The sequence below is a fragment of the Theropithecus gelada genome, chromosome 19 (genome assembly GCF_003255815.1).
Source record: "Theropithecus gelada isolate Dixy chromosome 19, Tgel_1.0, whole genome shotgun sequence".
Lineage (NCBI taxonomy): Eukaryota > Metazoa > Chordata > Mammalia > Primates > Cercopithecidae > Theropithecus > Theropithecus gelada.
The window spans coordinates 11,977,537-12,048,375 of record NC_037687.1 but is presented as its reverse complement, the minus strand read 5'-3'; the positions used below and the strand labels follow the sequence as shown (position 1 = coordinate 12,048,375).

The 70,839-nt window shown below is 44.9% G+C and overlaps 2 protein-coding genes across 9 annotated transcripts; both read left to right on the top strand.

Annotated features, from left to right (window-relative positions):
* The first annotated feature begins 4,775 nt into the window (after positions 1-4,775).
* ZNF563 (zinc finger protein 563) lies at positions 4,776-16,205 on the top strand. Of its 2 annotated transcripts, XM_025368906.1 has the most exons (5): positions 4,875-4,891; positions 9,713-9,772; positions 12,005-12,131; positions 13,377-13,437; positions 14,873-16,205. In XM_025368906.1, the coding sequence occupies exons 1-5, from the start codon at positions 4,889-4,891 to the stop codon at positions 16,110-16,112; spliced, it is 1,491 nt and encodes a 496-aa protein (XP_025224691.1). In that variant the 5' UTR covers positions 4,875-4,888; the 3' UTR covers positions 16,113-16,205. The 2 variants fall into 2 exon arrangements, with proteins under 2 accessions (XP_025224692.1, XP_025224691.1); XM_025368907.1 differs by lacking the exon at positions 9,713-9,772 and having other exon boundaries at positions 4,776-4,891.
* Positions 16,206-37,919: 21,714 nt separating this feature from the next.
* On the top strand, positions 37,920-66,820 carry ZNF44 (zinc finger protein 44). 7 transcript variants are annotated; one of them, XM_025369174.1, is made up of 6 exons: positions 37,920-38,128; positions 39,446-39,588; positions 42,155-42,185; positions 62,562-62,688; positions 63,623-63,683; positions 64,582-66,468. In XM_025369174.1, the coding sequence occupies exons 2-6, from the start codon at positions 39,518-39,520 to the stop codon at positions 66,236-66,238; spliced, it is 1,947 nt and encodes a 648-aa protein (XP_025224959.1). In that variant the 5' UTR covers positions 37,920-38,128; positions 39,446-39,517; the 3' UTR covers positions 66,239-66,468. The 7 variants fall into 7 exon arrangements, with proteins under 7 accessions (XP_025224959.1, XP_025224958.1, XP_025224961.1 ...); XM_025369173.1 differs by lacking the exon at positions 42,155-42,185 and having other exon boundaries at positions 64,582-66,820; XM_025369176.1 differs by lacking the exon at positions 39,446-39,588.
* The last annotated feature ends 4,019 nt before the right edge of the window (positions 66,821-70,839 follow it).

Genomic DNA, 70,839 nt, shown 5'->3' with positions numbered 1-70,839 from the left:
AGGGGTTTGTTTTCTTTCCTTTCTTTCTTTTTTAGACAGTGTCTCACTCTGTTGCCCAAGCTGGAGTGCAGCGGTGTGATCATAGCTAACTCTAGCCTTGACCTCCTAGACTCAAGTGATCCTCCTGCCTCAGCCTCCTCAATAGCTAGGACTACAGGTGTATGCCACCATGCTCAGCTAATTTTTATTTATTTATTTTTTGGTAGACATAGTGGTTTTACTCTGTTCCCCAGGCTGGTCTTGAACTTCTAGCTTTGGCCTCTCCAAGGGCAGAGCTAACAGGCATAAACCACTGCACCTGGCTTTGCCTTGAGTTTTTACACTAATATATTATTTCATGTCTCACATTAAATGTCACCTTCTCAGGGTTCTTCATACCACCTCAGTGACTCTTACATGTTTTTATTTGTAGAATTTTTTTCCTTGCACTTTTTAGATTCAGGGAGATCCAATTAAGGTTGACAGAATTTTTTGATTTCTTAACTGTTGAAAAATTAAATAATATAAATGAAACCAAATTGAATGGTGTTATGTTTACTTTTATCATCTGCATTGCTGTATATGAAAGTACCCTGGAAAACCATTTTTAAAAGCCTTTTTCCAGAAAGGAAAATAAAATGGCCAGACAGCATGGCTCACACCTATAATCCCAGCAGTTTGGGAGGCCAAGGTGGGTGGATCATCTGAGTCTAAGAGTTTAGACCAGCCTGGCCAACATGGTGAAACCCTATCTTTACAAAAAAAATACAAAAATTAGCCGGGCATGGTGGGACATGCCTGCAGCCTCTTGGAAGGCTGAGGTAGGAGGATCGCTTGAGCCCAGGAGGTTGAGGCTGCAGTGAGCCATGATGGCATTACTGCATTCCAGTGCAGGTGACAGAGCGAGAGCCTGTCTCAAAAAACAAAAAACAAACAAACAAAGCTAACTTGTGGTAAGGGGTGACATTAATATTCACACATCCTTTCCCTGGTGCAGATTTCTCAGGGTTGTGCTGAGACCTCCAGTATTTACAGCAGGTAATGGTCACTTAGAATATTGTCTGTACCCTCACTAAGCAGGTAGTGACACAGGTTAAGAAGAACAGAAGCAAATAAAATGGATGTGTGCTCACCCAAGACATTATCTGGGAAGACTGTTTCAAATGAATAAATGAAATTCTGGGCATGAGAACAACAGTTGAATTCAACCTGGGCCAGTTTGCTTAAAAGGAAAAAGTATTTATATAATGCTTAGGATTTAGATACAGATATGACTGAGTGGGTCAATGGTGTGGGCTGGGGTTGAGAGGGGGTTTCAAATGGATAAATGGGACATGTCCATCTCCAGGCACAGAGCACATGATGTCAGCCCTGAACTGTGAAGGTCAGGGAGTGACTAAAGCCAAGGAGAGGGGAGAGCTCACATTTAATTAGTCATTTTACACAACAGTTTGTTAAGGTAAAAATAATAGTTTGTTAGCATGTTTGTTTCTCAAAGGAATATTTACCAGTTGGTTTTGTTTGTTTGTTTGTTTTTGAGATGGAGTCTCGCTCTGTTGCCCAAGCTGGAGTGCAATGGTGCGATCTCAGGTCACCGCAACCTCTGCCTCCTTGGTTCAAGCAATTCTCCTGCCTCAGCCTCCTGAGTAGCTGGGATTACAGGCACACACCACCATGCCCGGCTAATTTTTAGTATTTTTAGTAGAGACAGGGTTTCACTGTGTTGGTCAGGCTGGTCTTGAACTCGTGACCTTGTGATCTGCCTGCCTCGGCCTCCCAAAGTATTGGGATCGCAGGCGTGAGCCACCACACCGGGCCTTGTTTTGTTTTAGAGGAAAGAGGATCTCCCCATGTTGCCCAGGTGGCCAATTCCTGGGCTCAAGCAATCCTCCTGCCTCCCAAAGTTCAGGGATTACAGGCCCAAGGCACCATGCCCAGTGTATTTACCAGTTTCCAAATCCCTATTAAATATCTTATATATATTTTTTTCCTCTACTTTATATATAAACACAGGAAGAAACGCAAGACTCTGCGAATTTTTTATTCAAACAATGGAATTGAGGGTCTTTGTCTCAGTTAACTCATCAGTGCTGGTGAGAAGCAAGTGAAGACTCTTACAGAGGCCATGGGGAACGTTCCCTTTTGCCCCGTGATGTTTTGCTGAATTAATTGGAGAGAAGGCAGATTAATTGGAGGAAAAACATACAAATTTTATTTAACGTATATATCTGGGAAGCTTCAGAATAAAGACCCAGAGATACAAAGGAACTTGTTCATTTTTATGCTTAGGCTTAACAACGTACGGATAGCCATGTAGAAATGTGATTAGACCGAAAGAGTATGATCCAATGCTAACAGTCTGAGTGGGGCAACCCATCAAGGCCTGTGTGTCTAGATTGTTCTTGGCCTTTCTGAACACACTTTCCTTCCTTCTGGGTATGAGGCAGGACCCACTCTGAAATGGAAGGTCTTATGACCTACAGCAAGCTTGTCCAACCCATGGCGCAGGACGGCTTTGGATGCAGCCCAACACAAATTCATGATCTTTCTTAAAACATTAGGATTTTTTTTTTTTTTTGCTACTTTTTAAAAAACTCATCAGCTGTTGTTAGTGTTAGTGTATTTTATATGTGGCCTAAGACGATTCTTCTTCCAATGTGGAACCCCCAGGGCCACCCCAACCTACAATTAATTTGTTGGACAGTTAATTTGCTTATGGCCAGTTTTTACACAGAAAGGACAATGGAAAGTTAGAGTAGTATGTTTTGATTTTATGCCTGGATTTAGGGGAAAAGGATTCTGGATTCTATGACCCACTTTGGAGAAGAGAGATTCTCGTTTCTATTGCCTTGGTTAGAAAAGTAGGACTAAGAGTTCCAAGAATGGGACTGTTTTTTCTCTGCCCTCTGCGGAGAAAAAACTTTTGCTTCTGAGGCTTCTTCCAAGGTCTTCTTTTTGGGGTATTGTTTTCTAAGCCTCAACCACCTAGATTGGGCAGCAGAGTTTGAACCAGTGACTCTACGCTGAACCCATTCTGAAGGTTGCAAAGGGAGGCAAATAGAGCCCCCTTTGGCGCTTCCTCCGCAGCCTGTGCTCGCCTGCACGTAGGCCGAAGCTGCGCATAGAATCAGAACTTAACATTTATATGTAGGCCGGACATGGTGGCTCACGCCTGTAATCCCAGCACTTTGGGAGGCGGAGGCGGGCGGATCAGGAGGTCAGGAGATCCAGACCATCCTGGCTAACACGGTGAAACCCCGTCTCTACTAAAAATACAAAAAATTAGCTGGGCGTGGTGGTGGGCGCCTGTAGTCCCAGCTACTCGGGAGGTTGAGGCAGGAGAATGGCGTGAACCCGGGAGGCGGAGCTTGCAGTGAGCGGAGATCGTGCCACTGCACTCCAGCCTGGGCGACTGAGACTCTGTCTCAAAAAAAAAAAAAAAAAAAAAAAAAAAAAAAAAAAAAAATTATATGTTAGGAAAATCTGGGTAAAGGGTTGATTACTTTGACAGTTTATGTAGGTCAGTGCCTTAAACTAACTTTTTTTTTTTTTTTTTTTTTGAGACCAGGTCTCACTCTGTAACCCAGGCTGGAATGCCATGGCTGCAATCTCGGCTCACTGCAACCTCCGCCTCCCAGGTTCAAGTGATTCTCCTGCCTCAGCCTCCCCAGTAGCTGGGATTACAGGTGCCCGCCACCACGCCCAGCTAATTTTTGTATTTTTAGTAGAGATGGGGTTGCACCATGTTGGCCAGGCTGGTCTCCAACTCCTGACCTCAGGTGATCCACCCGCCTCGGCCTCCCAAAGTGTTGGATTACAGGCGTGAGCCACCACGCTGGGCCCTTAAACTAACTTTACATGAAACTTTCCTGCTGGTGAAAATGCACGTCTTGACAGAGGGAGTATTTCCACACTCTGCAGAGGGCACAGGGAAGTATGTTGAGCTCCCAGAGTCAAATCCTTCAGTGTCCCAGTCTTATCACCAGGTTTTGGTTCACTCTGGGGTTCCATTTCAACAGTCAAGAGGCTGGCTGCCAAGTCTGGGAATATTTTTAGCCTCCTGAATGGGACGTTTGCTTGTGAAGTATGAGGGCAGCAGGCTGCTTATCTGCCCTAGTTCAAGTTATTGCTTTTTTTTTTCTGTTTTGATTCATTTTTGTTTCGATTCATTCATTCATTTATTGCTGCCGTATGATTTCAGTTCTTCCACACATTTGATACCGTTCTTGACCTGTTTTTATTTCCTTGGCTGAAAATGAGTAGATTGAGATGCAAGGTGAGAGAGGAAGGCTTGACCTTGCTGCCAAGAGTCTCATCCTCAAATCCTGACGCCTGGTGGACATCAGGCCCCGCCTCCTGCTGCCGTGTGGCCTGTGTGGCCTTGGGCTTCCCTCTGCTCTAAGGCCAGGGGAATGGCTCCACCGGACCGTGAGTCTGGGATTCCCTGCAAAACACTTGTGACTCCTCCAGGAGGAAAAGGCAGTACGGGCCCGCTGAGTACGGGCAGGTAATTCTGCATAAATGCAAATGTTCCCTGGAAGGGATCAGGACACAGCTCTGGGAGGAAGCCTGCCCTGTCAAGGGCTGTGCCTGGAACTCGTTCATCCTGCTCTACTCAGCACTGCGTGATCGCTTCTTCTGTCACTCAGTGCCCAAGGGGCTGGACCTGGAGCCCTATCCAATCAGAGCCATGGGGCGAGGTCGTAGGAATTGTCAATCAGGCGCGCGGCTGGGAAGAGGGTGCGAGGTTCAAAGAACCCGCGGCGTCTTCTCCACGCCCCTGCGCTCAGCTCTAGCTTCGGTCACTGAGAGACGCCCTGGAAAGTCTGTGGCGGCCTCTGTCACACTGGGACCCCCACAGGCAGCGGGAAGCAGAGGGACGACCCTGGAACATCCCGGAAGCCGGGAAATGGTGCGTGTGCGTGGTCAAGTGTCCTCAAAGTGGGGAAAGGCTGGTTAGAACCGTCCAGAACCCGCTGCGGCGAAACCCGGGCCTCCGCCGCCGTCAGCTCCGGGGTCTGGGACCCGAGTTCCCCTGGCGCAGCTCTGCTCTGCAGGGTGAGGCTGGGCCGGCAGCCGGGACCCCGGGCGTCCTGTCCGGTTCCTGCGCGGCGACTGCGGTCCCAACCTCGGAGCCGAGCCCTCTCTGGGCAGCTCCGCGCCCGCAGCCCCGCGTCTCCCCAAGATTCGGGGAGGGTCATGGAAGGGTCATGGGGGGAATCCCCACTCGTATGTGGGGTTTGTGCATGGGAGGAGCTGTGATCTGTGGGATCCTCAGTCTGTTTTCTTCCCAAAGAGGACCGGTTTCCCTCTGAGTCTTCAAAGGTTTGGGAAGGCAGCTGTCTAATGCCTTATCTTGTCCCCTCACCCTAACTCCTGGGGCTGGCAGTAAATCCCTAGATTTCCAGATTTCGCCCTGCATTTCAAAAAGCTGATTTCTCTCTGTCACAGGGGAACGACTGCTATCTGGGCCGGTAACGCTGGGGTAAAATAATTTTTACCGAGACAGTTGTAGGTAGAGTTATTAGCGAAAGTAGGAAAATCCGTTGCAAGGGAGGCCATGGGAAGCCTGCAGGAGAGAAACCGAGGCTTGTGGGCGATTTTATAGAATGGAACTTGGACTGATTGATGGTGCCAAGGCAGGAGGGAGCTTAACTCGCATTCCTCTGTCAGCCCCGGTGTTTGATAAATTGAGGCGTTTGATGGTGAGCAGGAAGTCTGTGAATTAAGTGCGTTATCTGGGCAAGAAGGCCATGTCTTGGGCCATATGTCTTGGGCCATAAAGAAAGTTAGACATGTACAGGAGTTCCAGACCAGCCTGGCCAAGATGGCGAAACCCCTTCTCTAGTGAAAATACAAAAATTAGCCACACATGGTGGCACATGCCTGTAATCCCAGCTACTCGAGAGACTGAGGCAGGAGAATCGCTTGAACCCATGAGGCGGCGGTTGCAGTGAACTGAGATCGCGCCACTGCACTCCAGTCTGGGTGACAGAGGGAGACTCCGTCTAAAAAAAAAAAAAAAGAAAAAAAGAAAAGAAACAAAGTTAGACCTGTAACTTACCTGCATTCTCTTTTGTTTAAATTCTCTGGACATGAAGATAGGCAGATTTATAGCTTATTTGCTTTATCTTTCTGCTTTCCCCTGTTCCCCTGTTCCCCTTAGCCTTTCCCTAATTAAGACTTTAATTTTAATTTAACAGCCTTTTCCCCTGTTCCCCTTAACCTTTTCCCTAATTAAGACTCCACACTGTCCTCAGTTCACAGCAACATAATGAACTCTTTGTCCCCCAGGCTGTATTTCAAACAAATGCAGTATTTTAACTGTCATTTTTTTCCCCCAGGTAGCAATATATGACTCTTTTTTAGAAGATACGATTTTTGTTTGTGAATATTTCATATGTGAGAATGCAGAGAATAACCACCTGTCAGTTTAACCACTCCGTTTAACCACTCCGCTGTAAAAACGAACAAGAAAAATGTCTGCGCCTCTCCTCCTTTTATCTTCCCTGGGCACAGGCACATTATCTGAATGTGTCTGGGTTGAGGTTCCCCTTTGGAAACCACCGGCTGATGAGTCCTGAGCCCACACTATCTTCTCCTGGTGCTGGCTTTGATAACTGCCCGGGACTGGCACCAAGTAGATACAGCAGCCTTGTCTTGGAGGGTAGTGAATATCAGCCCCTGGGTCACTCCTCCCAGAGGACAACCTGAGATGCAGGGCTGGGGCCTCCCAGGGGAAGAGCTGGATGCCCTGTGGTGGGAGGATTCCCCTGGTATCCTGTTGTAAAAAGTTAAGCCCTGGGATACTCAATTTTCTCACCCCAAGCCCAGTTTTCTTCTTAGAGACATGGCTGGTCAGACACTCAGTTGCTGGTATTGAGGGGGTAAAATAGAAATCGTTCCCATCCTTTGAATTCTTTTAGACTAGTGAAGCAAGAAAAACTATCCGAAAGGTCAAGGATAACTTACCCCAGTGAGGTGGTGCAAGAGCCTGAAAGTACACAGTGCGGTGTCTGGTGGTTGGGGGTGGGGAGTAGTCCCTGAGCACTTCAGTTAGCAGCTTGGGGGTGGGGGATGTCCGAGGTGACAGGAGGACCTGACCTAACCCTTGAATGAGACTTGTCTGTGTTCCAGTCAGCACTGCCCCTCCCTGGGGTTGTCAACCTTGAAAAGATTTGTTCACTCATTTCTGTTCAGTTTTTTCTTAACTGTAAAATGCATTCTATCATTAGAGATTGATAGAGAAGATAAGATGTTCCTAAAGGGACAAGAGAGAGTTGGATTTCAGAAAACAAATTATATACATCTAGTCCTATATGCCTTTAAAAAATTCTTGTTTACTTTTCTGTCATACTACACAGAGCCTGTGTAGTAAGTTTCCCAGGTCTGTTTTGTTGTTGTTGTTGTTGTTTAGTTTTTTTTTTTTTTTTTTTTTTGAGACGGAGTCTCACTCTGTAGCCCAGACTAGAGTGCAGTGGCCGGATCTCAGCTCACTGCAAGCTCCGCCTCCCGGGTTCACGCCATTCTCCGGCCTCAGCCTCCCGAATAGCTGGGACTACAGGCGCCCGCCACCTCGCCCGGCTAGTTTTTTGTATTTCTTAGTAGAGACGGGGTTTCACCGTGTTAGCCAGGATGGTCTCGATCTCCTGACCTAGTGATCCACCCGTCTCGGCCTCCCAAAGTGCTGGGATTACAGGCTTGAGCTACCGCGCCCGGCCAGTTGTTTAGTTTTTTAATTGGGTTATCTCAAATAGAATTTCAGGGCTTAGCAGAGAAAATGCTACCAGGAAAAATAAATTGGAAAAAACTTTCTTTCATGATGACTACAGAAAAATGAATACTGTCTCAAGGCTCTTAAAATACTTTTTCTGGTATGAGAAAGGTAGAACCACATTCAAAATGGAAGCTGAGGTAATAGAGTGAATAAAAATTCATGAAAACAAGCAGATCTGTAATTAGTTGATTATTGTATATGGAGGTGTTAGGCAGAAGATTGATTATTCTCCTGGAGATAAGAATTTGTCCCTGTTCTTTGGGTTGAAGTGGCTGTCATTTGTATCACTGCCTGACAATACCTGCTGTGCCATAGTTTCTCATACGTTAAATAGATGCTCGTGTTCCAGAATTTGCCGTTTTCCGCTGGGCTTTGTACCCATCACTTTGCTAACACCATACTCTCCTGATTACTGTAGACTTTAAAACCTTGATGTGTGGTAGAGAAAGGGCTTCCCTGTCTTAATTACATAGGGTTGCTCTACTAGATTGCCATAAACTGCATGCCTTAAACAACATTCGTTCATTTCTCAAACGGGTAGAGGCTGGGAATCCAAATTCAAGTAGGTCAGATCTCTGGTTAGGGCCCGCTTCCAGGTTTAAAGATGGCAGTCTTCCCCTTATGTCCTTACATAGTGGAGATATGTCTGTAATGTCTATTTTTGGTACTAGGGCAATGTTGGCCTTATAACATCAATTAGAAAGTTTTTTTTTTTTTTTTTTTTTTGAGACGGAGTCTCGCTCTGTCGCCCAGGCTAGAGTGCAGTGGCCGGATCTCAGCTCACTGCAAGCTCCGCCTCCCGGGTTCCCGCCATTCTCCGGCCTCAGCCTCCGGAGTAGCTGGGACTACAGGCGCCCGCCACCTCGCCCGGCTAGTTTTTTGTATTTCTTAATAGAGATGGGGTTTCACCGTGTTACCCAGGATGGTCTCGATCTCCTGACCTCGTGATCCGCCCGTCTCGGCCTCCCAAAGTGCACTTTGGGAGGCCGAGGTGGGTGGATCACCTGAGGTCAGCAGTTCAAGACCAGCCTGGCCAACATGGTGAAACCCTGCTTCTGTTTTCTGGAAGACATTGTAGAGAATTGGTATCATTTCTTCCATAAGTATTTGCCATAAATCATCAGTGAAACCATCCTTGCCTGTTCCTTTTTCTTGGGATATTTATCATTTATTGATTCAATTTCTTCAATAGATGTAGGCCTATTCATATTACTTGGTGTTACTTTTATGAGTTTTGGTAGACTGTGTCTTTTATGAAATTGGTCCATTCCATGTAATTTATCAAATATGTGGCCATTCAGTTGTTTCTAATATTCTTTCATGGTGCTCTTAATGTCCATAGGATTAGTAGTGAAGGCCTCTCTTTTTTCTGTGTTAACTTTGCTGTGGGCTTATCAATTTTACAGATCTTTTCAGAGAATCATCTGTTGGTTTGTTGATGTTTTGTTTTGTTTTGTTTTGTTTTTTTGAAATGAAGTCTTACTCTGTCTCCCAGGCTGGAGTGCAGTGACGTCATCTCGGCTCACTGCAAGCTCCACTTCCTGGGTTCAAGCGTTTCTCCTGCCTCAGCTACTGGGTTACAGGCATGTGCCACCAAGCGTGGCTAATTTTTATATTTTTAGAGGACGGGGTTTCACTGTGTTGGCCAGACTGGTCTCAAACTCCTGACCTCATGATCTGCTCGCCTTGGCCTTCCAAAGTGCTGGGATTACAGGCGTGAGCCGCCGTGCCTGGCCTTGATGTGTGCCTTAATTACAACCTGTTGTCCCAAGTAGTTGCAGGCTATTTGTGTATTTTGCACCGTTTTTCAGCATTTCTTATGTTTGACCCTAACTGGATTCCATTGTAGATGAAATAGAAAAGAGAGCCTTGTTTCACACCTTCTGATCATCCCCAGAATGATTGGAAAATACAAAGACAATAATTTGTGAATAACATCTGATCTGCTTTCTCTAGAATAGTGACCAGAGTGCCACACTGGGATCTCAGGCTGCTGTCTTCAAGACTGGCACAGAGGTGGGGAGTGATTGGGCCAAGGACAAATAAAAACTCCACAAGGGTTTTCTACCATTTTTTCACTTTTATTTATCTATTTGTTTATCTCTTTGTTAATGATATGGGGTGCTGAATATTGTAGTTTCAAAATCCTTTATCTGTTTTTGAAAAACGTCACTTTGTTGGTCAGAGGGTTTTTTGTTTGTTTGTTTGTTTGTTTTTGAGACGGAGTTTCGCTCTTGTCAACCAGGCTGGAGTGTAATGGCGCAGTCTTGGCTCACTGCAACCGCCACCTCCTGGGTTCAAACAATTCTCCTGCCTCAGCCTCCCAAATAACTGGGATTAGAGGCATGCGCCACCACACCTGGCTAATTTTGTATTTTTAGTAGAGATGGGGTTTCTCCATGTTGGTCAGGCTGGTCTTGAACTCCTGACCTCAGGTGATCCACCTACCTCGGCCACCCAAAGTGCTGGGATTACAGGTGTGAGCCACCGCGCCCAGCCAGTGAGAAGGTTTGTTTGTTTGTTTGTTTGTTTGTTTTATCATTTTTAGATGTTTGTGACTTCTATTAGATTTGGTAATATAATTTTATTTATTTATTTTGAGACAGAATCTCACTATATTGCCATTGCTGGAATGCAGTGACTCAGTAATGGTTCACTACAGTCTTCATGTCCTGGGCTCAGGTGATCCTCCCACCTCAGCCTCCCCATTAACTGGGACTACAGGCATACCACCATGCCTGGCTAATATTTTTTGTATTTTTTTTGCAGAGACAGGGTTTCGCCCTGTTGCCCAGGCTGGTCTCAAACTCCTGGGCTCAAATGGTGCATCTGCCCTGGCCTCTCAAAGTGCTGAGATTACAGGCATGAGCCATGGTGCCCAGCTGGTAGTGTAGTTTTTAGTTATTTAGGTCTGTTTTAGTTATTTAGGGAATCTTATAAATATTCATGAGAGATAACATTGAGTTCTTTTCTAATAATACAGTCTCCCATTGCCCTTCTTTCCTTCTCCTTTGACATTACCCAATAAGATGTTCAAAATTTTTCCACTGGGATGGTGAAATATCTTTTATTATTTGTCATGCTTAACTACATTTGATCTAGAGGAAACCAGTTACCAGCTTCCAGATTTTCTGTTAGTATAATCCCAGAGGATGTGCCAAATCCTCCAACTAACAAGTTGCAAAAAAACGTGAAATTTTATCTACCAGGCTCTCTCATTAGAGACCCAGTGCCTATAGTGTTTTTTGCTGGCTGGTTTAGTCTGTTTTTTGTTGCTTAAGAATAATCTGAATCTGGATAATTTATAAGGAACAATATTTCTTTTTTACTGTTGTGGAGGCTGGGAAGTCCAGGGTTAAGCCTGGGCATCTGGTGAAAACCTTCTTGCTGGTGGGGACTCTGCAGAGTTCCTAGATGGCACAAAGCATTACATGGCAACGGCTGAAGTGCCTAACTCGGGTCTCTTCCATCTTATAAGGACACCAGTCCCCTTCCTGAGGTAATTTATTTATTCATTAAGCCATTGATCCATGAATAGATTAACTTATTCATGAGGTCTGAACCTTCAAGACTCAATCACCTTTTCAATCCCCACCTTTTATTACTCCCACTTTGAGGATTAACTTTCAACATGTGTTTTGGAGGGGACAACCATTCAAACTTAGCAGTGGCTGATCACATACACTCCCTCTGCTGAGTTTGTAAGATTCTAAACTCTCAGAACATAGGAGTTAAGAAAATAATATACTTTTTGCATAAACAGTTTAGATACAATCACTGTTATTAGTTACATTGGTGGGGCACTCCCTAAATCCAGTTCCTAGACACCATAAAAGGTCCAACTTTGAGAATAAGAATTTGTAAGGACATGTAGTCTCAGGACTGCTAATGGTGGCTCTCTTCTGCACAATCAGTAGTAGGACTTTGTCAGTAGGACTTTGACAAGAACTGCAACCCACTACAGGAATAGACATTAGGGTGATCCAGGCAATAAGACTCATTTAACTCACCAAGAAGAAACCTGTTCCTATTTACCTGTTTGGTAAAGTAACTTTACCAAACATGTTGAATTCTACCATCAAAATGGCTGTGTGGGAGAAAGTGAGTATAGAGAGAATATGAGAGAGTTTACTATGTCATTGAATAAATGCTTGAAAAGCACAGCATCATATGAAGTTTATGAATTGAGTGTAGCTTTTTCAGTACTGTCACTCAACCTTTCTCCTCTGTCTATGTGGAATGTTTCAGGACACAGTGGCCTTTGAGGATGTGGCTGTGAACTTCACCCAGGAGGAATGGGCTTTGTTGGGTCCATCACAGAAGAATTTGTACAGATATGTGATGCAAGAAACCATCAGGAACCTGGACTGTATAAGTAAGGATGGTATCATGTCTTCACCTAATCAATTACAGACATTTGTTTCATGGTCATCAGTGCTGTTCAATGATTTGAAATATGGAAAGGGCATATGATGGACTCTTGAACAACACAGAATTCAGAGGTGACAGCCCTGAAAGAAGTACTTCCTCATATAATTTTTTGTCTGCCACAGCTTAGGTAGCCATTGACCAGCAGCCTTACTGGTAACATAAGCAGTTGATTGGCTGGGCATGGTGGCTCACGCCTGTAATCCCAGCACATTGGGAGGCCAAGGTAGGCGGATCACGAGGTCAGGAGTTCGAGACCAGCCTGACCAACATGGTGAAACCCCGTCTCTACTAAAAATACAAAAGTTAGCCGGGCATGGTGGCGTGTGCCTATAATCCCAGCTACTCAGGAGGCTGAGGCAGCAGAATCACTCGAGCCCAGGAGGCAGAGGTCGCAGTGAGCTGAGATCATGCCACTGCACTCCAGCCTGGGAGACACAGCGAGAATCCCTCTCAAAAGAATAAAATAATAAAATAAAGTTGATTAATCCATATTAATCCATATATTGTAAGTCATGTATTACATACTATATTCTCACAATAAAGTGAGCTAGAGAAAGAAAATACTGATAAGAAAATCATAAAGAAGAGAAACTATATTTACTATTCATTAAGTGGAGGTAGATGATTAAAAGGTCTTTATCCTCATCTTTACATTGAGAAGGCTAAGTAAGAGGAGGGATTGATCTTGGTGTCTTAGGGATAGCAGAGACTGAAGAAAATTCATATATAGGTGGAGCTGTGCAGTTCAAACATGTGTTGTTAAAGAATCAACTGTAAGGCCGGGTACAGTGGCTCATGTCTCTAATCCCAGCACTTTGGGAGGCTGAGGTGGGAAGATCACTTGAGGTCAGGAGTTTAAGACCAGCCTGGCCAACATGGTGAAACCCCGTCTCCAATAAAAATACAAAAATTAGCTGGGTGTGGTGGCAGGCACCTGTAGTCCCAGCTACTCAGGAGGCTGAAGCAGGAGAATCGCTTGAACCTGGGAGGTGGAGGTTGCCGTGAGCTGAGATCGTGCTAGTGCACTCCAGCCTGGGCAACAGAGTGAGACTCTGCCTCCACCCCCAAACTGTACAGAATTAACTGTAGTTTGATGAATGAATCATGTATGATTGCAGTATACGTAAAATCTTAGTGTTTTATATAATTTTATAATAATTTATAGTGATTTTCTGGGTCTACCTTTTAGGAAAGATATGGGAAGGCCAGAATACTGAAGATCAGAACAAAAATCCTAGGAGAAATCTAAGGTAATTTGCACTCACAGGAGAAAGTTATGTTTCTGAAGTGATTCTCAGAATGAAAGGAAATTTTAAAAACAAAATGAACAAGCCCGGCTTAAATTTATTTTTTAATTTTTAAAATTATTATTATTTTTAGTCAGGGCCTTGCTTTGTTGCCCAGGCTGGAGTGCAGTGATATGATCTTGGCTCACTGCAGCCTCAACCTCCCAGGTTCGTGTGACCCTCCCACCAGAGCCTCCTGAGTAGCCGGGACTACACCTGCACGCCACCACACCTGGTTAATTTTTGTATTTTTTGTAGAGACAGGGTTTTGGCATGGTTCCCAGGCTGGTCTTGAATTCCTGCGCTCAAGCAATCTGCCTGCCTTGGCCTCCCCAAATGCTAGGATTACAGGCGTAAGTCACTGCACCAGCCTAAATTTATTTAGTCTTTAAAAATTTCCTCCTAAAACATATTCTAAGAATTTACATATGAGGCTGGACATGGTGGCTCATGCCTGTAATCCCAGCACTTCCGGAGGCTGAGGCGAGCAGATTACTTGAGGTCAGGAGTTTGAGACCAGCCTGGCCAACATGGCGAAACCCTTTCTCTACAAAAGTATAAAAGTTAGCCGATCATGGTGGTGTGCACCTTTAACCCCAGCTGCTTGGGAGGCTGAGGCAGGAGAATTGCATGAACATAGGAGGCAAAGGTTGCAGTGAGCCAAGATTGCACCATTGCACTCCAGCCTGGCGACACAGCAAGACTCCGTCTCAAAAAAAAAAAAAAAAAATAGCCAAGTGTGTTGGTGCACACCTATAGTTCCAGCTACTCATGAAGCTGAAGTAGGTAGATCATTTGAGTTCAAGAGGTCAAGGCTGCATGAACCATCATCCTGCTACTGCACTCCAGCATGGGTGACAGAGCAAGATCCTGTTTCAAAAAATAAATTAATTAATTAAAAGAAAAAAAGCCCAAAAACCTGCTGGTGTTGGGTTGCCTTGCATAGCCTTCAGTTCATTCATGTTCAAACAGGGCATGAAGCCTACACTTTGCATGGTAATGTTAAAAAGGTATATCTGACCAGGTGCAGTGACTCACGTCTGTAATCCCAGCACTTTGGGAGGCCAAGGCAGGTGGATCACGAGGTCAGGAGTTTGAGAACAGCCTGGTCAACATGGTGAAACCCCATCTCTACTAAAAATACAAAATTAGCTGGGCATGGTGGCGTGCACCTCTAATCCCAGCTACTTGGGAGGTTGAGGCAGGAGAATTGCTTGAACCCGGGAGGAAGAGGTTGCAGTGAGCCGAGATCGTGCCACTGCACTCTAGCCTGGGTGACAGAGCAAGACTCCATCTCAGGAAAAAAAAAAAGGAAAGAAAAAGTACATCTGATACCTATTAAAACACATAAAATCATTTAGAAACAACTATTTAGTAACGTACTTCTCATTTTTTATAGATGTCATATGGTAGAGAGATTCAGTGAAAGTAAAGACAGTAGTCAATGTGGAGAACCATTTAGCCTGATTCGAGGTAGTATTGTGAACAACAGCATATGTCCTGGAGAAGATCCATGTCAAAGCACTGAGTGTGAAGAAGTCATAATGGGTCATTTATCCCTTAATAGCCACATCAGAGTTTATGCTGGATTCAAACCTTGTGAGTATCAGGAATATGGCGAGAAGCCGCATACACATAAACAACTTGGGAAAGCCTTCAGTTATCATCACTCCTTTCCGTCGCGTGGAAGGCCTCACACTGGAAAGAAACGCTATGAGTGTAAGGAATGTGGAAAAACCTTCAGTTCTCGTAGAAACCTTCGAAGACACATGGTAGTGCAAGGTGGAAACAGACCTTATAAATGTAAGTTGTGTGGGAAAGCTTTTTTTTGGCCCAGTTTATTGCGTATGCATGAAAGAACGCACACTGGAGAGAAACCGTATGAATGTAAGCACTGTTCTAAAGCCTTTCCTTTTTACAGTTCCTATCTAAGACATGAGAGAATGCACACTGGGGAGAAACCGTATGAATGTAAGCAGTGTTCTAAGGCCTTGCCTGATTCCAGTTCCTATATAAGACATGAAAGAACTCACACTGGAGAGAAACCCTATACATGTAAACAATGTGGGAAAGCCTTCAGTGTTTCCAGTTCCCTTCGAAGACATGAAACCACTCACAGTGCAGAGAAACCCTATGAGTGTCAGCAATGCGGGAAAGCATTTCATCATCTTGGAAGCTTTCAAATACACATGAAAAGGCACACTGGAGATCGACCTCATAAATGTAAGATATGTGGGAAAGGCTTTGATCGTCCCAGTTTAGTTCGATATCATGAACGAATTCACACTGGAGAGAAGCCCTATGAATGCAAGCAGTGTGGGAAAGCATTATCTCATAGCTCAAGCTTTCGAAGACACATGATAATGCACACTGGAGGTGGACCTCATAAATGCAAGGTATGTGGGAAAGCCTTTGTTTATCCCAGTGTATGTCAAAGACACGAAAAGTCTCACACAGGAGAGAAACCCTATGAATGCAAGCAGTGTGGGAAAGCATTATCTCATAGCTCAAGCTTTCGAAGACATATGGTAATGCATACGGGAGATGGGCCGAATAAATGCAAGGTATGTGGGAAAGCCTTTGTTTATCCCAGTGTATGTCAAAGACATGAAAAGACTCACTGGAGAGAAACAATATGAATGTAAACAATGATAAAGTCTTCTATATTTCCAGTTCCCTTTGACATCATGAATAAACTTACACTGGACAGAAACCCTATAAATGTAAATGTGGGAAAGCCTTTCATAATTTTTATTCCTTTCAAAATCATGAAACAACTCACACTGGAGAGATACTATATGAATGTAAGGAATGTGGGAAAGCAATCAATTTTTTTAAAATACCATTGTCAACATGTAACAACTCACAGAGCAGAAAAGCCCTGTGAGTGTAAAATATGTTGGGAAGCCATTCCCTTCGGTCATTTTGAAGCCTTCAGTCATTTTGGTAACTTAAAAGTACATGAGGCTGGACACAGTGGCTCATGCCTGTAATCCCAGCACTTTGGGTGGGCAGATCGCTTGACCTCAGGAACTTGAGACTAGCCTGGGCAAAATGGTGAAACCCTGTCCCTACAAAAAATAGAAAAATTGGCTCAAGCCTGTAATCCCAGCACTTTGGGAGGCCGAGACGGGTGGATCACGAGGTCAGGAGATCGAGACCATCCTGGCTAACACGGTGAAACCCCATCTCTACTAAAAAATACAAAAAACTAGCCAGGCGAGGTGGCAGGCGCCTGTAGTCCCAGCTACTCGGGAGGCTGAGGCTGGAGAATGGCGTGAACCCGGGAGGCGGAGCTTGCAGTGAGCCGAGATCCGGCCACTGCACTCCAACCTGGGCGACAGAGCGAGACTCCGTCTCAAAAAAAAAAAAAAAAAGAAAAATTAGCAGATGTGGTGGTATGCACCTGTAGTCCCAGCTACTTGGGAGGCTGGGGTGGGAAGATCTCTTGAGCCCAAGGGGTGGGGGTAGCAGTGAGCCAAGACACACTGCACTCCAGCCTGGGCAACAGAGCCAGACCCTGTCTCAAAAAAAAAAAGTACATGAAAGGATTAACTCTGGAGAGAAGTCATATGAATGTAAGAAATGTAGAAAAGCATTGAATTCTCTCAGGTCCTTGCGTAGACATAAAAGGACTCACTGGAGAGATACTCTATAAATGTGTGAAATGTAGGAAAATATTCTTTAATGTTATTTCATCTCAGATAGAAATAATTCTCATTGGAGATAAACCCTATGAATGTAAACACATAGTAAAGCCTTAATTAGCCTCAATTTCTTTCAAATACAGTTATCCCCTAATATGTGCAGGAGATTGGTACCACCACCCCCTGGGCATACCTAAATCCACACATGGCAAGTCCCTTTTTAAAAAAGATGTATTTGGGTTAGGCACAGTGACTCACATCTGTAATCCTAGCACTTAAGGAGTCCAAGGGAGGTGGATCACTTGAGCCCAGGAGTTAGAGGCCAGCCTGGGTAACATAGCAAAACCCTGTCTCTACAAAAGATACACAGATTAGCTGGGTGTGGTGGCATGTACCTGTACTCCCAGCTACTAGGGAGGCTAAGGTGGGAGGATCGCTTGAACCTGGGAGGCTGAGGTTCCAATGAGTCAAAATCACATCAGTGCACTCTTGCATGGGCAACAGAATGAGATCCTGTCTCTAAAAATAAAAAAATATTTACATATTTCTTTCTTTTTTTTTTTTTTTTTGAGATGGACTCTCACTCTGTTGCCCAGGCTGGAGTACAGTAGCGCGATCTTGGCTCACTGCAACCTCCACCTCCCGGGTTCAAGCAATTCTCCTGCCTCAGCCTCCTGAGTAGCTGGGATTACAGGTGCCTGTCCCCACGCCCAGCTAATTTTTGTACTTTTAGTAGAGACGAGGTTTCACCATGTTGGCCAGGCTGGTCTTGAACTCATGACCTCAGGTAATCCACCCACGTTGGCCTCCCAAAGCGTTGGTATTACAGGCGTGAGCCACCGCGCCCAGCATTGAAGTGCATTTGTAATAGACAAGTAGTTTTAATTGCCTCTTATTTTATTTTTCTGTTTAGAGATAGGATCTCACTTTGTCACCAGGATAGAGTGCAGTGGCATGATCATAGCTCACTGTAACCTCGAACCTGGGCTCAGGGCATCCTCTTGCCTCAGCCTCCCAAGTAACTGGAACTAGAGGCACACCCTGCCACACTTTGCTAATTTTTTCTTTTTTTTTTAGGAGATAGAGGTCTCACTATGTTGCCCAGGCTGGCCCCTCGCTCCTGGCCTCAAGCAATCCTCCAACCTAAGCCTCTGAAAGTGCTGGGATTGCAAGTGTGAGCCACGGTGCCCAGAGATATGTTTAATCCTTAGATGGTTTTAAAATTGCTGTATACTAAAGAGCTTATGAAACATGATATTTTGGTATTTGTTGTGACTTTACCACTGGCCTTTTGGAGCAAAGAAAACCCTTCTTCTCCATCACTTTCAGCCCATCCCTGAGCAGTATGGGCTGACTGACAAAGGGGACCCGTGTACTTTTGCTGCCTGCTGGTGCACACGCTTCGCTGAATCCCAGACTGAGCACATTGGTTGCCATGTGCAAGTGCTACAGCCTCGGCACACTGCTGACCACACATGCATCCTCCTGATCAGTTCCCATGAGTGGCCATTCCTGCACTTCAGGAGCAATGGGCCAGGCCATACCAGTGTTGGGAAGGTGGCTTCGCCCTGACCACATCATCTTCTTAAGGATGTCTCACTTGTCTGCTCTCCCAGTTCCAGCCCCAACCCCTTGCTGCCCCTACCTGAGATGTTCTGTTAATTCAAATATCCCAGTGGTGAGGAATATGCAGTACCCTTATGGCTGGGTCAGGTTAAGGGGGAAACTTGTAAGACGCACTTCTGAAATTTCACAGGGAAGTGTGGATCTTCAAATTCAGCTTCTGGTTCAGCAGGTTAGGGACGGAGTGTGAGAGTCCGCATTTCTAACTCTCTCCCACGTGTCATCGTGTTAGTCCATGGAACATAGTTAGAGTGCGGAGGTAATAAAAGACATGGTTAGATAGGCAGTAAGGTTACAGTTTTATAGGATAAGTTATACTTTTAAAGATAGGTTACACTTTTTTTTTTTTTTTTTTTTTGAGACAGAGTCTCACTCTGTCATCCAGGTTGGAGTGCAATGGTGTGATCTCGGCTCACTGCAACCTCCGCCTCCTGGATTCAAGTGATTCTCCTGCTTCAGCTTCCAGAGTAGCTGGCACTACAGATGTCTGTCACCATTCCCGGCTAATTTTTGTATTTTTAGTAGAGACAGGGTTTCACCGTATTGGCCAGGCTGGTCTCGAACTCCTGACCTTGTGATCCGCCCATCTCGGCCTCCTAAAGTGCTGGGATTATAGGCATGAGCCATCGCACCCAGCCTTTTATAGGATTTTGAGCAGAGAGGTGATGTTTGGTTTGTGTTTGAAGAAGCTTACTCCTACTGGTGGGCAGAGAATAGATGGTAGACGGGAGCTGGGAGACCAGCTTAAAAGCTGTAGTTGTAGTTTCAAGAGAGGTTGTGCTGGCGTGAGTTAGGGTAATGTTAGCGGATATCGACAGAAGGTTGTGTATTGAGAAGTCTAGTTATGAACCCAAGCTGTGTTTTTGGAGCCAGGTTCCAGGGTGGGGAAAGGCCCCATCAATCCCACTATTTAGCAGTTCTGGATATAAACAGAGGATCAGTGGTGATTGTCTTCAGTGCAGTAGAGAAGAGTGTGTGGCTCTAAAATATGATGGTAGAAAGGGTTCTCACACTAGTCTGAGAGGTTACGGGAGGCTTCCCCAGTGGGACTAATTCTCAAAGCCTGAAGGTGGCCGGGTACGATGGCTCACACCTATAATTCCAACACTTTGGGAGGCTGAGGTGGGCTGCTCACTTGAGGTCCAGAATTCCAGACCAGACCAACCTGGCCAACATGGTGAAACCCTGTTCCTACTGAAAAATACAAAAATTAGCCAGGCATGGTTGTACATGCTTGTAATCCCAGCTACATGGGAGGCTGAGGCAGGAGAATGGCTTGAATCTGGGAGGTGGAGGTTGCAGTGAGCTGAGATCACGCCACTGGACTCCAGCCTGGGCGAAAGAGTGAGACTTCGTCTAAAAACAAAACAAAACAAAACCTGAAGGTTGACTAGGAGTTACACAGGCAGGGGCAGCTCCCAAAGGATTTCTGATGGAGCAAAGGAGAGAAGAGAGTCAACTATGAGTCTTATTTTCAGAGCCCCTGGGTGCTGCCCCTCACTCAGAGGAGCGAGGCCAGGGGAGATGATTGGAGGGGAAATGAAGGGTTATGTTTTGTAATCACTCATGGCATGTTTGAGTCAAACAAGCGAAGTGTTGACCAGAGTATTGGATCTGGAGCCTGAGAGAAAGATCTCAATGAAATTTTGAGAACATTATCATATGGATGCTATTTGACGCTCTGGGTCTAGCCGAGGCCACCTTGTTTCAGGGTAAGGGGCAAAGTATAGCAGAAGACAAATGCTCAGGAGACCAATGACTGTCCACCTCTGAGGTTAGCAGGAGGAGCAGCCTGCAATAGACTGGGCAGGCCAGTGACTTAGAAGGAGAATGAATTGGGTGTCCCTTCCCGGAATCCTCCAGGAGAGGGTATTTAAAGATGGGAGAGTGGTCACCTATGTCACGAAACCAAACTGAGTTTCCTTTACTTCTATCTATATTCTCCTGTATAAAAGTCCTCCAGCTGTTTGGAAGGCTGAGCTGGGAAAATCACTTGAGCCCAGGAGTTTCAGGTTACGGTAAGCTGTGATCACACCACTGCACTCCAGCCTGGGCCACGGAGTGAGACCCCAGCTCTTTAAAAATAAAAAAAGTCCTCCAATAAACTGTTTTTAGCCATTTTCCAGTAAGAAAAATCAAAAGTTTCATGTTGTAGTAAGGGTGGGATTAACATTCACACATTCTTTCTAGGCTGTGGACTTCCCAGGGTTGTGGAGACCAGTATTTTTAATTTTATTTATTTTATTTTATTTTTTATATTTTATCTTTTTGAGACGGAGTCTCACTCTGTCACCCAGGCTGGAGTGCAGTGATGCAATCTCGCCTCACTGCAAGCTCCGCCTCCCGGGTTCAAGGGATTCTCCTGTCTCAGCCTCCCAAGTAGCTGGGACTACAGGCGCCCGCCACCACGCCCGGCCAATTTTTTGTATTTTTAGTAGAGACGGAGTTTCACCATGTTAGCCAGGATGGTCTCGATCTCTTGACCTCGTGATCCGCCTGCCTCAGCCTCTCAAAGTGCTGGGATTATATCCGTGAGCCACCTCACCTGGCCGAGACCTCCAGTATTTACAGCAGGGTGATGGTCAGCTTAGAATATTCTGACTGTACCCTCAGTGAGCAGGTAGTGACACAGGTTAGGGAGAACAGAAGCAAATAAAATAGATGGCGGTCTTTACCCAAGATACTACAGCCTATATTGGAAGATGGTTTCAAATGAATTATTCAAATCAAGGGACATGGACATGAGAGAGCCACAGGTGGATTCAACCTGGGCCAGTTGGACTGCTTACAAGGAAAAGGTATTTACACAGTGCTTAGGGTTTAGCTGCAGAAATGATTGGATGGGTCACTGGTGAAGGGGATGGGGTTGAGGCACAGAGCACATGCTCATGCTGAGAACCACAAATTGTGAAGGTCAGGGAGCTGCTGAGATACAGGGAAAAGGAGAGAGCTTGTGTTTGATTAGTGTTTTACATAACTTTGTTACCAATAAAATAATAGTTTGCTAGCATGTTTGTTTTCTCAAAGGAACAATTATTTCCCAGGTTTGTTTATTTGTTTTTTGAGACAGAGTCTCACTGTGTTGCCCAGGCTGGAGTGCAGTGGCACAGTCTTGGCTCACTGCAACCTCCACCTGCCAGGTTCAAGCAATTCTCGTGCCTCAGCCTACCAAGTAGCTGGGATTACAGGCGCACGCCACCACACCTGGCTAATTTTTTTTTTTTTTTTTTTTTTGAGACGGAGTCTCGCTCTGTCGCCCGGGCTGGAGTGCAGTGGCCGGATCTCAGCTCACTGCAAACTCCGCCTCCCGGGTTCACGCCATTCTCCGGCCTCAGCCTCCCGAGTAGCTGGGACTACAGACGCCCGCCACCTCGCCCGGCTAGTTTTTTGTATTTCTTAATAGAGACGGGGTTTCACCATGTTAGCCAGGATGGTCTCGATCTCCTGACCTCGTGATCCGCCCGTCTCGGCCTCCCAAAGTGCTGGGATTACAGGCTTGAGCCACCGCGCCCGGCCAAATTTTTTTTTTTTTAAGGTGGAGTTTCGCTCTTGTTGCCCAGGCTGGAGTGCAGTGGCGCGATCTCTGCTCACCACAACCTCTGCCTCCCGGGTTCAAGCGATTCTCCTGCCTCAGCCTTCCCAAGTAGCTGGGATTACAGGCTTGTGCCACCACACCCGGCTAATTTTGTGTTTTTAGTAGAGACGGTTTCTCCATGTTGGTCAGGCTTCCAGACCTCAGGTGATCCGCCCTCCTCGGCTTTCCAAAGTGCTGGGATTACAGGCATGAGCCACTGTGCCCAGCCTAATTTTTGTATTTTTAGTAGAGATGGGGTTTCGCCATGTTGGCCAGGCTGGTCTCGAACTCCTGACGTCAGGTGATCCGCCCACCTTGGTCTGCCAAAGTGCTGGGATTACAGGCGTGAGCCACTGTGCCTGGCCCAGCCTACTTTTTAAATGCATATAAGATCTTTTAGAGTATTCTTCCTCTATTTTACATATAAACATAAGAGGAAACCTGGGACTCTGCTGGTTTCTTATTCAAACAGCGGGATTGAGGGTCTTTATCTCATTTAACTTCCTAGTGTTGGTAAGAGGCAGGTGAATAACCTTGCAGGGGCCATGGGCAAAGTTCCCCTTTAGCTTCTCATGTTTTCTGAAAAATCGATTAACAAAAGGAAGATGAATTCAAAAAAAGGCATACAGAATGTATTCGTTGTGTATACACAGGAGCTTTCAGAATGAAGACTCAGAGATGCAGGGGAAATTGTACATATTAGTTCTTATGTTTAGCGAAGTATGGACAGCCATATAGAAATATGATTGGACAAGGCTGGGCACGGTGGTTCACGCCTATAATCCCAGCACTTTGGGAGGCCGAGACGGGCAGATCACGAGGTCAGGAGTTTGAGACCAGCCTGGCCAACATAGTGAAACCGTGTCTCTACTAAAAATACAAAAATTAGCTGGGCATGGTGGCGGGCATCTGTAGTCCCAGCTACTTGGGAGGCTGAGGCAAGAGAATCACTTGAACCAGGGAGGTGGAGGTTGCAGTGAGCCGAGATCGTGCCACTGCACTCCAGCATGGGCGACAGAGCAAGACTCCGTCTCAAAAGAAAAAAAAAAAATGATTGGACAAAAATGGTATGATTTAATGCTAGTTAACTAAGTAGGGGAACCCAGCAAGGCCTGCCTGCCTAGATTCTTCTTGGGCTCTCTGAGCATACATTCCTACATTCTGGGTATGGGGCAAGACCCTCTCTGGAATAGGGGTCTTATGACCTACAGTCAAACAACATAGGCCAGATAAATTATGCCCAATTTTTTTTTTTTTTTTTTTTTTGAGACGGAGTCTTGCTCTGTCGCCCAGGCTGGAGTGCAGTGGCCGGATCTCAGCTCACTGCAAGCTCCGCCTCCCGGGTTCACGCCATTCTCCGGCCTCAGCCTCCCGAGCAGCTGGGACTACAGGCGCTCGCCACCTCGCCCGGCTAGTTTTTTTTTGTATTTTTTAGTAGAGACGGGGTTTCACCGTGTTAGCCAGGATGGTCTCGATCTCCTGACCTCGTGATCCACCCATCTCGGCCTCCCAAAGTGCTGGGATTACAGGCTTGAGCCAAAATTATGCCCAATTTTTACATAGAATGGCAGAAGGAAAATTAGAATAATATGTTTAGGAGTTATGGCCAGCTTTGGGGAAAGGGGGTTCCAATTTCTTTTTTTTTTTTTTTTTTTTTTTGAGACAGAGTTTTGCTCTTGTCCAGGCTGGAGTGCAATGGCGCTATCTCGGCTCACTGCAACCTCCGCCTCCCCAGTTCGAGCGATTCTCCTGCTTCAGCCTCCCGAGTAGCTGGGATTACAGGCGTGTGCCACCACACCCAACTAATTTTGTATTTTTAGTAGATACGGTGTTTCCCCATGTTCACCTGCCTCGTCTCAAACTCCCGACCTTAGGTGATTTGCCCGCCTCTGCCTCCCAAAGTGCTGGGATTACAGGAGTGAGTCACCATGCCCGGCCTAGGGGTTCCAATTTCTATGACCCATCCTGGGGAAGAGGGATTCTAGTTTCTATGGCTAGCCTCTGAGGAGAATGGGACTGAGAGACGGAGGGTAGGAGAGATTCAGAGAAAAACTTTTGCTTCTGTCCTGCTTCTGAGGCCTTATTTTTGGGGTATTGCTGTCTGAACCCCAGCTACCTGGAGTGGGCAGCAAAGCCTGAGGCCAGTGACTCCATATTGAGACCAGTTTGGAGCCTGCAAAGGGAGGGAAATGGAGCTCCCCTTAGGGTTTCCTGGGCAGCCCTCCCTCCCCAGCTGGTGGCCTCAAGCTGCTCAGAACAGCCCCAGGAGTGTGGATTCTGAGAAGCTGCAGAGCCCTTGAAAGCTGGATGGAGATTCACATGTAGATGCACCTAGGGGGTTCTGTCCTTTCTGAGGTTGTAAATCTGGGTGCCTTAGGATCGTTTTCTGGACAGTTGTGCATTGTATAAATAGCTTTCCTTTTTGAGCAGTCTAACTGGCACCGGGTGAATCCATCTTTGGCTCTCTAAATCATTGAATTAAATTCATTAGAAACCATCTTCCAGGCTGGGCGTAGTGGTTCACGCCTGTAATCCCAGCACCTTGGGAGGCCGAGGTGGGTGGATCCCTTGAGTCCAAGAGTTTGAGACCATCCTGGGTAACATGGCGAAACCCCGGCTCTCCAAAAAATACAAAAAATTAGCTGGATGTGGTGGCGGGCACCTGTAGTCCCAGCTACTCAGGAGGCTGAAGTGGGAGGATTACCTGTGCTCCAGAGGTCAAGGCTGCAGTGAGCCAGGATCATACCACTGCCCTCCAGCCTAGGTGAGGGAATGAGACCCTGTCTCAAAAAAAAAAAGAGAAAAGAAAAAGAAACTGCCATCTTCCAGCATAAGGCTGTGATATCATGGGTAAGTTCTGCATCCAGTTTTATTTTTTTCTGTCCTCCCTAACCTGTCACACTACCTGCTTATTGAGAATATAGACAGAATTTTTTTTTTTTTTTTTTGAGACAGAGTTTTGCTCATGTTGCCCAGGCTGGAGTGCAATGGCACAATCTCGGCTCACCGCAACCTCCGCCTCCCAGGTTCAAGCGATTCTCCTCCCGAGTAGCTGGGATTACAGGCACGTGCCACCATGACTGGCTAAGTTTGTATTTTCAGTTGAGATGGGGTTGCTCCATGTTGGTTAGCCTGGTCTCAAACTCCTGACCTCAGGTGATCCGCCCGCCTAGACCTCCCAAAGTGCTAGGATTACAGGCATGAGCCACCGCGCATGGCCCAGACAGAGTATTTTAACCTGACCATATTTTGTAAATACAGGAGGTCTCAGCATGCTCAGGTGTGTTGGTTTGGGCATGCACAGAGTCAATGGAGTCAGACTGTAATTTCTAGATATCAGGAAAATCTGTGAAGGTCAGACTTTGACAAAGACCCATTGGATTGCCTTGTGGAGAAAGAGGTTAGGAATTTGACAGTCTATGTAGGTCAGTACCTTAAACTGACTTTAGGTGAGTTTCCTGCTGGTGGAAATGAAGATCTTGAAGGAGAGAGTGTTTCCACACCCTGGAGAGAAAACAGGAGGGCATGGTGAGCTCCCAGCATTAAACCTTTAAGTGTCCCTGTTTCATCAGGAGGTTCTGATCCACTCGGAGACTCCATTACAGTAGTCAGAGTCTGGCTTTCTGTGAAAGGAAAACAGAATCTCAGGACCCAAACCTCATTATGCCAAAGGGAAAATTAAGGTTGGGAAATGAGTCACACAGAAACTACCTTTCTTGTTCTCAGATAGATACAATTTCACATGCTGACTTTAATCTTCTGTAAAAAGTAAATATGAGCATGTGATGAATGCAAAAGTGACTCCTCCTCCATCTCTTTCTTTCCACATGTACAATGTAGGTCCACAAAGCACTAATCAGAGCCTCAGATGAATGTGACCAATTGCGTACCCCCACCTTCTTTTTTTTTTTTTTTTTTTTGAGATGGAGTCTTGCTCTGTTGCAAGGCTGGAGTGCGGTGGTACGGTCTCGGCTCACTGCAACCTCCACCTCCCGGGTTCAAGCGATTCTCGTGCCTCAACCTCCTGAGTAGCTGGGACTACAAGCACGTGCCACCACGCCTAGCTAATTTTTGTATTTTTAGTAGAGATGGGGTTTCACCATGTTGGCCAACATGGTCTCGATCTCTTGACCTCTTGATCCTCCCACCTCGGCCTCCCAAAGTGCTGGGATTACAGGCATGAGCCACCACGCCTGGCCTACTCCCACCGTTTTTTTTTTTTTTTTTTCCTGTTCTCCTTCCCCTCCTGCCCTTGCTTTCCTCTTTAAATATTTAAGTCCCAAAACCCTCTCTGGAAAAAGCACAAGACACAGATCTACTGTGACTGCGACTTGTGTTTTTCTTTTCCTGAGGCATTCTCAGCCTTGTCAAAAGAAACCTCTAAATGGATGAGATCTGCCTCTATCACTTTTCCATTTACACTCCCAAGCTTGGGAATATATTTCGCCTCCTAAATGGGGATTTGCCTGTGAAATGTAAGTGCTGCAGGCTACTTATCTGAGCTAGTTCATGGTTTTTTCTTTTTCTGTTCTTTTTTGATTCTTTATAGGAAATTGCTGCCATATAATTCCAGTTTTTCTGTACATTTAACAATTTTATTTTGTTGTTGGCGTGTTTTTATTTTCAGAGTTGAAAATTAGCAGATTGAGAAATAAGGTCGGAGAAGGGCCTAGCTGTGTTGCCAGCAGCCTCATCCCACATTTCTGATGCCTGGAGGACATTGGCCCTTCCTGTCACTGGTGGCGAATATCTGGGGCCAGTGCCACACAGGCAGTAAAAAGAATTTACCCAAACCGTTGTAGATAAAGAAAGGCAGGTTTATTAGTGAAAGCAGAAAAATATTTTGCAAGGATGCAACAGGCAAGTCAGCAAGAAAGGAGTTGACTGCCAGGAAACAAAGGCTTGCTGGGGATTTTACAGAATGGTGCTTGTGCTGTGAGCTGAAGAGGGCTTTGTGCAGTACTGATAATGCCAAGGTTGCAGTGAGCTAACTGCAACCTTGCAAGGTTGTAGTTTTCTATCAGCTGGGGTGTCTGGTGATAGCTGGGCGCAGGAAGATTGTGAGTCGTTTGCACAGGCAGGCTATGTGTCCTGGACCATGAAGAAAGGCAAACTTAGAGCTTATCTGCTTTCTCTTTTTGCTTTCCCTGCTCCTGTCAGCCCGGCTCCGCCTCCCTAATTAGGACTCCACACTCCCTTCTGCTGCAGTGTGGCCTGTGCGGCCTGGGCTCCCACTGGACAATGGGTCTGGAACTCCCTGCACGAATTTGTGAGTCCCTGTCCAGGAGGAAGAACCTGAAAGGGACCATTGCGTACAGAAAGGAAATTCGGCTTCAATACAAAGGTGCCCTGGGAGGGGTCAGGTCACAGCGCAGGGAGGAAGCCGCATCCCTGCACTCCAGTTCCCGGGTCTAGCTGAAATCCGCCCCTGTTAGTTATATAGCAGTCTGTGTCCCACTGGGACCTGGCTGTGGGAGGCGGAGAGGGCTCAGGATACCGCGGAAGCCTGGAAATGAGTGTGCGTGGTCAAGCGTCCCTAGGCTGTGGGGAGGGGCTGGCCGGAACCGGCTGTGACGGGACCCAAGCCTCCCCGTGGCTACTCCCGGGTCTGCGGATCTGAGTCCGCCTACTCACCTCCTTGCGAAGCGACCGCGGCCCCGGCGCCCTCCCTGAGCAGCTCCGCGTCCGCAGCGCCGCATCGCCCCAGATTGTGCGGCTGTAACCCACACAGGTCCGCGGCCCGAGGCACTGTACCCAGAGGCCGAGGGCTGCAGCAGAAACAGTTTAATAGCGGGAGAGGGGAGGACACCCCAGATCTGCCCTCCTGAGAGGTTTGGGGATGGGGTGTTTGGGGGTGTGGACAGGGGCGTCTGGGGTGTGGGGTCGCTGGTTGATGGGGAAGTGAGGGGTGACTCCTGGGACAGGAGGTGAAGAACCCGCATTCTCCTGCTGAGTGGGCTCCCTTGTGGGGTCTTCAGCCTGGTTAGCGCCAGCCTTTCCTCTGCAATTCAGGATCCGAGACTCTTGAACAGCTCTCAGAAATCTTATCCCCAGGCATGATGAGGAAGCCGGCGGTCAGCGTCTGCTATGACCTGAGTCTCAGGGAAGCCGCCCGTGAAGCAGAGGGGCTGAGGGCACCTGGTTAATATCTAACTGCAATCTCGCCTCCAGCCTGGCTCGCAGTTCCGTGAACTCGGTGAGGAGGCTACACGGTGACAACAGAGGGTCACCAGGCAGAATCCAGGCTCCTGTGTGGGGTTTGTGTGTGGGAGGAGCTGTGGTCTCTGTGGTCCTCAGTCCCTTCTTTCTTTTCAAGGGTGACCGTTTCCCTTCCGAGTCTTCCAGAGATGTGGGCAGCAGGGTCTCAAATCCACCCCTGTCCCCTCATCCTAAATCCTCCTAGGGCTGGCAGCAAACCCCTTGGTTTCCAGAGCCTTCCCCAGGCTAATTTTCTCTCCTTAATTCACAGCAACATTATGAACTCTTTGTTCCCCACCTCACCCCACCGCCTGGCAATATTTCAAACAGAGGCAATAGTTTACCATTTTGTAGTCAGTTAACGATGTATGGCTCATTTTAAAAGTGTTGTTTGTGCTCATGGACATTTCACATGTGAAGAGAGCAGACAATAACCTGCTGACACTCTTCGGTGAAATAAAATCTGTCTCTCCTTCATCTTCCCTAGGCACACACACCTTCTGAGAATGTATTTGGGTTGAGGTTTCCCTTTAGAAACGTTGCAGGGTGATATGACTTCAGCCCACCCCTCTATCTTTTCCTGGTCCTGGGTTTCAGAACCGCCTAGGGCTGTCCCAAGATGCCCAGAGTCCAAGTCTCTTGGAGGGTCTAGTGAATGTCAGATCCTGGGTCACTCTCCCAGAGGACAGCCTGAGATGTGGGGGTGGGGCGTCTCAAGGGAGCAGGTTGCCCTGTGGTGGAAGGATTCCTTTGGTACCCTCTTCTAAAAAGCTAATCCCTGGCCAGGCTCGGTGGCTCATGCCTATAATTCCAGTACTTTGGGAGATCGAGGCGGGCAGATCATGAGGTCAAGAACTCAAGACCGTCCTGGTCAACATGGTGAAACCCTGTCTCTACCTAAGCCTCCAGATTAGGGCTGGGACTACAGGCATGCACCACCATGCTCGGCCTCAATATGTATATTTCTAAACCTAGAAACTCCTTTGTTTTACCTTTCATTTTGAATGTGAGCTTTGCTACATATAGGATTCTTGGTTAAAGTATGTTTTGGAGAGCAGTGTGATGAGGAACTGGTGCGTGAGAGGCTTCTACTGAAACGAGGACAATTACCTAAGTAAAAGCAGGTATTCCAGCCTAGGCAACATGGCAAAACCGTGTCTCTAAAAAAAGAAAAAATAATAAAAACAAAATTTAGCTGGGCATTGTGGCATGCACCTGTAGTCCCAGCTACTTGGGAAGCTGAGGTGGGAGGAACGCTTGAGCCCAGGAGGCAGAGGTTGCGGTGAGCCCTGATCATGCCACTGCACTCCAGCCTGGGTAATAGAGGAAGGCCCTGTCTCAAAAAAAATAGATAAATAAAAATAAAAAATCTATTTCCCTTCAATTATTTTATCATTATGGTAGTCTGTGTAACTTAATGCCAAAAAAAAAAAAAAAAAAAGTGAAGAAACCAGTGTGGTGGCTCATGTCTGTAATTCCAGCATTTTGGAAAGTCGAGGTGGGAAGATCGTTTGAGGCCAGTAGTTGGAGAATAGCCTGGGCAACATAGAAAGAACCAGCCCTACCAAAAAAAGAGAGAAAGAAGAAAATGAGCTGAGCATGATGGCATGCACCTATAGTCCAGCTATTTGGGAGACTCAGGTAGGAGGATCGCTTGAGCTCAGGAGTAGGAGGTTGTAGTGACCTATGATTGGGCCAATGCACTCCAGCCTGGGTGACAAAGCAAGACCTTGTCTCAAAAAAAAAAAAAAAAAGGCCAGGCGTCATGGCTCACGCCTGTAATCCCAGCACTTTGGGAGGCCGAGGCAGGTGGATCACGAGGTCAGGAGATCAAGACCATCCTAGCTAACACGGTGAGACCCTGTCTCTACTAAAAATACAAAAAATTACCCGGGTGTGGTGGCACATGTCTGTAGTCCCAGCTACTCAGGAGGCTGAAGCAGGAGAATCGCTTGAACTTGGGAGGCAGAGGTTGCAGTGGGCTGAGATGGCGCCACTGCACTCCAGCTTGGGCAACACAACGAGACTCTGTCTCAAATAAATAAGTAAATAATATTAAGAATAGGATGGAAGAAACAAATACAGTGATTGGAGATATTTAGTTTACTTGGGAAACTAAAGGAAAAAAATTTAAACTATTAGAAAACTATTAAAACTTGGGAAGGAGTCAATTTGCTGCTTATAGAGTGAACATACACTATATATACAATCAACATATACCATATAATACTAAATTAAAATTACATCTTACAAATATATAAACATTTCGGCTGGGCGCGATGGCTCACACCTGTAATCCCAGCACTTTGGGAGGCCGAGGCGGGTGGAGGTCAGAATATCAACAACATCCTGACTAACATGGTGAAACCCCGTCTCTACTAAAAACACAAAAAATTAGCCAGGCGTGGTGGCGAGTGCCTGTAGTCCCACCTACTTGGGAGGGTGAGGCAGGAGAATGGCGTGAACCTGGGAGGCGGAGTTTGCAGTGAGCCGAGATCGCACCACTGCACTCCAGCCTGGGTGACAGAGTGAAACTCCATCTCAAAACAAACAAAATATATATAAACATTTCAGAGGAATGGGACTAATTTCATGTACATCATCTATCTGCATACAAGCACGAATGTTTCCTGATAAAATGACTTAAGTGTCTCTTCCATTGCTATGTATACAATTTTGATGGATTGAAGCTTTCTCATCTCAACCCCCACTGGCTAGAAATGCTATAAAGGTGAGTAATTAGGAAAATCTGATTCAAATTAAATCATGAAAAATATGCCAGGAAATTTAAATCAGAAAAGAAAGTTTATAAAATGTATCACTCTATTTATTGTCTTTATTAGTGCCCCATGCCTAAAGTGGAGCTAGACTATGGATTCATATATCTTACTTTCAGGATAAAAGCACATTGAGGTAAGAAAATTCTCTAAATTTTCCTTACATAAAGGTTCATGAGTTGAACAGGTAGTGTTTTTTGGTGAAATCAGTTAATAAAAGTTTTCCTTTTATTTTGTATTCTTTTAGTTCATTACATTGAAATGTACTTCTATTTTTATATATATGTGTGTGTATATGTTTACATATATATGTGTATATATACATATATACACACATCTATACATGTATGTATATATCTATACATATATATATGTAGAGAGAGAGAGAGAGGGAGTTTTGCTCTTGTTGCCCAGGCTGGTGCAAACTCTGCTCACTGCAACCTCCACCTCTCGGGTTCAAGCAATTCTCCTACCCCCCTCCCAAGTGCTGGGATTACAGGCATATACCATCAGGCCTGGCTAATTTTTGTATTTTTAGTAGAGACGGGGTTTCTCCATGTTAATTAGGCTGGTCCTGAATTGCCGACCTCAGGTGATCTGCCAGCTTCAGCCCCACAAAGTGCTGGGAATACAGGCGTGAACCACCACGCCCAGCCTGATTGAAGTGTACTTCTAATTGGCAACTACGTTTAGATTTTTTTTTCTTTTTTTGAGATGGAGTCTTGCTCTGTCGCCAGGCTGGAGTGCAATGACGCAATCTCGGCTCACTGCAATCTGCACCTCCCAGGTTCAAGCAATTCTCCTGCCTCAGCTTCCTGAGTAGCTGGGATTACAGGTGTGCACCACCACACCCAGGTAACTTTTGTATTTTTAGTCGAGACAGGGTTTTGGCCTGTTGGCCAGGATGGTCTCCATCTCCTGACCTCATGATCCGCCCGCCTTGGCCTCCCAAAGTGCTCGTATTACAGGCGTGAGCCACCGTGTCGGCCAGGTTTAGTTTTCATACGGGTTTTTTGTTTTGTTTTGTTTTTGAGACAGAGTCTCTCTTTATCACCCAGGCTGCTGTGCAGTGGTGTGATCTTGGCTCACTGCAACCTCCACCTCCCAGGTTCAAGCGATTCTCCTGTCTCAGCCTCCTGAGTAGCTGGGACTACAGGCATGTGCCACCAGGCCCAGCTAATTTTTGTACTTTTAGTAGAGATTGGATTTCAACGCGTTGGCCAGGCTGGTCTGGAGCTCCTGACCTCAGGTGATCCACCCGAGTCAGCCTCCCAAAGTGCTGGGATTACAGGCATGAGCCTCCCAAAGTGCTGGGATTACAGGCATGAGCCTCCCAAAGTGCTGAGATTACAGGCATGAGCTACCACCCCAACCTGGTTTTAAAATTGTGCAAGTAAGGATCCTTTGACATTATAGGCCATGTGAGACAGAGATGGACCACACCGTTCAGTTTGGCAGGGATATTCAGTACCTGCCATAGCATCAATGGAAAGTCACAACAAATACCTAAATGTCATCTTTCAAAGGATCCTTACTTGCACAATTTTAAAGCAGGTCATGCATAAGACCTGATCCTCTGCATTTCTAACTCACTTCTAGGTGTCATCCATGCTGCTGGTCAGTGGACAAAACTTAAGAGTGCTGAAGTAATAATAGATGGGGTTAGATAGGCAGACAGGGAACAGATCCCATGGGGCCTGGTGGGCCATGTTAAGGACTTTGATTGGATTTTGAGCAGAGAAGTGGTGTTTGGTTTTTCATTAGGAAGTCTGTTTAGGCCGGCTCACATATGTAATCCCAGCACTTTAGGAGGCCAAGGCAGGTGGATCATCTGAGGTCAGGAGTTCGAGACAAGCCTGGCCAACGTGGTGAAACCCCGTCTCTACTAAAAATACAAAAAATATAAAAATACAAAAAAATGAGCTGGGCGTGGTGATGTGCACCTGTAACCCCAGTTACTGGGGAGGCTGAGGCAGGAGAATCGCTTGAACCCAGGAGATGGAGATTGCAGTGAGCTAAGATTGTGCCATTGCACTCCAGCCTGGCAGACAAGAGCAAAACTCCATTTCACAAAAAGAAGTCTGCTCTGGCTCCTAGGCAGAGAATAGATGGTAGAGTGGCATTGGGACATCAGTTTGAAAGCCATAGTAGTAGCTGGATGAGAGGTTCTGCTGGCCTGGGCTTGGGTGATGTTAGTGGAGGTTGACAGAAGTTTGCATGTCTAGAGTGTAGATGTGAAGACAAACTTTATTTCTTTCTTTGGAGACAGATTCTTGTTCTATCGCCAGGCTGGAGTGCAGTGGCACAATCTTGGCTCACTGCAACCTCCACTTTCCAGGTTCAAGCAATTATCCTGCCTTAGCCTCCCGAGTAGCTGGGACTACAGGCGGGTGCCACCACACCCAGCTAATTAGACAAACTTTATTTTTGTAGTTGGGAGGGAGGACAGGGAAAGGCCTCACCATTCCCACTACTTAGTGGTATCTGGATGTAAACATAAAGGGTCAACTATAGGCCGGGCACGGTGGCTCACATCTGTAATCCCAGCACTTTGGGAGGTCGAGGTGGGTGGATAACCTGAGGTCAGGAGTTCGAGACCATCCTAACCAACATGAAGAAACCCCATCTCTACTAAAAATACAAAATGAGCCAGGTATGGTCGCACATGCCTGTAATCCTAGCTACTCGGGAGGCTGAAGCAGGAGAATCGCTTGAACCCGGGAGGCGGAGGTTGCGGTGAGCCAAGATGGAGCCATTGCACTCCAGCCTGGGCAACAAGAGTGAAACTCCATCTAAAAGAAAAAAAACCAAAAAACCCCAAAAAGCCAAAAAACAAAAAACAAAGGGTCAACTACAACACTCTTCAGTGCAATAGTGTGGGTCTAAGAGCATATGATGGTAGAGGGGGTTCCCACACTAGTCTGAGAGCCTAGGGGAGGTTTCTCTGTGGGGCTGATGCTCAGATTGAATCCTGAAGCCTGACTAGGAGCTACACAGGCAGAGGTAGCTCCTCTAGAGCGGCTGATGGAGTGAAGGAGAGAGGAGAGTCAAGAGTGAGTCCTATTGTCCATAGCCTCTGGGTGCTGCCTCTTACGCAGAGGAGGAAGGCTCAGGGGAGATGATTGGAGGGGAAGTGAAGGGTTATGTTTTCTGTTTGGCCATAATATGTTTGAGATGAATGAAGGTGTTGAGTAGGCCATTAGACCTCGGAGTCTAAAGCTTGGAAGAAAGATCTGAATGGAACTTTGAAAAGTAGGCCGGGCATGGTGGCTCATGCCTGTAATCCCAGCACCTTGGGAGGCTGAGGTGGGCGGATCACGAGGTCAAGAGATCGAGACCATCCTGGCCACATGGTGAAACCCCGTCTCTACTAAAAATACAAAAATTAGCTAGGCATGGTAGTGCATGCCTGTATTCCCAACTACTTGGGAGGCTGAGGCAGGAGAATCATTTGAACCCGGGAGGCAGAGGTTGTAGTAAGCCGAAATCGCGCCACTGCACTCCAGCCTGGTTACAGAGCGAGATTCTGTGTCAAAAAAAAAAAAAAGACAAATGTCAGAATAAGAAGGTTATGTGAAGCCCTAGATACAGAAGACATCACCTGGTTTCAGGGTTAGGGACAAAGTGAAGCAGAAGAGGAAGGCTTATAAGAAGAGTAGGCATTGGCCGGGCGCGGTGGCTCAAGCCTGTAATCCCAGCACTTTGGGAGGCCGAGACGGGCGGATCACGAGGTCAGGAGATCGAGACCATCCTGACTAACACGGTGAAACCCCGTCTCTACTAAAAAATACAAAAAACTAGCCGGGCGAGGTGGCGGGCGCCTGTAGTCCCAGCTACTCGGGAGGCTGAGGCAGGAGAATGGCAGGAACCCGGGAGGCGGAGCTTGCAGTGAGCCGAGATCGCGCCACTGCACTCCAGCCTGGGCGACAGAGCGAGACTCTGTCTCTTTAAAAAAAAAAAAAAAAAAGAGTAGGCACTACCCAATTCCAAGGCACTACCCAATATCGGGAGGAGGGAGAGCGGGTCAGTAAGGTGGGAGGAGAAAGAGGTTGATGTCCTTTCCTGGAAGCCTCCAGGAACAGGTATTTCAGGATAAGAGAGTGGTCAGCTATGTCAAAGGTCACTGAAAGTTTGAATAAGATGAGGAGGCTGGGCGCGGTCGCTCACCCCTGTAATCCCAGCTCTTTGGGAGGCCGAAGCAGGCAGATCAGGAGGTCTGCTAACACAGTGAAACCCCGTTGCTACTAAAAATACAAAAAATTAGCCAGGCGTGGTGGCACGTCCCTGTAGTCCCAGCTACCCAGGAGGCTGAGGCAAGAGAACTGCTTGAACCCAGGAGGTGGAGGCTACAATGAGCCAAGATCACCATATTGGCCAGGCTGATCTCCAACTCCTGACCTTGTGATCCGCCTGCCTTGGCCTCCCAAAGTGCTAGGTGACAGGATATCTCTCTTTCTCTCTCTCCGTGTGTGTGATTTTTGAAGGCAAGAGTATCATTTATTCGTTAGTTATAGTCAGATATCAGTTTTTTCCTTATTTTCCAAACATGCCCATTTTTCCTGTCTGGAAACACTACCATTTTACAAATTGAATAAAGATTTTATTTCATCAAATGACACCTGATGTTTGACTCCTTTCTTTTTTTTTTTTTTTTTTTTTTTGAGATGGAGTCTTGCTCTGTTACCCAGGCTGGAGTGCAGTGGCCGGATCTCAGCTCACTGCAAGCTCCGCCTCCCGGGTTTACGCCATTCTCCTACCTCAGCCTCCCGAGTAGCTGGGATTACAGGTGCCCGCCAACTCACCCAGCTAGATTTTTTGTATTTTTTAGTAGAGACGGGGTTTCACTGTGTTAGCCAGGATGGTCTCGATCTCCTGACCTTGTGATCCGCCTGTCTCGGCCTCCCAAAGTACTGGGATTACAGGCTTGAGCCACCGCACCCGGCCGACTCCTTTCTTTTTTGGCCATTAGTTCCAGCTTCCAGTTCATGGTGGTTTTAGGTCTCCTACTTTTGCTTCATAGAAATATGGGAAAACCTTCATGTTTTCAAATTCATTCCCTAATGTTTCGGCTTCTGATTGGAGCTTTTCAGTCATTAACATTTAAAGTCTTGAAGGAAAGAGTGTTTCTACACTGTGCACAGGGTACAGGAGGGCAAGTTGAGCTCCCAGAGTTAAATCCTTCAGTGTCTCTCCCTCATCATAAGGTGCTGATCCACCTAATGGGAATATGCTGGGACTACAGGCGCCCGCCACCACACCCAGCTAATTTTTTTGTATTTTTAGTAGAGACAGGGTTTCACCATGTTACCCAGGATGGTCTTGATCTCCTGACCTTGTGATCCGCCCGCCTCGGCCTCCCAAAGTGCTGGGATTACAGGCGTGAGCCACCGTGCCCGGCCTCTGCCTTTTGGGTTTTTGTTTGTTTGTTTGTTTGTTTGTTTGTTTTGAGACGGAGTCTCGCTCTGTCGCCCAGGCTGGAGTGCAGTGGCTGGATCTCAGCTCACTGCAAGCTCTGCCTCCTGGGTTCACGCCATTCTCCTGCCTCAGCCTCCCGAGTAGGTGGGACTACAGGCGCCCGCCACCTCGCCCGGCTAGTTTTTTGTATTTTTTAGTAGAGACGGGGTTTCACCGAGTTAGTCAGGATGGTCTCGATCTCCTGACCTCATGATCCGCCAGTCTCAGCCTCCCAAAGTGCTGGGATTACAGGCTTGAGCCACCGCGCCCGGCCTTGGTTTTTATTTCTTCTTTCTTTGGAGGCAGAAATTGGGCATAAGACAATATGAGGGGTGGTCTCCTCCCTTAAATATAGTATAGAGACGGGGTTTCACTCTATGCCCAGGCTGGTCTTGAACTACTGGCCTCAAGCGATCCTCCAACTTCGGCCTCCCAAAGTATTTGGATTACAGGGGTGAGCCACTGTGCCCGGCCAAGAGGACAGATTCCATCCCCAATGATTTCATCCCCACTTGCAACCAGTCAGTAGCAAGTCTAGCCACCTCCACCCTTTGCCCCAAACTGCCCTTGAAAAACCCCTACCTACGGACCTTGGATGAGAATAATTTGAGTAGTAACTCCGTCTCCCACCTATCGTAGCTGGCCTAGTGTTTATTAAACTTTTTTTTTTTTTTTTTTTTTTTTTAGCTGCAATACCGTGGTATTTATTTGCGTAGAGCGCAGAAAGAACCCGTCCAGCGCTCATAGTGGAAGAAAGGCTTGACCTTGCAGGAGACAGCCTCATCCCAAATTCCTGGTCCCTGGAGAACATCAGCCCCCCGACTCCACCCCTGTCCCCCGCTGCTGCAGTGTGACCAGTGTGGCCTCGGCTGCCCTCCTGCTCTGAGGCCAAGGGATGGCTCCAGTGGACAGTGAGACTGGGATTCCTTGCACACAATTGTTCAGGAGGAAGAAGCAAAAAGGGCCCACTGAGTACAGATAGGAAATTCCGATTTAAGGCAAACGTTCCCCGGGACGAGTCGGGTCATAGCGCAGGGAGGAAGCCCGCCCTGCCAGGGGGCTGGGTCTGGAACCTGTTCATCCGGCTGCACTCTGCACTGTGAGATGGTTTCCTCTGTCACTCAGTGCCCAGGAGGCGGGACCTGGAGCACTAGCCAATCAGAGTCGCGGGCAGGTTCCTGAGAACTGTCAATCAGGGCCGCTGCGAAGAGGAGGGTGTGACGTTCTAGGAGCTAGTGGCCTCTTCACCCTGGTGACCTCTGTTCCGTGTTCTGTCACTGAGAGACGCCCTGGGACATCTGTGGTGGCTTCTGTCGCGCTGGGACCTACCCTGGCTACGGGAGGAGTTGGGAGGACCCGGGACACCGCACAGCCGGGAAATGGTGAGTGTGCGGGGCCCGGCGTCCTGAGGCAGGGCGAAGGACTGGTCGGAACCAGTCGGAACCGGCTGTGGCGGGACCGGGGCCTCTCCGCAGCGTCTCTGGGGTCTGGGACCCGAGCCCCCCTGTGTACCTCGGTCCTCGGTTCCTTTGGATGCAGGGTGGGGCTGGGCCGGCAGCCGGGACCCCGGGCGTCCTGTCCCGTCCCTGAGCGGCGACAGCGGCCCCGGCCCCCCTCTCTGGGCAGCTCCACGCCCACAGCCCCGCGTCTCCCCATATTGTGCGGCGGAACCGGCACAGGCTTGTGGCCCGTGTCATTGCACCCGGACGCCGAGGGCTGCGGCAGAAACAGTTTAATAGGAGAGGACACGCTAGATCCGCCTCCGTGAGAGGTTTGGGGATGGGGTGTTTAGGGGCCTGGACGGGGGTGGTTGGGATGTGGGGTCGCTGGTTGGTGGAGAAGTGAAGGGTGACTCCTGGGACTGGAGGTGAAGAAACCGTATTCTCCTGCTGAGTGGGCTCCTTTGTGGGGTTTTCAGCCTGCTTGGCGCCAGCCTTTCCGCTGGTATTCAAGATCTGAGAAAGAACTTAGAGGACTCTTGAGCAACTCTCAGAGATCTTATCCCCAGGCACAGTGGGGAAACCGGCGGTCAGCGTCTGTTGTGACCTGACTCTCAGGGAGGTGGCCCCGTGAGGCAGCGGGGCTGAGGGCACCTGTTTAATATCTAACTGCAATCTCGCCTCCAGCCTGGCTCGCAGTTCCTGTGAACCCGGTGAGGAGGCTGCTTGGTGAAGACTGGAGGGTCGGTAGGCACAAACCAGACACAAACACAGTTCCTGCTGTGGTCTCTGTGGTCTTCAGACCCTCCTTTCTTTCCAAGGGCGACCATTTCCCCTCCGAGCCTTTCAAAGATATGAGCATCAGGGTCTCAGAGACCTGTCCCTTCATCCTAACTCCTCTTGGGGTTAACAGTAAATTTTTTGGTTTCCAGAGCCTTCTATATGCTAACTTCACTCCTCAATTCCCAGTAACATTATGAACCCTTTGTCCCAAGATGATATTTCAAATAGACACAGAATTTTGTCATTTGTTTTTAGATAGCAATGTGTGCCTCTTTTTAAAAGGATTTATTTTGTTCCTTAACATTTCACATGTAAGGAAGAAGAGAATAACCATCTGACACTCTGCTGTAAAAACAAACAAAAAACAAACAAAAAAAACAAACCTTTGTGCCTCTTTTATCTCCCCTAGGCACAGATGCCTTATCAGAATGTCCTTTACAGGGTGATGTGACCTCAGCCCACCCTGTATCTTTCCAGGCCCTGTGTTATGAAACTTTCTGGGGCTACCCTAAATGCTGGAAGCTGCCAATCTCATGGAGGGCCTAGTGGATGTCAGCCCTTGGGTCACTCTTCCCAGAGGACAGTCTGAGGTGTTGGGGTGGGGCCTCCCAAAAGACCAGGTGGATGCCCTGGGGTGGGATGAATCTTCAGGTATATCATTCCTGTAAAAAGCTAACCCCTGGACTGGGCGCGGTGGCTCATGCCTATAATCCCAGCACTTTGGGAGGCCGAGGTGAGAGGATCACCTGACGTCAGGAGTTCAAGACCACCCTGGCCAACATGGTGAAACCCTGTCTCTACTGAAAATACAAAAAGTAGCCGGGCATGGTGGCAGGTGCCTGTAATCCCAGCTACATGGGAGGCTGAGGCAGGGGAATCACTTGAACCCGGGAGGCAGAGGTTGCAGTGAGCTGAAATCATGCCATTGCACTCCAGCCTGGGTGACAAGAGCGAAACTCTGTCTTTAAAAAAGAAAAAAGGCTGGGCGCGGTGGCTCAAGCCTGTAATCCCAGTACTTTGGGAGGCCAAGACAGGCGGATCACGAGGTCAGGAGATCGAGACCATCCTGACTAACACGGTGAAACCCCATCTCTATTAAGAAATACAAAAAACTAGCCGGGCGAGGTGGCGGGCGCCTGTAGTCCCAGCTACTCGGGAGGCTGAGGCAGGAGAATGGCGTAAACCCGGGAGGTGGAGCTTGCAGTGAGCTGAGATCTGGCCACTGCACTCCAGCCTGGGCGACAGAGCGAGACTCCGTTTCAAAAAAAAAACTAACCCCTGGGACATTGACATTTTTTTCTCCAAGCCTGTTTCCATTCCTTGGTGACACATGGCAAATTGGATAGTGTTATTCAGGGGACAAGACAAATGATTTCTGCCTTTTGGACTCTCTCGGACTGTCAAACTAGAAAACTGTATCTAAAAACTGGAAAACCCACCCAATGAGGTTTCGCAAGAGCCTGAAAAAGACATAAGGCAGTGTCTACTAGGAGTGTGGTTGCTGAGCACTTCAGTGAGCACCTTGGGGCTGGGGGATGTGCCAGGTGATAGAACGACCTGACCTGACAGTTGAGTCAGACTTGTCCAGTCAGTTCTGCCCCACCCTGGGTTAGTTAACCTGAAAAGATTTGTTCAATTATTTCAAATTTAATTTTTTTTTTTTTTTTGAGATGGAGTCCCACTCTGTTGCCCAGGCTGGAGTGCAGTGGCCGGATCTCAGCTCACTGCAAGCTCCGCCTCCCGGGTTCAGGCCATTCTCCTGCCTCAGCCTCCGAGTAGCTGGGACTACAGGCACCCGCCACCTCGCCCGGCTAGTTTTTTGTATTTTATTTAGTAGAGACGGGGTTTCATCGTGTTAGCCAGAATGGTCTCGATCTCCTGACCTCGTGATCCGCCCGTCTCGGCCTCCCAAAGTGCTGGGATTACAGGCTTGAGCCATCGCGCCCGGCCTCAAATTTAATTTTTTATTAACTATAAAGTGCATCCCATCATTATAGATTGATAGAGAAGATACAGTATTTCTAAAGAGGCCAGGAAGAGTTGAAATTCAGAAAAAAAATTATATATATGTAGTTTTCTATTCCTTTTTTTTTTTTTTTTTTAATTTTTTTTATTGAGACAGGGTCTCCCTCTGTCGCCCAGGCTGGAGTGTGGTGGTACCATCATGGCTCACTGCAACTTAGGCAGCCTAGACTGCCTGGGCTCAGCCTCTGGAGTAGCTGGGAGTACGCCACCATGCCCTACTAATTTTTGTGTCTTTTGTAGTGATGGGGTTTCCTCCTGTTGCCAGGCTGGTCTCGAAGTCCTGGGCTCAAGTGATCTCCTGCCTTGGCCTCCCAAAGTGCTAGGATTACAGGCATGGGCCACTGGACCCAGGCCCTATTCCATTTTCTAAAAACTTTTTTTCTTTTCTTTCTTTTTTTTTTTTTTTTTTTTTTTTTGAGATAGAGTTTCACTATGTTGCCCAGGCTGGAGTGCAATGGCATGATCTCGGTTCACTGCAACCTCCGCCTCGCGGGTTCAAGCAATTCTTCCTCAGCCTCCCGAATAGCTGGGATTACAGGAACACATCACAACGCCTGGCTAATTTTTGTGTTTTTAGTAGAGACGGGGTTTCATCATGTTGGCCAGGCTGGTCTTGAACTCCTGACCTCAGGTCGTCCGCCCGCCTCAGCCTCCAAAAGTGCTGGGATTACAGGTGTGAGCCACTGCGTCCGGTCTTTTTCTTTTTTTTTTTTTTGAAACAAGGTCTCGCTCTGTTACCCAGGAGTGCCGTGGTATGATCTTAGCTTACTGCAACCTCTGCCACCAGGGCTCAAGTGATCCTCCCACCTCAGCCTCCCAAGTAGCTGGGACTACAGGCGTGCGCCACCATACTTGGCTAATTTTTGTGTTTTTGGTGGAGACGGGGTTTCACCATGTCACCCAGGCTGGAGCATTTTTTAAAAACTTTTATTTACTTTTATTACCCCAGAGACCATGTAATAGGTTTATTAGGTCTTTTGTTGGATGATTTCAAATGGAATTTCAGGGCCTAGCAGTGGAAATACTACCAAGGGAAAAATTTGGGGAAAACTCTTCCATTTTGGCTGCAGAAAAAATGAATATATTTTCACAAGAATGTGTGGTAGGTATCTGATTGAAATTATAAAGCTTTACCAAAACTTTAGTTTCTTTTCTTTTTAGGCTGGAGAACTTGGGACAGTGGGTAAGTCTGGTCTGTTCCTGTTATCTGGACTTGGCAGATTAATGCAACATTCTGTGGGACTTTGCAATAGCTAAAGAACTTAAATACCATTTGTTTACTAAAGGCTTCATCATTATGGAAGTAGTAACTGATGTTTATTATATGAAATGGATACTTGTGCTTTTCTTGTTGAGCTATAAAATAGAAGTGACTTACAATTTCCTTCCCTCATATAAACACTGAATTTGAGTGATTTTGATAGATTCATCACATGTGGGGTTTTGTTTGTTTTATTTTTTAAATCCATGTAAGGCATGGAAGGGTAAGCAGATACCCTTGACTAGGGTAGAGAGGCTTGAGGCCAGTGACTCCAAGTGGAGGCCAATTTTCAGCCTGCAAAGAGACACTGTGTGCCCAGTTTAGTTGGTTCTTCCTGGGGAGCCTCCCCTGCAGGTGTCCTAGCCTGATCACTCCAGCAATAAGAGGAGCCTTTTTTTTTTTTTTTTTTTTTTTCTTTTTTGAGATGGAGTCTTGCTCTGTCTCCCAGGCTGTAGTGCAATGCTATGATCTCGGCTCACTGCAACCTTCGCCTCCCGGGTTCAAGTGATTCTCCTGCCTCAGCCTCCTGAGTAGCTGGGATTACTGGTGTGTGCCACCATGGCCAGCTAATTTTTGTATTTTTAGTAGAGACAGGGTTTCACCATGTTGGTCAGGCTGGTCTCAAACTCCTGACCTTGTGATCCACTGGCCTCGGCCTCCCAAAGTGCTGGGATTACAGGCATGAGCCACTGTGCCTGGCCTGGGAGGAGCCTTTTTTTTTTTTGAGATGGAGTTTCGCTCTTGTTGCCCAGGCTGGAGTGCAGTGGCGTGATCTCGGTTCACCACAACCTCCGCCTCCCAATTTCAAGCAATTCTCCTGCCTCAGCCTCCTGAGTAGCTGGGATTACAGGCATGTGCCACCATGGCCAGCTGATTTTGTATTTTTAGTAGACACGGGATTTCTCCATGTTGGTCAGGCTGGTCTCGAACTCCTGACCTCAGGTGATCTGCCTGCCTTGGCCTCCCAGAGTGCTGGGATTACAGGCGTGAACCACCGTGCCCAGCCAAGGAGGCTTTTATACTAAGAGAAGCTGCAGAGCACTGGAAATCTGGGGATCTACAGGCAGAGGCAATTGGGGTGATGCCATGTCTGAGGTTGTATTTGTTATTGTTGTAGGGCTGTCACTAGACAGTCTTCAGGTAAGATAAATCTGAATTTAGCTAAGAAATGAGTTTATTCTAAAAGAGCACTACATAAGGGGAAGAGCACTAAGTATAAGATCTGAAAGCATCTTAAAGCTTGGGTGGAAAGTTGCTTTCAAGGTGAAGAGCAACCAACATTACAAAGGAAATGAGATGGAGACGGCAGGATGGAGGGTGAAAATCAGATTCTAGATCACAGTGTTTTACCCTGACTTAAGCCTGTTCATAGGATGAGTCATGAAAGAGGGGTTGTGTTTTGGCTCAGGCTGAGGGTGTGTCAAAAATCAGTGGCCTAGAAGAAAGAGCGAAACTTAAGTAATTTCCTTTCTTTTCTTTTCTTTTCTTCTTTTTTTTTTTTGAGACACGATTTCACTCTTGCTCAGACTGGAGTGCAGTGGTGCCATCACAGCTCACTGCAGCCTTGACCTCCCCAGGTTGAGGTGATTGTCACATCTCAGCGTTCTGGGTACCTGAGACTACAGGTATGCACCCACATGCCCAGCTAATTTTTTTGTATTTTTTGCAGAGACAGGGTTTCACCATGTTGCCCAGGCTGGTCTTGAACTCCTGGGCTCAAGCGATCCACCCACTTCAGCCTCCCAAAGTTCTGGAATTAGAGACGTGAGCCATCAGGCCTGGTTGCAAGTTTCCTTTGGAAGCATTTTGTTCAGAGTAATCAGTAGAGGCAAAAACTATTCAGCTAGTTATTTATAAGACAAAGAATGGGAATTTGGAGGGCCTTGTTACAGGTTAAAAAGGCAGGAGCCAGAATTGATGTCAGCGAAGGATGTTTCTCTGCACTGGGCTGCTTGTCCAGAACAGAAAGAACTGGGCATGGTAGTGGGGGTCAGGTAGTTTGAGGTGATTTCATATATATATATATATATATATATATTTTTTTTTTTTTTTTTTTTTTTTTTTTGAGACGGAATCTCACTCTTTGGCCCAGGCTGGAGTACAATGGCGTGATCTTGGCTCACTGCAACCTCTGCCTTCCTGCAGCCTCCACCTCCTATGTTCAAGCTATTCTCCTGCCTCAGCCTCCTGAGTAGCTGGGATTACAGGTGCATGTGACCATGGCTGGCTAATTTTTCTGTTTTTAGTAGAGATGGGGTTTCATCATGTTGGCCAGGCTGGTCTCGAACTTCTGACCTCATGATCTGCCTACCTCAGCATCCCAAAGTGCCCGGGATTATAGGTGTGAGCCACTGTGCCTGGCCTCTTAAATCATGCTTATTACCAGGATTACAGGGCTTATCCAGGATTACAGGGCTTATGTAAAATTGAACATTATCAGCTGCTTGGTTGTATATTCAGTGAGTTTTTTTAATCAGAGTAGAAATTGCACACATTAAAATGTCTTTGAGGGCTCACATAAGTCTCTTGCATTTAGGTATTCTTGACATACACTTTATAACAAACTGATAACCTTAAGCAACTTGTTTAACTGAGTTCTTCAACTTCTTGTAGCAAATTATTAAATCTGATAGTAGAGTTGTTGGTTTTATACACATTTGGTTAAAAGGGTGGTCCCTAGGGCTTGCATTTGGCCTCTACAGTAGGGTTCCTGTTGTGGAACTGAGCCCTCAATTTGTGGGGTCCGTGGAAATGTTAGATGGTGTCAGCATTGAATTATTGAACACCAGTTTTTGTTGGACAATCGGCTCGTGTTCAGCAAATGCTACATATTTGTTGTCAGAAGTAATGTTAGATAAAAGACGCCATGGATTAGAACCATAACTCTGAATTTGTCATTGTTATTTATTATAGGTTCAGTATGTATTCACCCATAAGCATCGTTTTGCTTCTTCAGTTTCTAGTTAGTTAATACTACCATTAATATGCCATCCATATAATGCTGAAAAGGCAATCCTACTACAAGGTATCTACCCAAAGGAGTGGAAATCATTATATCAAAAAGTTCCCTGCACTCATGTTTATTGCAGACTATTCACAATAGCAAACTTATAAAATCAGCCTAAGTGTCCATCAACAGAAGATTAAATAATGAAAATGTGATATATTCACACAGTGGAATACTATTTAGACATTAAAAAGAATGAAATTGTGTCTTTTGCAACAATGTGGATGGAATGGGAGGCCATGATCTTAAGTGAAACAACTCAGACACAGAAAGACAAATACTGCCTGTTCTCATTTATAAGTGGTAATTAAAGAATGTATGTAGGGCCAGGCACAATGGCTCACACTTGTAATCCCACCACTTTGGGAGGCCAAGGCAGGTGGGTCACGAGGTCAGGAGATCGAGACCATCTTTGCTAACATGGTGAAACCTCGTCTCTACTAAAAATACAAAAAAGTAGCCGGGTGTGGTGGCGGGCACCTGTAGTCCCATCTACTTGGGAGGCTGAGGCAGGAGAATCGCTTGAACCCGGGAGGCAGAGGCTGTAGTGAGCCGAGATCATGTCACTGCACTCCAGCCCAGGCGATAGAGTGAGATTCCTTCTCAAAAAAAAAGAATGTGTATATATGTGGACAAGTGAAGACTCATGGGGATGAGGGAGGTTATTTGGTGGATAATGGAGATTGCTCCAGGGATGGATGCACTGAAATGCCTGACTTTACAAGGCAATATATCAATATAGTAAAATTGCACCTGTACTCCATGAATATATATATCTAATTTATACATATATGTATGTATACATATATTATACATATGCATATATGTGTGTGTGTGTATATATGGAATGCACATTTTAGGGTACTACCCAAAACTTCTGAATTAGTAATTCTTGGAACTGGGCCCAATGAATTTTTTTTTTTTTTCTTTTTGAGACAGTCTTACTCTGTTGCCCAGGCTGGAGTGCAGTGATCTTGGCTCACTGCAACCTCTGCCTCAGCCTCCTGAGTAGCTGGGACTACAGGTGTGCGCCACCATGCCCGGCTGATTTTTGTATTTTTAGTAGAAACGGGTTTCACCGTGTTGGCCAGGCTGGTCTTGCCAGGTCGGGTTTTTTTTTTCCTTTTGTATTTTTTGAGCTCTTTCACCCAGGCTGGAGTGCAGTGGCATGATCTCGGCTCACTGCAATCTCTGCCTCCTGGGTTTAAGCAATTCTCTGCCTCAGTCTCCCAAGCAGTTGGGATTACAGGTGCCTACCACAACACCTGGCTAATTTTTGTATTTTTAGTAGAGACAGGGTTTCACCATCTTGGCCGTGCTGGTCTCGAACTCCTGACTTCGTGATCCACCTGCCTCAGCCTCCCAAAGTGCTGGGATTACAGGCGTAAGCCACTGCGCCCGGCCTCCAGTGATCTGTTTTTTCACAAGCTCTTCAGATGATTCTCATGCACATAAAGTATGAGAACTAGTTCATTAGAGCCACCTGTTAAAATATAATGCAAAAAGATATAACTAAAATGTAAATATAATTAGTAACTAAATTGGGACACTAGGGAATATTGATTTGATTCAAAGACAGCAAGAAAGGATGAACAGACCGGGGGGAAAACAGGAAAATTGTGCTGAAAAGATTTTTGTGTTCTTTATTTGCCTCCATCTGTTTGACACATGCTGTTACCTGAGGCTATGGTCATGCAGTTTACTCACACATTGCAGTGCTCGTAGGACTTGACTTTTGTTTGAGAAAGAGTTTTGCTCTTGTTGCCCAGGCTGGAGTGCAACGGTGCGATCTCGGCTCACCGCAACCTCCACCTTCTAGATTCAAGTGATTCTTCTGCCTCAGCCTCCCTAGTAGCTGGGATTACAGGCATGTGCCACCATGCCCGGCTAATTTTGTATTTTTAGTAGAGATGGGGTTTCTCCATGTTGGTGAGGCTGATCTCAAACTCCTGACCTCAGGTGATCCGCCTGCCTCAGCCTCCCAAAGTGCTGGGATTACAGGGGTGAGCCACCGTGCCCGGCCAGGACTTGACTTTTAAGTTAATTTTTTGATGTTGTTGATAATGTTGTTTTTGTCTCTACACTCTAACAGTTCATGAGTTTTTTAACATGTGGGGGGAACATTGCTGGGTTATGGATTATAGACAAACTTCAGTTTATTAGGACATCATAATAGCATGTGTGGATTAACTGTCTGACCAGACCGGGTGCTGTGGCTCACGCTTGTTATCCCAGCACTTTGGGAGACCTTGGTGGGTGGATCACCTGAGGTCAGGAGTTCGAGATTAGCCTGGCCAACGTGGTAAAACCCCATTTCTACTGAAAGCACAAAATATTATCTGGATGTGGTGGCGGGTGCCTGTAATCCCAGCTACTCGGAAGGCTGAGGCAGGAGAATTGCTTGGACCCCAGAGGCGGAGCTTGCAGTGAGCCGAGATCATGCCATTCCACTCCAGCCTGAGCAACAAGAGTGAAAATCTGTCTCAAAAAAAAAAAGTTTTCTGACTATGTATGCATGTCTGTTTATACTTTTTTTTTTTTTTTTTCCCGGGCTTAATTCACTTTATTTTTCTTGTATAAAAACCCTATGTTGTAGCCACAGCTGGAGCCTGGGTCCTCAGCACAGGGACTCTGGTGTGGGTCTTAATGAGGTGGTCAGTGAATTCCTGATAGGGAGACTTGGCAAATACAGTCTCCTTTCAGAGGTCGGGAGTCAGGTAGCTGTAGGTCTTAGAGATGGCATCAAAGGTGGCCTTGGCAAAGTTGCCCAGGGTGGCAGTGCAGCCCCGGGATGAGATGTGGCAGTCACTGATACCAGCCATCATGAGCAGCTTCTTGGGCACAGGTGCTGAGATGATGCTAGTACCCCTGGGTGCAGGAATGAGGCGCACCAGCACAGAGCCACAGTGGCCTGTCACCTTGCAAGGGACGGTGTGGGGCTCACCGATCTTGTTCCCCCAGTAGCCTCTGCGCATGGGGACAGTGGAGAGCTTGGCCAGGATGATGGCCCCGCGGATGGCAGTGGCCGCCTCCTTGGAGCACTTAACTCTGATACCGACATGGCCATTTTAGTCCCGGATGGCAACAAACACCTTGAACCTGGTGCGCTGGCTGGCATGGGTCTCCTTCTGCACTGGTGTAATCAAAATCTCATCCTTGAGAGAGGCCCCCAGGAAAAAGTCAATGATCTCACATTCCTTGATGGGCCGGGAGAAGAGATACATCTCCTCCAGGGACTAGATCTTCATGTCCTTGACCAGGCGGCCCAGCTTAGTAACGGGCATCCACTCCTTATCCTCGGCCTTGCCTCTGCGAGCTCTGCGGCCCCGGCCCCAGATGCCACTGCTGAAATCTCCGTGGAAGCCACCACGGTTCCCCATCCCAGGGCCTCCAGGGCCTCTGGGCTCCCACGCTGCACCTGCGTCATCAGCCATCTGGTTTTTTCTCAGTGTAGAAGCTATACCTTTTAATATTTATCTTTATGTTATCTCCATGTGATTATGTATTATCTCCATATGATTATATATTGTGTTTTTACTGGATTAGCATTCATGTTGTGGACTTTCATCTGTGAAATAATTCTCAGTCATTTAATTCATTTGCATAGTAAATGCAAATGTTTGCTTTGTTTCTCTCTTTGTTTTAGGCATACTTTATACACAAATCCTTTTTTACATGGAGGGGTTGGTAATATTTCCTTTCAGATGGTGGTTTATTTTTTATATTTATTTTATTTAGATGAATTCTTCCTAAATTTTTTATTTTTTTAGATAATGTCCAGCTCTGTCACCCAGGCTGGATTGCAGTGGCACAATCAGCTCGCTGCAGCCTCAAACTCCTGGGCTTCCAAGTAGCTGAGACCATAGACATGTGCCACCACACTTGGCTAATTTTTAAATTTTGTGTAGAGAGAGGGTCTGCCATGTTGCCTGGCTGGTCTCAAATTCCTGGCCTTGAGATCCTCTTGCCTTGGCCTCCCACAGTACTGGGATTATAGATGTGGGTCACTATGCCTGCCTCTTCTTAATGTAATTAGAGTTCAATTTGCCAGACTTCTCCTTTGGAAGCTACTTTATTTTCTTATATAAGAAGACTCTTATTAAATAAGAAAAACATTTTTCTGGCCAGGCACGTTGGCTCACGCCTGTAATCCCAGCACTTTGGGAGGCCGAGGAGGGTGGATCACGAGGTCAGGAGATCGAGACCATCCTGGCTAACACGGTGAAACCCTGTCTCTACTAAAAAATACAAAAGAATTAGCCGGGCGTGATGGTGGGTGCCTGTAGTCCCAGCTACTCGGGAGGCTGAGGCAGGAGAATGGCATGAACCTGGGAGGTGGAGCTTGCAGAGAGCCGAGATCACACCACTGCACTCAAGCCTGGGTGGGTGACAGTGTGAGACTCTGTCTCAAAAAAAAAAAAAGAAAAAAAAATTTCTGTAATTTTCAAAAGTGTGTTTTTTTCTTTGATAGGTGTTGTATGTTCGTCTAATTTAATCTTTAGGTCTGTCTCTTGAAACTGGCTATAAAGTTTATCTCTGCTCTGGTGTACCTCCAGGGATTTGGTTGTGGATGGTTACGTTGTGCCTTTCATGGGATACATTTGTTTACCAAAAATAAGGCCATTGAGGCAGATATAATTTGATAAAGTTTATTATAAACCAAATTTGAGGATCAACTTGAGAAGACACACCAGCAAATTTGGATGTGTTCCAAAATTGATTACAAGTTGGATGCCTTTATGAGAAAGTTTAGGAGAAACTGGGGGACTACTCATACCAGAATTGTCCTTTTCCTTGAAGGGTACAATATTGACGTTACGATCATTGCCTATAGATGACAGCTGACAGGCTAAAATGTTCTAAGTGGAAGACAATCAGCAAAACATGATTCAGAAACATATCAGTGTCTTTTTTGATGTTAATAGATCACGTTAATCATATCAACAGTTCGGAGAACTCACAATAAGATTTGAGGGACTCATGATAAGATCCTTTACTCACAGACAGGATGTAAGCCATTTAATTAGAAGACTCCTCGCCAGGTGCGGTGTCTCATGCCTGTAATCCCAGCACTTTGGGAGGCCGAGGTGGGCGGATCACTTGAGGTCAGAAGTTCAAGACCAGCCTGACCAATATGGTGAAACTCCGTCTCTACTAAAAAATAGAAAAATTAGCCGGGCGTGGTGGTGGACGCCTGTAATCCCAGCTGCTTGGGAGGCTGAGGCAGGAGAATAATTTGAACCTGGGAGGCGGAGGTAGCAGTGAGCCAAGATCGTTCTATTGCACTCCAGCCTGGGTGACAGAGCAAGACTCCGTCTCAAAAAAAAAAAAAAAAAAAGAAGAAGAAGAAGACGACTTCTCCAAGTGGGTTGATTTGGAAACCTGCCAAATGTGACCTGTAGGTTATCACTTCTTTATCTTGGCAGAGGGCTTAGTGCTTGTATATGAGACCAGTGACCTCATTCCTGTAGACTTCAAAGCCTAATGTGTGGTAGAGAAAGAGTCTACCTCTCTTAGTCACTTAGGACTGCTATACCAGATTGCCATAAACTGCATGCCTTAGACAACAAACATTCATTTCTCAAAGATGTAGAGGCTGGAAGTCCAATATCAAGCAGATGAGGCCTCTGGAAAGGGCCTGCTACCTGGTTTGAAGATGGCAGTCTAACCCTTATGTCCTCATATGGTGGAGATATGTCTGTAATATCTGTCTAGTTTTGGTATTAGGGCAATGTTGCCCTTATAAAATGGAATAGAAAGTGTTTCCTCTGCTTCTCTTTTCTGGAAGAGATTGTAGAGAATTGGTATCATTTCTTCCACAAATGCTTGCCAGAATTCAGTGAAATTCTGACCTGTTTGCTTGTTTTTTTCTGGGACATTTATTTTTTATTAATATCTTCAATAGATACAGGCCTATTCATATTACTTAGGTCTCCTTTTGTGAGTTTTGGTAGTGTCTTTCAAGGTCCATTCCATGTAATTTTATCAAATATGTGGGTACTTAGTTGTTCCTAATAGTCCTTTATGGTCCTTTTACTGTCCATGGGATTAGTAGTGATGGCTCCTTTTTTTTCTGAGTTAACTTGGCTATGGGCTTATGAATTTTAATGATGTTTCCAAAGAACCATCTGTTGGTTTGTTGGTGTTTTCTACTGATTTCTTCATTGCTATTTCGTTATATCTCTTCCCATTGTTACTTTCATCTGTTTGATTTACATTAATCTTGTCATTTTTCTCTAGTTTCCTAAAATGGAAGGTTAGGGTATTGATTTTAAATCTTTACTTTCTAGGAAATGCACTCAATTCTTTAAATTTCCCTCAAAGCACTGCCTTTACTCCATTCCAAAGATTTTGCTAAGATATACTCTTTTTCATCAACATTGCAATATTTACATTTTGCTTGACAATTCTCTTTGAAGTTTGTGTAGTTGAGAAGTTTGTGGCTTCAATCTCCACTTTGTTGAGGTTTTTCAACTATGCTTCTGTTACTAATTTTTACATTAATTCTAATATGATTTGATCACATAATTTAAAAAAATTTATTCAAGTGTGTTTTATGGCTGATAATATTGTTCATCTTGGTGAATATTTCACCAAGGCTTGAGAAGAATGTGTATGCTGTTGTTGAATGAATGATTCTATAAATATGTTTCAATTAAACCCAGTTGATTGATAGTGCTGTTGAATTCAGCTGTATCATTCGTGATTTTCTGCAGAGCTGATCTGTCAATTATTGATAGAGGTGAGTTGTTTTTAGTTGTTTTCCCCCAACTATAATCCTAGGTTTGTGTATTTTGCCTTGCGGTTTTATACGTTTTTGCATTATATATTTTGATGCTCTGTTTTATGGGCATAGATGTTAAGGATTATTATGTCATATAGGATTGACTTCTTTATCATTATGAAATCTCTCTAACCTTTGTAGTTTTTAAAAATCTAAAACCTGATTTGTCTGAATGTAATATAGCTCTTCTAATTTCTCTTGATCAGGGCTAGTATGGCATGTATTTCTTCATACCTGTATATTTAATGTATCTGTGTCTTTCTGCTTAAAATGCTTTTCAAAAATACAGTTTGGGGCCTTGTTTTTTATTTCACTCTGCCAGTCTCTCTTTTTTACTGGTGAATATAGATAAGACACATTTAAGTGGCAGTTGACATAACTGGATTCAGATAGACATATATATTACTGTTTTCTATTTGTTGTTCTCTTTTTTTTTTAACTTCTCTTTTTCTACCCTTTTTCCTTTTAGCTGAGCATTCTATGTGATTTCATTTTCTGTATTATTTATCTATATAGTCTACTTTTTCTTAGATTCTATTAGTGAATTCCCCAGAGTTTGTGGGGAATTCACTAATAGACCACAACTAATGGACCTTCAATTTCAAGTAACACTATACTGGCTTCAGGAATAGTGCTGGTATAATAGACAGTTCCAAAGTATGATAGACTGTTCTTCCTCCCATCACATTTAACATTACTGTCATTCATTAGTTCAACTGGGAGCTATAAACCACTGAATACATTGTTGATATTATTATTATTAGTTTCTTTTGAGATGGAGTCTCACTCTGTTGCCCAGGCTGGAGTGCAATGGTGCGATCGCAGCTCACTGCAACCTCCACCTCCTGGGTTCAAGCAATTCTCCTGCCTCAGCCTCCCAAGTAGCTGGGATTATAGGTGTGCACCACCACACCCAGCTAATTTGATATTATTATTTTGAACAAACCTATATCTATTAGATCAGATGGGTATAAGAAGAGTAAATGATTTTTTGTGCCTTCATTTAGTTATTTCCTAACACTCTTCATATATATGTGTGTGTACACACACACATACACACACACACACAAAATCTGAATTTCTAACCCATAGCATTTTTTTCTCTCTGATGAACTTCTTTTAACATTACTGGCAAGGCAGGTATACCAGTCACACATTCCTTCCATTTCATTCCCCTTCTTGTTTTTTTTTTTTTTCCTCAGACCAGGTAATTCCAATTGTTTTGTCTTCATTTTAGTTTTTTTTTTCCCCACTGGTTGCTCACATCTGATATTTTCATTTAAGTTGTATCTTGCAGTTGCAGAAATTCTATATGGCTCAATTTTTAATATATTTTGGTATTATTTTATCCCTACATCAATTTTCTGGTTTTCTCTTAGTTCTTTATCATTGTCTTTACCAAGTTGAATGTATTTAAGACAGTTGCTTTACAGTTTTTATTCAGTAAATCCAGTGTTTGAGATTTCTCAGAGATGATTTATCTCAAATTGTTTCTATTAATAAGCCATATTTTCGTGTTTCTCTGTTTTATTTATTTCTCTCTCTCTTTTTTTTTTTTTTGGTATTGAAAAGGAGACATTTGAATGTTATAATTGGGTAACTCTGGAAATCAGATTGTTTCCCCTTAATTGTTTGGTATTCTTGCTTGAAGGCTGAAATTATTCATTTCTTTTTCTTTTTTAAAATGGAGACAGAGTCTCACTATGTTGCCCAGCCTGGTCTGAAACTCCTGGCCTCAAGTGATCCTCCTGCCTCAGCCTCCCAAAGTTCTGGGATAACAGGCTTGAGCCACTGCACCTGGCCTATTCATTTGTTTAGTAACGTTTTCAAATAATGTTTGCAGAGAGTGTATTTCCTACTGGGTATAGACACTGAAGTCTCTGTTCTTTTTCTTCTATTCATCCAGTGTTCTGACAGAGATTTCCTGAATGTTAGAAGCTAAAAGTAAAAAAGATGAAACAAATGAAAACCTGACCTCTTCCAGTCCTCATGGATAGCTCTCTGCTGGGGTATTCTTTGAGCACTTAGCCAGAGCATTTACTACTTTAGCCTTCTGTTTCTGTTTAACTAAATCTGGATGTTAGCCAGAGCTGAAAAAGAGGATCCCCACCTGTCTTTTATGAAAATATGTTGTTTCCTGTGCCTGCACGGGGCTTTCTCCATTACCCAGTATATCTGGGTGCTTTTGAATATGTTTATTTGTAAAGAAAAATTATACTCTAGCCTTTTTTCCTGGGACTTGGATGGTCTAATACATTTTTTTTTTTTTTTTTCCTTGAGACAGTGTCACTCTTTCACTCAGACTGGAGTACAGTGGCACAATCTTGGCTCACTGCAGCCTCAACCTCCCAGGCTCAAGCAATCCTCCTACTTTAGCCTCCTGAGTAGCTGGGACTACAGGCATGTGCCACCATACCCAGCTAATTTTGTTTATTTTTTGCAGAGATGAGATCTCCCTATGTTGCCCAGGCTAGTCTTAAACTCCCTGCATTTAAGCAATCCTACCTGCTTGGTGCTAAGAGCAGCTCGGTCATGGAGACCCTAACCCAGCAGCACTAGAGGAATTAAAGACACACACACAGAAATACAGAGTGTGGAGTGGGAAATGAGGGGACTGACAGCCTTCAGAGCTGAGAGCCACGAATTGAGTTTTTACCCGCATATTTATTGACAATAAGCCATTGATAAGCATTGTTTCTATAGATTATAGATTAACTAAAAGCTTTCCTTACAGGAAACAAAGGGATAGGCTCTGGCTAGTTATCTGCAACAGGAACATGTCCTTAAGGCACACATTGCTCATGCTATTGTTTGTGGTTCAGGAATGCCTTAAGCGATTTTCTGCCCTGGGTGGGCCAGGTGTTCCTTGCCCTTATTCCAGTAAACCAACAACCTTCAGTGTTGGCGTCATAGCCATCACGAGCATGTCACGGTGCTGCAGAGACTTTGTTTATGGCCAGTTTTGGGGGCCTGTTCCCAACATTTCCCCCTTTTTGTTTTTGCAAGACGATAAAAGCAAAGGCAGCTTTATCACGGTGAGCTACTTCTCATAGGAGTCAGGACCTGCATCTGCAAACTATACAAAGACAAACAACACAAATTAACAGCACAGTCATCATTGAAATCACGGAGACTCCAAGTGTTTCTATCCATTTTAATGGGTTAATAGCTGCTAATCTGTCTGCAGCTACTTCAAGCACTCCAGTTCCTGGCACTAAGGTCAGGTGTGCCTGGGATGCTTTAAATAGTTGTTTTTTAATTTTGCAATATCCAAAGACAAGTTTGTAGAGTGTCCTTCTAGATGCTTTTTTATTCTTTCCCACATTTTGGTCTTATTAAGAGCCATTAATAGTTTCCACAAATCCTTATGTTTAGCTCCTACAGTGGGCCATATTATTTGAGGTTGAGGTGCCACTATACCACCATGTTTCCAGATAATAGGAACTCTTGCCATATTTCTTACCATTTCTACCATCTGACCATTTTGTTCAGACCAGCTGAACATAGTGTGGCTGTGGCATGCAGACTGAGAGGTGCAATTCAAGCTAAACATCCCCTTAGGGGACCAATCAATAATGATTCCATAGGAATTGTTGTGCAGCACCTTTGCCTGTTTTGCAATGCAATCTTCCCAAACAAGTATGTTTATTATTTCTGGCCAGGTTCAATTCTGTTTACAAATAGGTTTTTGAGGGTGGTATGCCTCAATTATAGGAGCAGATTTATTATGGTAAATACTGAGACCAGAAAGCATGTGTAACTGTGTCATAGAGTGATTACATCCAGGCATTATTGCCATCCAAGATTGATAAATATGCCCAATAAGTATAATTGTTCTGTCAGCCCTTGTTCAAGGAATACTCATGGCACTGGCGATCACTGCTATCACAGCTATCATTAAATTACTCATTGTGACTGGTTGTCCCGCTTTTCTCAGGTGTTTTTTGCCATCTGTGGATAGCTTCTTGATCTGTCCCCAGGTAAGTGGCTGTGTTTGATGGGTGTTGCTCATGACAGTTGGGGTTCTCCTCAGCGTCAATCTCGACATGGCTGCAGCTGGGGGGGTTCTTGGGTTCCTCCCAGAATCTCTTCTTCAGCATCTGGCTCATGATAAGGTTTCAAGTGTCTTGATGGTGTCCAAATCAGCTGTTGATTCGGTCCTGGAGAAATACAAGCATAACCTCTACCCCAAGTTATTATTTTATCTATTTCCCAACTTTTTGTTATCAGATCTCTCCAACAAGCCAGTTGTTCTGCTTCTGTCTTTGCAACTGGTTTCTGTGGATGCTGTTCAGCTGCTGATAGCATCTGGCCTTTAGGCAGGTTAAAAAAATTTAAAGTCAATAATGCTAGATTTAATTGCATATGGGGTGTCCTGTAGTCCCTGTTTCCCCCTTTTTGCTTTTGCAACTGCTTCAGGGAGAGATTCATTCTTTCCACTATGGCTCGTCCTTGAGAATTATTTGGGATGCCAGTAATGTGTTTAATATTCCGTAAGGAGAAAAATATAGCTAGAGCTTGGTTAGTATAGCCTGGGGCATTATCTGTTTTAATAGAAGCTGGAATGCCCATCACTGAAAAACACTGCAAAAGGTGGCATTTAACACAGGCAGAAGACTTCCCTGATTGGCATGTAGCCCAGACAAAGTGAGAAAAGGTATCTACACATACATGCACATGAGTTAGTCTCCCAAACAAGGGAACATGTGTGACGTCCATTTGCCAAAGATAATTATGTTTCAATCCTCAAGGATTAACTCCTCCTGTAAAAGATGAGGAATGCACCACTTGGCAAGCTAGGCATTGCTGGATAATAGCTTTAGCTTCTTTCCAGGTAATGCTGTATCTATGTTTGAGACCAAAGGCATTAACATGGGTTAAATTGTGAAAGTGTCTAGCATTAGATATTGCAGTAGCAACTAGGCGATCAGCCATTTGTTTCCCTTCAGTTAAAGGCCCTGAAAGAGGTATATGAGCCCTAATATGAGTAATGTAAAAAGGGTGCATTCTACTCCAAACTGCTGTTTGCAGTTGGCTAAATAAAGTCATCAGTTGTTCATCTGTATAAAATCGTAACTGAGCATTTTCAACTAACTGTATAGAATGAACCACATATGAAAAATCAGAAATCACATTAATAGGCATATTAAAAGCAGTCAATACCTAAATTACAGCTACAAGCTTGGCTTTTTGAGCTGAAGTATACAGCATCTGAAAACTACCTTTCAAGCCGGAATAAGAAGCTTTACCATCACTAGACCCATCTGTAAAAACATTCTCAGCACCTTCAGTTGGTTTAAATTTAGTTATTTTGTGGAGAATTCAATTAGTTAATTTTAAAAGCGGAAACAGTTTTGTTTTAGGAAAATGATTATCGAGAATACCCACAAAGTCAGCTAAATGGGTTTGCCAAATGAGACTATTTACAAAAGCTTGCTGTATTTGTGCCTTCGTGAGAGGGATAATAATTTTTCCAGGATCATATCCATATAATTTAACAATCTGAGTTCTCGCATTTCCTATCATAGTAGTGATTTGATCCAAATAAGGAGTCAGATTCCAAGAATTAGTATGTGGAAGGAAAAGCCACTCTACAAGATCTTGCTCTTGAACAATAACACCAGTAGGTGAATGCTAAGTTGAAAAACTTAGCAAATCTAGAGTCTTCTCTGGATCTATTCTATTTATTTGAGTCTTATGCACTTGCTTCTCAATTAGCTGTAACTCTGCCTCAGCCTCCTTTGTTAATTGTCAAGGGCTAGTGAGACTAGGATATCTCCTCTTAGGATAGAAAATAGATTACTCATGGCATAAATAGGAATGCCTAGAGTAGGTCATGTCCAATTAAGGTCCCCTAGTAATTTTTGAAAGTCATTTAATGTTTTCAATTGATCCCTACGTATGGTTACTTTTTGTGGCACTATTGTAGTGTCATTTACTAAGGTCCCCAAGTAGGAGTAAGGAGTAGTAGTCTGAATTTGTCAGGAGCTATAATTAAACCAGCATAGAGAAATCGAATTTTGCAAGTGATCATAACATTGGAGTAGTATTTCTCAAGTGGGGGCGGCACAAAGTATATCATCCATATAATGAATAATGTAACACTGAAATTTTTTTACAAGTGGGTTTAATTGCTCACCCTACATACTTCTGGCAAATTGTTGGACTGTGTAACATGCCTTATGGCAACACTTTGCAATTAAAATTCTTAGCAGGCTGCAGGTTGTTTACTGCAGGAATTGTAAATGCAAACTGTTCACAGTCTTGCTCAGCTAAGGGTATAGTAAAGAAACAGTCTTTTAAATCTATGACTATTAAAGTCCAATTTTTTGGGATCATATCAGGAGAAGGCAGTCCTGGCTGCAATGTCCCCATAGGTTGTATAACTGAATTAATGGCTCTTAAGTCAGTTAACATTCTCCGTTTACCTGATTTTTTTTCTTGATTACGAAAACTGGAGAATTCCAAGGGGAAAATGTTGGAGCTATGTGTCCTTTTTCTAATTGTTCAGTAACTAGGTCCTCTAAAGCCTCCGGTTTCTCTTTACTTAGCGGCCATTGTTCTATCCCAATTGGCTTATCTGTTATCCATTTTAAAGGTATAGGTTCTGGAGGCTTAACAATGGCCACCATCAAAAATGATATCCTAAACCTTGGCGGGAACTTTGTCTTTCCCTTGAAGCAGTTCCTTCAAACCTTGCAAATTTTTTCCTAGTCCCATACCAGGGACATACCCCATTTCATGCATCATATGTTGACTTTGAGGGCTGTATAATTACTCTGGAATTAGAACTTATGCTCCCCATTGTTGTAATAAATCTCTTCCCCATAAATTTATAGGTACAGAAGTTATAATTGGTTGAGTAGTCCCAGGTGGTCCATAGGGCCCTTCACAATGCAAAATATAACTACTTTGATATACTTCAGGGGCTTACCAACTCCAACTAGGTTAAATTGAGCAGTTTGGAACAGGGCCCTGGACGGGCCCCTCATGAAGTTTCCCGAAATCGGGTTCCCATCTTTATCAAACTTAGAGTGACACTGATTAGCCCAGTGTTTTCCTTTTCTGCATTTTGGACATATTGTAGGCTCAGCAGTTTTCTTTTTTCTCTCAACTGGCGGCCTGACTCGCTGATTTTTTTCTACGTTCTTTTTTAGTATGATCATTCTTCCCACAGTTAAAACAAGCTCCAGGAAATGGAGTATTTCCTTTACCCACTTTCAGTCCTTCTGTGGCTTGTGCCAACAAAGTAGCTTTAACAGGGAACTGCCAAGCCTCTATATCACCCTTTCGTCTGGCTTGCTGAATTCCTGCCTGAATAGAACTGAGAGTGGTTGCTGAAGGTGCTGCCTGAACAGTCACTGGGGCAACTACTTTTCGCCCAGTGTCCTCAAAAAAAAAGAAAGATCTGGAGGGTCAGGCCACTGTTTTTCTTCAAAATAATGAGGGGGTGCAGAAGGGTAGGAATGAACCTCTTCTTCCTTTGCCACTTTAGCTTTAGCTGGCAAACAAACTTGCTCTGTCACCTCTTCTGTTACTTCATTATACTCTCATTCCTCCTCATCATCAGTGTGGAAAGGTTCCAAGGTGGAACAAACCAGAGCTCACACTTGTCCCATTGTTACCCTGATGCTTCCGAGCTTCCCTTCTTACTCACCATGGGGATTGCTTAAGAGTACTCGGGTGTCCTTCAGCTTAGTTACACATTCTCCAACCATCGCTTTGTTGACCCTTTGACCTGGGTTCAAGCCCCACGTATGGGCATCACTTGCCGAGACCATCTCGGTCGTGGAGACCCTAACCTAGCGGCACTAGAGGAATTAAAGACACACACACAGAAATATACAGTGTGGAATGGGAAATCAGGGGCCTGGCAGCCTTCAGAGCTGAGAGCCACAAACAGAGTTTTACCCACATATTTATTGACAATAAGCCAGTGATAAGCATTGTTTCTATAGATTATAGATTAACAGCCTTCCTTACGGGAAACAAAGGGATGGGCTCTGGCTAGTTATCTGCAGCAGGAACATGTCCTTAAGGCACACATTGCTCATGCTATTGTTTGTGGTTCAGGAACACCTTAAGTGGTTTTCTGCCCTGGGTGGGCCAGGTGCTCCTTGCCCTCATTCTGGTAAACCAACAACCTTCAACATGGGCATCATAGCTATCATGAGTATGTCACAGTGCTGCAGAGATTTTGTTTATGGCCAGTTTTGGGGGCCTATTTATGTCCAGATTTGGGGGCCTGTTCCCAACACCTTGGCCTCCGAAAGTGCTGGGATTACAGGTGAGAGCCATCACATCTGGCCTTCTTTTTTGTTTTTTTTTTTTTTTTTTTTTTTTTTTTTGAGACGGAGTCTCGCTCTGTCGCCCAGGCTGGAGTGCAGTGGCCGGATCTCAGCTCACTGCAAGCTCCGCCTCCCAGGTTCACGCCATTCTCCGGCCTCAGCCTCCCGAGTAGCTGGGACTACAGGCGCCCGCCACCTCGCCCGGCTAGTTTTTTTTTTTGTATTTCTTAATAGAGACGGGGTTTCACCGTGTTAGCCAGGATGGTCTCGATCTCCTGACCTCGTGATCCGCCCGTCTCGGCCTCCCAAAGTGCTGGGATTACAGGCTTGAGCCACCGCGCCCGGCCCACATCTGGCCTTCTAATGTATGTCTTAGTCTGTCCCAGGTGGTTGTACGCTTTTTGTGTATTTTGCAACATTTTAAAGTAGTTCCTGCCCAGTTTGACTCTGATTGGATTGCATTGTAGATGAAATAGAAAAGAGAGTCTTGTTTCAGAGCTTTGGATAGTCCCCAGACTGAATAAAAAATACAAAGGCAATAATTTGGAAATAAAATATGATCTGTACTCTCTGTGGTGATTAGAGTTCTACCATGGGAACTCTGACTGCTATCTTCAAGACTGGCAATGAGGTGGGCAGAGATGGGGCCAAAGAAAAAAACAATACAAGGCTTTCCTATCATTTTTTACTTTCCTGTTTATGTATCTTTTTCTCACTGTCAATAGGATGGGATGTGGAAAATTATAGTTTTAAATCCTCTGTTTTTGTATAGCTGTCTACTTTCTTGATGAGAAGGGTTTTTTTAAAAAGTATTTTTAGACATTTATGACTTCTATAAAAATGGTTTATGTAATGTTATTATTAAATGTCTGCTGTTTATGGAATATAATTGATATTCATGAAAGCTGACACTGAACTCTGTCTAAGAACATTTGCAGCCTGTCCCCTTCTTTTCTTTCTCCTTTGACATTACCCAATAAAAAGTTTAAAATTTTTCTGTTTAGTTGGTAAAATCTCTTTTATTAGTCTTTTGTTATACTTAACTACATTTTATCTACAGGGAACCAGTCACCAGCTTCCAAAATATTCTCTCCATGTAATCACATAGGATAGGCTAAATCCCCCAAGTAAGAAATAGAAAAATAATGAAACAACAACAAAAAAAAACATATGAAATATCACCTACCAGAGTTGCTCATTAGGGACCCAGTGCCTAGAGTGTTTCTTTGTGTCTGTCTTAGTCTATAAGACTGTTTTTTTTTGTTACTTATAACAGGATACCAGAACTGGGGTAATCTGTAAGAAATGATATTTATGTTTTGCAGTTCTGGAAGCTGGGAAGACCAAGTAAGGTCAAAGTGGGCATCTGGTGGGAACCTTCTTGCTGATGGGGACTCTGTAGAGTCCCTGGATGGCACAGGGCATTACATGGTGAGGGGGCTGAGTGTCTAGCTGAAGTATCTTCCTCTTCTCGTAAGGACACCAGAACCTCATCTGTGATAACCCATTTATTAATTAAGCCATTCATACGTGAGTGGATGAATCCATCCATGTGTTCCAAACCCTCAAAACCCACTTACCTCTTAAAGCACTACCTTTCAGTACTGCCACATTGGAGATTCAGTTTCAGCATGCATTTTGGAGGGGAAAACAGTCAAACATAGCAGTGGCTGATTGGGTACGCTTCCTCTGCTGAGGAGGTAATACAATTTCAAACTCTCAGAGGGAAGTTAGGAGTTAAGCAGAACCATAATTTTTACACAAATAGTTTAGCCACACTCCACCCCTGTTGTTAGTTATGCTCATGGGACCCTCCCCTAAATACATTGTCTAGACCCCATGAAAGGTTCAACATTGTGAACAAGCAGTTGTAAGGATATGCAGTCTCAGGACTGCTAATTGTAACTCTCTTTTGCACAGTAGGTCGTAGGACTTTGTCACGACAAGAACTACAGGCCCACTGTAGAAACAGACATTAGGAGTAATCCAGGCAATAAGATTCATTTGCATAATTCACCAATAAGAGACATGTTCCTGTTCAACTGTTATTTTAGCAAGCACAATTCCAGCATCAGACCGTGAGTGTGGACACAGAATAAGAGTGGATTTACCATGTCATTGAATAAATGCTTGGAAACCACAGCATCATGGGAAGTTTATGAAGTGAGTATAGGTTCTCAGTACTGTGAGTTTCAACCTTCCTTTTCTGGACATATGGGATGTTTCAGGACTCAGTGGCCTTTGAGGATGTGGCTGTGAACTTCACCCATGAGGAGTGGGCTTTGCTGGGTCCATCACAGAAGAATCTCTACAGAGATGTGATGCGGGAAACCATTAGGAACCTGAACTGTGTAGGTATGGATGACATCATGTCTTCATTTAGTCAATTAGAGACGTTTGTTTTTTGCGGTCATCAGTGCTGTTCAGTGATTTGAAATACGGAAAAGGGATACAGTTCACCCTTGAACAACACAGGGTTAAGAAGTGCCAGGCCCCAACCAGTTGTATGTCCTCATATAATCTTTTGTCTGCCACAGCTTAGCCTATTTTGACTGGCAGCCTTATCAGTCATACAAACAAGTGACGAGCACAGATATGTCACATGTATTGCATACTGTATTCTCAGAATAAAGTAAGTTAGAGAAAGTAAATTTTTTTTTCTTTTTTGTTTTTTGAGATGGCATCTTGCTCTGTCACCCAGACTGGAGTGCAGTGGCACGATCTTGGCTCACTGCAAGCTCCGCCTCCCCGGTTCATGCCATTCTCCTGCCTCAGCCTCCCCAGTAGCTGGGACTACAGGCGCCAGTCACCAGGCCCAGCTAATTTTTTGTATTTTTAGTAGAGACAGGGTTTCACCATGTTAGCCAGGATGGTCTCGATCTCCTGACCTCATGATCCGCCCATCTTGGCCTCCCAAAGTGCTGGGATTACAGGTGTGAGCCACCATTCCTGGCCTAGGGAAAGTAATTGTTAATAAAAAAATCTCAAGGAAGAAAAATCTATATTTACTCTGCATTAAGTTGAAGTGGATCATCATGAAGGTTTTCATCCTCATCTTCACATTGAGTAGGCTAAGTAAGAAGAGGGTTTTGTCTTGCTGTCTCAGCGGTAGCAGAGACTGAAGAACATTTATATATAAATGGACTTGTGCAGTTCAAACCTGTGTTGTTCAGGAGTCAACTATAGTTCAATGAATGAATCATGCATGATTGCAGTGTACATAAAATCTTAACAGTTTTTGTGTCATTTTGTAATAATTTATAGTGAATTTTCTGGATCTCTCTTTTAGGAATGAAATGGGAAAACCAGAACATTGATGATCAGTACCAAAATCTCAGGAGAAATCCAAGGTAATTTGTACTTATAAGAGACAGGTGATGTCCCTGTAATGTTTCTGAGAATGACAAGCACTTTTTAAAAGAAGCAAAGATTATGAACAAGCCCAGCTTAAATTTATTTATTCTTAGAAAAATTTCTCTATAAAAATGTATTATTAAATGTGACATAAATATATTATTAAATGTGACATAGCTATTCAGTGTTTGCAAAGTAGTTCCCATGGAAACAATATTAAGATTTCCCATAAGAAGCTGGGTATGGTAACTCATGCCCGCAATCCCAGCACTTTGGGAGGCTGAGACAGGAGGATCACTTGAGCTTGGGAGTTGGAGGCTGCAGTGATCTGTGATGGCACTGGTGCACTCTAATGTAAGTGACAGAGCAAGACCCTGTCTTAAACAAAAAACAAAAAACAAAAAACGAAAGGCCGGGAGTAGTGGCTTATGCCTGTAATCCCAGCACTTTGGGAGGCCGAGGCAGGTGGATCATGAGGTCAGGAGATCAAGACCAACCTGGCCAACATGGTGAAACCCCGTCTCTACTAAAAATACACAAAAATTATCTGGGTGTGGTGGCGCATGCCTGTAGTCCCAGCTACTTGGGAGGCTGAGGCAGGAGAATCACTTGAACCCGGGAGGCGGAGGTTGCAGTGAGCCAAGATAGTGCCAACTGCACTCCAGCCTGGTGACAGGGAGTCTCCGTCTCAAAAAAAAGAATCCCCATGTGCATATCATCATCTTGAAAATAGCTGGGATTGAGTTATCTTGCACAACATTCAGTCCATTCACATTCAATCAGGGCATGAAGCTTATAGCTTGCCTGATAACGTTAAAAATGTAAATCTAATACCTGTTGATAAATACAAATTCAATAATAAACCTTTAGTAATGTACTTTTCGTTTTTTACAGATGTGATGTGGTAGAGAGATTTGGTAAAAGTAAAGATGGTAGTCAGTGTGAAGAAACCTTAAGCCGGATTCGAAATAGTACTGTAAACAAGAACACTCCTGCCAGAGTAGATGCATGCGAAAGCAGTGTGAATGGAGAAGTCATAATGGGTCATTCATCCCTGAATTGCTACATCAGAGTTGACACTGGACACAAACACCATGAGTGTCATGAATATGCAGAGAAGCCATATACACATAAGCAGTGTGGGAAAGGCTTAAGTTATCGCCACTCCTTTCGAACACGTGAAAGGCCTTACACTGGAAAGAAACCCTATGATTGTAAGGAATGTGGAAAAACCTTCAGTTCTCCTGGAAACCTTCGAAGACATATGGTAGTGCAAGGTGGAGATGGGCCTTATAAATGTGAATTGTGTGGGAAAGCCTTTTTTTGGCCCAGTTTATTGCGTATGCATGAAAGAACTCACACTGGAGAGAAACCGTATGAATGTAAGCACTGTTCTAAAGCCTTCCCTGTTTACAGTTCCTATCTAAGACATGAAAAAATACACACTGGAGAGAAACCGTATGAATGTAAGCAGTGTTCCAAAGCCTTCCCTGATTATAGTTCATATCTAAGACATGAAAGAACTCATACTGGAGAGAAACCTTACAAATGTGAACAATGTGGGAAAGCCTTCAGTGTTTCCGGTTCCCTTCGAGTACATGAAAGAATTCACACTGGAGAGAAACCCTATACATGTAAACAGTGTGGGAAAGCGTTTTGTCATCTTGGAAGCTTTCAAAGACACATGATAATGCACAGTGGAGATGGACCTCACAAATGTAAGATATGTGGGAAAGGCTTTGATTTTCCTGGTTCAGCACGAATTCATGAGGGAACTCACACTCTAGAGAAACCCTATGAATGTAAGCAATGTGGGAAATTGTTATCTCATCGCTCAAGCTTTCGAAGACACATGATGGCACACACTGGAGATGGCCCTCATAAATGCATGGTATGTGGGAAAGCCTTTGATTCTCCCAGTGTATTTCAAAGACATGAAAGGACTCACACTGGAGAGAAACCCTATGAATGCAAGCAATGTGGGAAAGCCTTCCGTATTTCCAGTTCCCTTCGAAAACATGAAACTACACACGCTGGAGAGCAACCCTATAAATGTAAATGTGGAAAAGCTTTTAGTGACTTTTTTTCCTTTCAAAGTCATGAAGCAACACACAGTGAAGAGGAGCCTTATGAATGTAAGGAATGTGGGAAAGCATTTAGTTCTTTTAAATACTTTTGTCGCCATGAAAGGACTCACAGTGAAGAAAAATCTTATGAGTGTCAAACTTGTGGGAAAGCCTTCAGTCGTTTCAGTTACTTAAAAACTCATGAAAGGACTCACACGGCAGAGAAGCCATATGAATGTAAGCAATGCAGGAAAGCATTCTTTTGGCCCTCTTTCCTTCTAAGACATGAAAGGACTCACACTGGAGAAAGACCCTATGAATGTAAACACTGTGGTAAAGCCTTCAGTCGTTCCAGTTTCTGTCGAGAACATGAAAGAACTCACACTGGAGAGAAGCCCTATGAATGTAAGGAATGTGGGAAAGCCTTCAGTTCTCTCAGTTCCTTTAACAGACATAAAAGGACTCACTGGAAGGATATTCTATAAGTGTACGGAATGTGGGAAAGCATTCATTAGCTTTATCACATTTCGATACTTGAAAGAAATAAATCCTATAAATGTAAACATGGTAAAGCCTTAAGAAGTTTCCAGGCTGGGTGCAGTGGCTCACACCTGTAATCCTAGCACTTTGGGAGGCTGAGGCAGGCGGATCACGAGGCCAGGAGATCAAGACCAGCCTGGCTAACATGGTGAAACCCCATCTCTACTAAAAATACAAAAAGAATTAGCCAGGCATAGTGGCTCGCACCTGTAGTTCCCAGCTACTCAGGAGGCTGAGGCAGGAGAATCCCTTGAACCCAGGAGGTGGAGGTTGCAGTGAGCTGAGATCATGCTACTGCACTCCAGCTTGGGTGACAGATCGAGACTCCATCGCAAAAAAAAAAGTTTCTATTTCTTTCGAATAGAGTTGCTCCCTGATATATGCAAGAAGATTGGTTCCAGTACACCCTGAGTATACCTAAATCCACAGATGCCAGCTCTTTGGAATATTTGCATGTACCTACCCACATTCTCCTGTATACTCTATATCATGTCTAGATTAATTAAAATATCTCATGCATTGTAAAAGCTGTGTACATAGTTGTATTGTTTAGGGAATCATAAGAAAAAAAATATGTGTTTACTACAGACTCAACTATTGCAGGCCTATCCACATAGAATATATCACCTATGATGTTACAATTTCTTGTTTCAATACTCGGATTACTTTTGTTTAATGACCTGAAAGAATGTGTTAACACCAACCACAATTCTGGGTCTTCTCTCTTGATAACCCAAGTATTATGATGGTTATGACAATGATGATTGCTGTATGGTGCCTAATGTGATACGTAGAGGTGACTAGATGTGTGGCATCATAGATAAACAGTGAGACCTCAGGCTAACTTGAATCTTGACAGGACATCAAGACCTTCATCTATGTTGGAAAACCCAGGTTCTGATTGAAGATGTTGACTCTTTGCAGAAGGCTAATACTAACGTTGGGATCTGTCCAGCTTGAGGGCTGAAGATCTTTGTGTTGAAGGGTATGTCTTCATATTTGCAGATATTTAGTTAGAAACATTGTTTTAGGAAGCTAGTTCTTTTTCTTTGAATCCCTAAAAAATCCTTACAGTGTTCATTTGCATATTTTCCCTTATAGGACACAGAAGCTTTTTTCCGTCAAAGGATCTTAGTTGAGGTTGATAATCTTTAACACTTGCACCTTGCAGAGGCTAGAGATGCCCCAAATCCGCTGCAAATTTTTCGTGTGTCCAAATCAATGGCACTGCTCCTCCTTAATCTTTTGCATCATCATCATCATCATCATCACTTGTAGAGGATTTCAGTAAATCTTCAGTTTCCTTATTAGTAAGGGTTTCTCTGTCTTCTTTTATGTTCCTCAATGTTGTTTTTATTCCTGTCAGAGATAGCCCTTTCCACCAACTTTCTTTGCAACACTTAAGATATTCCTGACGGCCGGGCGCGGTGGCTCAAGCCTGTAATCCCAGCACTTTGGGAGGCCGAGACGGGCGGATCACGAGGTCAGGAGATCGAGACCATCCTGGTTAATATGGTGAAACCCCGTCTCTACTAAAAAAAAGTACAAAAAACTAGCCGGGCGAGGTGGCAGGCGCCTGTAGTCCCAGCTACTCGGGAGGCTGAGGCAGGAGAATGGCGTGAACCCGGGAGGCGGAGCTTGTAGTGAGCTGAGATCCGGCCACTGCACTCCAGCCTGGGCGACAGAGCGAAACTCCGTCTCAAAAAAAAAAAAAAAAAAAAAAGATATTCCTGACTGCTGTATCAGTCTTGGGGAAACCCCTGAAATCACTTACTCCCTCACTCTAATGGCTTCCAATATGCTTTGGGTGTCCTGGCCTTTAGGACGTCTACAGCCTCTGCAGTAAGCACAGTTGTATCTGCAATTGTGAAGCTCTTCCATAAATATAGTGTGGTACAGTCAGGGTTAGAATCAAGGCAACATAAATTGTATAAATGAGGTGAAGCTGGGCGCACTGGCTCACACCCGTAATCCTAGCACTTTAGGAGGCTGAGGCAGATGGATCACTTGAGGTCAAAAGCTAGAGACCAGCCTGGTCAACATGGTGAAACCCCATCTCTACTAAAAATACAAAAATTAGCTGGGCTTGGTGTCATGCACATGTAGTTCCAGCTACTTGGAAGGCTGTGGCAGGAGAATCACTTGAACCCAGGAGGCAGAGGTTGCAGTGAGCCAAAATTGTATCGCTGCACCCCAGTCCGGGTGACAGAGCGAGACTGGGTCTCAAAAAGAAAAAAAAAAGTTGAAGTGGGTGTAAATTACCTTAATCTGCTTGATGATGCCTTGATCAAGTGGCTGTGGCAGTGATACAGTGTTAGAAGGCAAGAACATCACTTACACTTTTTCTTCAGCATAACAGAAAAATTTAATTTTTGTTTCTGTATTGTACATGAGCTTTGCTGGATATACGATTCTTGGTTAAGCTGTTTCATAGCAGAGCATGATGAGAGTGTGTGAGAGGCTTCCCACTGAAATGAGGAATGGAACCTAACAAAAAGCAAATATATCTATTTTACCCTAGTCATTTATCATTACAGAAGTCAACTAATGTCACAAAACAATGATCAATATGAAGAATGGGATGGAAGAAGCAAATAATGTGGTTGGAGATTATAGCATTGTCTTCTTAGGAAACTGAAGACAAAACAACTGGAAATCTGTTAAAACTGTGAAGGAGTCAGTTTGCTGCTTATGGAGTAAGCATATCCTGTATTCATGATAGCATATACTATTGACTTAAAATAATATTTCTTGCAAATATATATAAATTTCTGAGGATGGAACTAATGCCATATGCAACATCTATTTGTAGACAAGTATGAGTGTTTTCTGATGAGATGACCTAAGTATCACCTCCATGGAGATATATATATGTATACCACTTTGGTGGATTGAAGTCTCCTCATCCCAGTGCTCATTGGGGAGAAATCCTGTAATTTAAGTAATTTGGGAAAATCCAATCCAAATTAACTCATGTATAGTGTCCAGAAAATTTGCATCATCAAAGAAATATTAACTATTGGCCAGGTGTGGTGACATGCATCTGTAATTCCAGCACTCTGAGAGGCTGAGGTGGGGCTCAGCCTGAGGGGACTGAGGATCGCTTGAGGCCAGGAGTTCAAGACCAGCCTGGGGAACATAGTGAAACTCCATCTTTATTTTATTTTGTTTTAATTTTTGAGACGGAGTTTCGCTCTTGTTGCCCAGGCTGGAGTGCAATAGTGCTATCTTGGCTCACTGCAACCTCTGCCTACTGGGTTCAAGCAATTCTCCTGCCTCGGCCTCCCGAGTAGCTGGGATTACAGGCACCCACTACCATGCCTGGCTAATTTTATATTTTTAGTAGAGACAGGGTTTCACCATGTTAGCCAGGATGGTCTCAATTTCCTGACCTTGTGATCCACCCTCCTTGGCCTCCCAAAGTGCTGGGATTACAGGCATGAGCCACCGTGCCCAGCCTTCTCGTGCCCAGCCTTCTCTTCTTTTTTAGAATGTGTAAATTAGACACAATTTTTCTCATGTCATGCACATAAAAGCAGTATTTTCCAGCAGTGGTTGCTCACTCTCCTCCTTGCTGGGCAGACAGTCATTGTATCCAGGGTGCAGTGATTTTGGAGTATCCAGGTGTGGATAAACTATCTACTTGTGATTGGAGTGCTTCCCAAATTCTCATAGCCAGGGGTCCAGGCATGGTGGCTCAAGCCTGTAATCCCAACACTTTGGGAGGCTAAGGCAGGAGGATCACTTGAGTCCAGGAATTTGAGACTAGTCTCAGCAACATAGGGAGACCCTGTGTCTACAAACAATTTTAAAAATTAGTTGGGTGTAGTGGTGCACACCTGTAGTCTCAGCTATTCAGGAAGCTGAGGTGGAAGGATTGCTTGAGCTTGGCAGGGTGAGATTGGAGTGAGCCATGATTGTGCCACTGCATGCCAGCCTGGGCAACAGAGCGAGACCCTGTCTCAGAAAAAAAAAAAAATCAGTCAGGCATGCTGACATGTGCTTGTAGTCCCAGTTACTAGGTGGGAGGATAACTTGAACCCAGGAGTTTGAGGCTGTAGTGAGCCATGATCATGCCTCTGCACTCCAGCCTGGGTGACAGAGTGAGACTGTCTCAACGGCATAAATTAAATAATAATAATAAAGAGATTTTCTCCTGGCTCTGAAACCATTTCTGGACCTGCAAAGCAATCATGTGGAATGAAGTGGGGCTATCCATCATCAGGGCAGGTAGTACATTAGCCGGATATACTGGTGTAACGTTAGACATAGACCAATAGAACAGAACAGAGAGACCAGAAATAATCTTCATTTATGGTCTGTTGATTTTCTACAAATGCCCCAAGATAATGGGGAAAGTGTTTTCAACATAGTGCTGGGACAATTGGATATTAACCTGCAGAAAGATGAACTGACACCTTTATCTCATATCATATATGAAAGTTAACACACATTAAAATGATGAAAAGCAAAAACACAAAGTTAGCATCAGATGTAGGAGAGTATCTTTGTGACTGGGTTGGGGAAGGAGCTGTGTGTGTGTGTT

What these genes read in the sequence shown, in the direction of transcription:
- ZNF563 (XM_025368906.1), top strand. An exon ending in TCTTCAAGACTGGCACAGAG is followed by an intron (nt 9,773 to 12,004) that starts GTGGGGAGTGAT and finishes GGAATGTTTCAG; the next exon opens with GACACAGTGGCCTTTGAGGA. An exon ending in CAGGAACCTGGACTGTATAA is followed by an intron (nt 12,132 to 13,376) that starts GTAAGGATGGTA and finishes TCTACCTTTTAG; the next exon opens with GAAAGATATGGGAAGGCCAG.
- ZNF44 (XM_025369173.1), top strand. Translation starts at nt 39,481, where the DNA reads ATGCTGGAAGCTGCCAATCTCATGGAGGGCCTAGTGGATGTCAGCCCT. An exon ending in GGGGCCTCCCAAAAGACCAG is followed by an intron (nt 39,589 to 62,561) that starts GTGGATGCCCTG and finishes GGGATGTTTCAG; the next exon opens with GACTCAGTGGCCTTTGAGGA. An exon ending in AATCTCAGGAGAAATCCAAG is followed by an intron (nt 63,684 to 64,581) that starts GTAATTTGTACT and finishes CGTTTTTTACAG; the next exon opens with ATGTGATGTGGTAGAGAGAT.